The following is a 72,089-nucleotide window of genomic DNA, read 5'->3' on the forward strand; positions in this document are numbered from 1 at the left end:
GGTAATACAATAATAACGATAAAAAGAATAGAAGAGAAGACAATCCTGTATAAGAACTCTTTGTTCTAAACACAGATTATGGCAAAAATTATATAGGTTAGATGTACAAGTAAATTTCCCATTTTGTTCTTAATTTTAATTTCAGGATCTTTAGTATTTCTGGTACTTTTGAGTAAACAAAAAATTTTTTAAAGATTTTATTTATTTGACAGAGAGAGACTTATAGTGAGAGAGGGAACACTAGCAGGGTGAGTGGGAAAGGGAGAAGCAGGCTTCCCACTGAGCAAAGAGGCTGATGCGGTGCCCAATCCCAGGACCCCAGGATCATGACCTAAGCTGAAGGCAGATGGTTAACAACTGAGCCACCCAGGCACCCTGAGTAAACAAATTTTTAAAATATGGTGGGATGGAATATGAACAATGCCCAGAAATAATTACTCATATGTAAAGAATGTCCAAAAATGAACAGAGACTTAGCTATAGCTTAGTTTATGAATACTGATTATGGCATAACTAAGAATTCCAATAGAGAGATAGAATTCCAATAGAGAGATAGGTGCACTAGTTGTTAACTCTGCAATATTGTGAAATATTAATTAAATGTTGTACATTAAGAAATAGTTTTCAAAAATCCTATTCTGGTCAAACAGGAAGAAAATTAAAGAATCACCAGCTTCTTGGGCCCACTGATTATGCCAGGTTCCCCACTCCAATGCCTGGGAACCCTACCACTCTCAGGCACCTCTATTCTTTTTGTGACCCCAGGGATCCTGACCTACACTGTCCTATCTAGGATTTCACCCCATTTCACCACCTGAGCACCTTTCAGGCAGGGATGCCCCTCACTGGGGCAGACTTCTAAAAGTTCTGATTTTGCATTCCACTGCTATATTACTTCCTGGTAGCCAGCTTATAGAGTTTTCCTCAAATTAATAAAAATAGATCAACACCCTGACATAAAATAGTGAAACGCACAAATCTAAGAAACAAAAATAAAATCCTGAAAACAGGTCAAGATAAGAGGTCAGTAACCTACAAAGGGAGAAACATTACACTGGCAGCAGACCTATCTGCAGAGATCTGGCAGGCCAGAAAAGACTGGCACAACATATTCAGGGTGTTAAATGAGAAAAAGATGCAGCCAAGAATACTTTATCCAGCTCTCATTCAAAATACAAGGAGAGATTAAAAGCTTCCAAGACAAATAGAAACTAAAAAAAATTCTGATCAGTAAAACAGACCTGTAAGAAATATTAAAGCAGATCCTGTAAGTGAACAGAGGCCCAAAAGTAACATAGACCAGAAAGGAACAGAGACAGCATACAGAAACAGTGACTTCACAGGTAATATAATAGCACTAAATTCATACCTTTCAAGAGTTACTCAGAATGTAAATGGGCTAAATGTCCCAATCAAAAGACATAGGGTATCAGATTGGATAAAAAAGCAAGACCCATTGATACGTTATCTGCTAGAGCTTCATTTTAGACTCAAAGACACCTCCAGATTGAAAGAAGACAAAGACCCCATCAAAAAGGAAAATTACTGACCAATATCTTTGATGAACATGGATGCAAAAATTCTCACCAAAAAAGTAGCCAATAGGACCCAACAATACATCAAAAGGATTATTCACCATGACCAAGTGGGATTTATTCTTGGGCTGCAAGGGTGGTTCAATATTTGCAAATCAAATAATGTGGTACATTACATTAATACAAGCAAGGACAAAAACAATATGATCCTTTCAATAGATGCAGAAAAAGCATTTGACAAAGTACAGCATCTTTACTTGATTAAAACTCTTCACAGTGTAGGGATAGAGGGAACATACCTCAATATCATAGAAAACATATGTGGAAAGCCCACAGAGAATATCATTCTCAATAGGGAAAATCTGAGCGCTTTTCCCCTAAGGTCTGGAACATGGCAGGAATGTCCACTCTCACCATTGTTGATCAACATAGTACTAGGAGTCCTAGTCTCAGGAATCAGACAGCAAAAAGAAATACAAGTATTCAAATTGGCAAAGAAGAAGTCAAAGTCTCACTTTTGAAGACAACATGATACTCTATGTGGAAAACCCAAAAAGACTCCACCTAAAAATTACTAGAACTCGTACAGAAATTCAGCGACATGGCAGGATATAAAATGACTGCATGGAGAAATTAGTTGCATTTCTATATATTAACAATGACACAGAAGAAAGAGAAATTAAGAAGTGGGTCCCACTTATGATCACACTAAAAACCATAAGATACCTAGGAATAAACCTAACAAAAGAGACAAAGGATCTGTACTCAAAAAACTATAGAATACTCATGAAAAAAATTGAGGAAGACACAAAGAAATGGAAAAACAGTCCATGCTTATGGATTGGAAGAACAAATATTTTGAAAACATCCATGCTACCTAGAACAATCTACACATTCAATGCAATCCCTATCAAAATACCATCAACTTTTTTCAGAGTGGAAACAAATAATCCTAAAATTTGTATGGAACCAGAAAAGACCACAAATAGCCAGAGGAATGATGAAAAAGAAAACCAGAGCTGATGGCATCACAATCCCGGATTTCAAACTCTATTACAAAGCTGCAATTGTCAAGACAGTATGGTACCAGCACAAAAACAGATGCATAGATCAATGGAACAGAGAACCCAGAAATAGACCCTCAACTCTACGGTCAACTGATTTGCAACAAGGCAGGAAGGACTCTCCAATGGAAAAAAGACAGTCTCTTCAACAAATGGTGTTGGGGAAATTGGACAGCCACATGCAGAAGAATGAAAATGGACCATTTCTATACCTCATACACAAAAATATACTCAAAATGGATGAAAGACCTAAATGTGAGAAAGGAATCCATCAAAATCCTAGAGAAGAACATAGGCAGCAACTACTTCAACCTCAGCTGCCACAACTGCTTGCTAGACATGTCTCCAAAGGCAAGGGAACCAAAAACAAAAAAATAACTATTGGGACCTCACCAAGATAAAAAGCTTTTGCACAGAAAAAGAAATAGTCCACAAAACCAAAAATAACAGAATGGGAGAAAATATTTGCAAATGTCTTATCAGATAAAACGCTAGTATCTAAAATCTATAAAGACCTTAACAACCTCAACATCCAAAGAACAAATAATCCAATCAAGAAAAGGGCAGAAGACATGAACAGACATTTCTGCAAAGAAGATATATAAATGGTCAATAGACATATGAAAAAATTCTCCATATCACTTGGCATCAGGGAAATACAAATTAAAACCACAATGAGATATCATCTCATACCAGTCAGAATGGTTATAACAAACAAGTCAGGAAATGACAGATGTTGGTGCAGATATGGAGAAAGAGTAACCTTCTTACACTTTTGGTAGGAATGTAAGGTGTTAAATCCTCTCTGGAAAACAGTGTGGGGGTTCATCAAGGAGTTGAAGATGGAGCTACCCTACAACCCAGAAACTACACTACCGGATATTTACTTCACAAATACAAATGTAGTGATCTAAAGGGGCACCTGCACCCCAATGTTTATAGCAGCAATATCCACAATAGCCATACTATGCAGAGAGCCCAGTTGTCCATCAACAGATGAATGGATAAAGAAGTTGTGAGATATACTACTCAGCCATCAAAAAATTGAAATCTTGTCATTTGCAATGATGTGGTTGGAACTAGAGGGCATTATGCTAAGCAAAATAAGTCAATCAAAGAAAGACGATTATATGATCTCATGCATATGTGCAATTTAAAAAACAAAATAGGATCATAGGGGAAGGGAGGGAAAAATAAAACATGATGAAATCAGAGATGGAGACAAACCATAAGAGACTCTTAATCATAGGAAACTAACTGGGGATTGCTGGAGGGGAGAGGTGGATGGGGTAACTGGGTGATGGACATTAGGATGGCATGTGATGTTAAGAGAACTGGGTATTACATAAGACTGATGGATCACTGAACTCTACATTTGAAGCTAATTATATACTATATGTTAAATAATTGAATTCAAATAAAAATGATTAAAAATATATGCATAAAATAAAATAAAATCTCTTTCCAATGGGGCTATCTCTGACCACTGCCTATCCCAGCTTCTCTCTACCCACAACCACATATAGCTCCCTGCCTTGTCCAGAGCTCAGCTAAGCTATGCTTAGTATTGCTTCCTCAGCATCTATTTTGTTTGGCTAAGCAGCCTGCAGTGACCTTAAACTGACAGTAGCCCCTCAGCAAATGCACGCCCTGGATAGCAGCTGACAGTCTCAAATATATAAGTTCCTGATTTGATTTCTCCAATCACCCTTGTGTTCAATAGCCTTCCCTGCCTCCCAGGGCCATCCCCTTACACACCCTAAGATAAGACCCCCATGGGGTTAACCAAAATCTCACTCTGTTCATTAGCCCAGGAACCCAAAAGCACTCTACCCACAGAACCTAATAAAGGTATGTGCTCTGTGTCTTCTCTCTTTTTCTGTCTGTCTGAACTCTGCTTTGTTTTCCTCTTATGGCCCCTCCAAGCATCCCAGGTACTTGCTCAGGATCTCTAAGTAAGAAACATCTCTATTTGAATTTATCTTATGGTCTGTTGTTGAACCATGGTTCACCGCCCATCACCTTAATGACTGTTAATTTGACAAAGTCATAACAGCCCTTCAACACCTATTCCTTAGTTCAGACTACCACCATCTCAACCTGAACCAAGGCATAGCATCCTTGCAAATCTCCCTTTACTTCTAATCTCTCCTGCCATTCTGTCCTCTATACCTCCAGGAGGGAAGGTTATTTTAATTTTGAATTTTATTAATAATAAAATTATTAATTTCAGTAGCTCCCATCATGTGCAGACTTAAATGCAACTCCTTTACCTCTTTTCCTTACTTATTCAGTCTATTCAGCCATTGCAATCACTTAATATCTAGAGTGCAGTGACAAATTGCAAGATCAGCTTTTAGTCTACTAGAGAGTAAAGACTGAGGTTTAGTTCTGAGGTTTAGACTCCTGGGCACTGATGATGTCCCCACATTTTCTTATCCTCTCAAACATGAAGGTGTTGCTTTGATAAACCAGCAGAAGTTCATGTTGGTAGAGAAAGTCCAAAGAGGAATTTTGTAAAGTATTTCAGTGGTAAATTACCCAGAGTTTAAATAAAGAGTAAGACAAAGCAAGAAATTAGCGTCCTTTTCCACTTTAGCAGGAAATTGTTATCTACAGGACAGTGATATGGAAAACAGGCTTAGAAAGTTTCACAGATATGTGCTGCATCAGTCTCTGTTCTGTATAGCAACTAAGGATCGTGCATTCTGTACCCTTGCCATAATTAACCTGAAACTTTATAACTGGGTGTGTTGCAAGGAGGATGGGAGAAGGTTAGAGACCCCTTTAAATCTAAGATGTCCTAATATATTTCTTATCCCTTTATGATTTTATGTGTTATTTCTCATATCATAATTCCTCCCTGAAATTGTTTTATGAACACATGTCTAAATGAAATCTTCCCCTCTATAAATTTCTCTACACAAATATATACATATATACATAATATCATATGCATGAACATGTACATATCTATATACTTGCTGCACCTTTCCCAACCTCTGCAGATTCATACGCTCCTTATCCTTACTTCCCACTCTAACTTACACATGCCTATTTTATAGTATTGGTGATAACAGTAATAAGCAATAGTATTTATTGGCATTAAATACTAGTTAGTACTTAATCAGTATAAGAAGAAAGTAAATAGTTAATGACTGCTAATAATTACATCAAAACAACTTGGATTAAAATGAAACTGCCTACAGGAATCTATATAAAGAAAAGAAAGAATTGAAAAATTTGAAGGTTCAGATATGCTATCACAAAAGCAAATGATATAAATGAAATCTTTACATTTGGTTTCTGACATTTAAGACATTTTCTATATGAAGTAGACAACCAGTTTTGTCTTTTTTTTTTTCTTTAAAAATAATATTTTGCTGGGTCTACACACTTAAAATTAATTTCCCAAATTATATTAGACTTTTCAAAAACTCCCACTCCCCTCACTTTTGTTTTCCCTAAGCTAATTTTCATAGATGATCACATATTATTACTTTTGACCATAATAACATTTACTAATGTTTAAATTGTCTTAAATAGTACAAAATTTAAAATTAATAGTATTTTGCAGTTTTCAATCTTAAGATCATAATAACCAGTCTTTTTAAAAAACTTTTCTTCTTTTGTTTAAAATATTTTCCTTTATGATAACCATATTTTAAAAATAACTATATAAGACAATTATTTTCATTGTCCTACTCCTGTTAGTAATTTATTGATGCTTTATGAATTGTAAAATAAGTTTTGATAATTATTAAAATGTGGGTTATTCCATGAAATACTATATAAAGTATAATATGATTATTTATGTATATCTAAATGTATATATGTTTGTATATCTTTATTTTAAAACAAGATTCTGCAGGTAAAATATGCTCATTTATACTCAAAGGTTATCTCTAATTTAGAGTGATATACAATATACCTTGAAGTATATTACCTTGAAGATAACACCTAAAGTATGACTCCCTTGACAGAATGACTTTAATTATTGTCATTAATAATTTTACTACATATACAAGGTCTCCAATCTCCTTGTCATATTCTATTTAGTAATTTCTAAAGCCAAGACTTACTTATGTCCATATTTAGAAGGTAAATTTTGAAGAATGTTGAACTAAAATATCTCACTTCAAAATATGTCTTTTCTAGAAACATTTATGCTTTTAACTAGCCTCAGTGCTCTTGTCTGGCACCCCTGCTGATTGTGCTGACAGCAAAGAAACTACTGGTGCTCTGGAGTCATCCTAGTCATCTTTTATACTTGGAAAATATGGCATTTTGCTCTAATTTTATTCTCTATATGGAAAATGGTGTCTGTTAATGCCTAGAATAGAACAGTGGTATTTTGTTAGTGAAGGATATTTCTTTTTTAGCATTTCCTTATTGAGAAGAAAATATTGCAAGCCACTATATTTTACAACTTTACTACAATATACAATCTAGTTCAGCTCTCTCTCTCTCTTTCTCTCTATATATGTATGTGTATGTATGTATATATACACACATATACAGAGTATATAATAAACATATAGAAAAATATATACCATATAAAAGCATATAATAATTATATTTCTACTCATTATTATATTTCTATTCATCATCAACCTGAATACTTCCTTTAAGAAATAAAACAAATATTTGACAAGCTTAAACATTTTTAAAAGCTGGAATTATGATCATACATGAATTTTTTTCCTGTAAAATGAATTCATTAAATAAAGGAGTCTTGGAGGAATTCCAATCATTCAAAATAGTACATATATTGAAGGACTGTCATATTTTATCTTCTTTGTAAAACATCGTAATTCTCTTTATTATATTCCATATTTATCTTTCTTATGTTTCTTATGATGTGTTTTTTTTTAATTGTAATAATATTTTTATTTAATTATAGCTCCAAAAAGTATCACTTAAACACATAATTAAATCACTATATCACTAAAACATTAGATATTTTACTGTTTTTTTGTTTTTTTGTTTTTTTTTTTCCCAATCTTATGATGTGTTTTAAATTGTCTTCTATTTCACAGTATCTTTCTACTTCTCCCCTTTGTTTCATTTCTATAATGTACCGTTATTATTCCTATCTTATTTCTCTGGTATGTGACCCAAAGGTTTTTTTCAATACTATTCTCTTGTTAGATAGATGATAGACAGACACATCAAAGATATTCTATCTACCTGAAATTTTGTATAAATTAGGATGCATTTAATAGCAAAAACCTAGCCAAATATATTTAAACCCTAAAAAAATATATTACAGCTGTGAGGGGCACCTGGGTGGCTCAGTCAGTTAAGCGGCTGTCTTCAGCTCAGGTCAGGATTCCAGAGTCCTGGATTTGGGCTCCCTGCTCAATGGGGTGCAAAGCCTCCTTCTCCCTCTCCCTCTGCCCACACCACCTTCTTCCCCAACTTGTGCTCCTGCACAGGCACTTACATGTATTCTCTCTCAAATAAATAAAATCCTTAAAAAAAAAAAAAGACATTAAAAGCTGTGAAAATTATACAGGAGGGTGATCTGGAAAGTTCTGATACAGCTGTTAAAAGATACTAATGAGGAAGAATTTCTCTCCTCTTCACGGTTGTCTATGATTTCTGATTTTATCTTGTTTGCCTCAGTTAATAAGCATATTTTTTCTTTCACATCCAAATGATAAAAGATAATATTTCTTGTATCTTCTGTGCAAACAGTGGGATTGTTACTTTCATTGGCTTGAATTGTTTCACCTGTCTTGAAATGAAGTGACCATTATGGCCAAAGAGTTGAAGAATTTATTTTCTTTTCCCAATTGAGACTAACCAAGGGAACTCTGAGTGAGCTCAACAGCAATTCTTACCCCCATTCAAACTTATACTTTGAATTCTACACAGCAGAAAATTATTGACTTTCCTAAAGGGAAACTGATAGTATTTTGGTGGAAATAAATGTTGAGGAAACTTAACAAATGCCCATATTTTATGGCCTTTCTCATAAATCAGGGTTTTTTCTTCTATTTATACTACTTCTTTCCAACCAATTTGGTTCTTCAATTTTAATGAGAAATCTGGTTTGAATTGCTCTCAAACATTTGTTTCCACACTTGTTCTACTTCATATTCTTAGCTATTTTCCAAAATACAATGTTATTGATTTTTTTTTTATGAAATCATGGGGAAAAATGCCAACATGTTATACTTAATAGCAGTTTGGTATTCCCCACTTATCTAAATTTAAATATACTAATAATAAAGAAATAAGCCACCCACTTATAAGTTAATTTATTTTCACAAGGGATGTCTCTGAAAACTGCTTCTTTATAAAAATACAGGGAAAATATCAGACTAATTATTATATATAAAAACAAATACAAAAGAGAAACATAATCCATCAAAGTAGTTTCATGGTGCCTGAGTGGCTCAGTCAGTTAAGCATCTCACTCATGGTTTTGGCCCAGGTCATGATCTCATGAGTCATGAGATGAAGCCCCACATTGAGGCTCCGGTATAGCAGGGAGTCTGCTAGTGGATTCTGTCTCTCTGCCCCTTTCCTGGCCCCCCTTCAAAAAAAAAATGACTAAATCTTTTTTTTTTTTTTTTTGGAAAAGTGGTTTCATAGTCTAAACTTCATATAGCAAAACTTTAAAATTAACAAAGAAGATAGCTGATGTAATTTTGGGAGATAAAAGAAAACAAAGAACATACCACTATAAATTTCTTCTACTTACTACTTCCAGGGAATGTGTTCTTTGAGAACTCTTCCAGGGAACTATAATTTTAAACTCCAAAACAAGTATCTCCAACATCTCTAAAATATATATGAAGTTACAAGATCCCATAAATATTCATCATTTTTATATGGGTATATTTTTTTTCCCATGGTCTTCATTTACTGAATAAGATCTTACTAATTTTGGTAATCTTCAACATATTAATATGATAATAGAGAGAGAGTTTAATTTTTATATGTGTATTTTTATGTATCAAAATACTTAAAATACAGGGTGCCTGGGTGGCTCAATGGATTAAGCCCCTGCTTTCGACTCAGATCATGATCTCAGAGTACTGGGATCAAATCCCGCATCAGGCTCTCTGCTCAGCTGGGAGCCTGCTTTCTCCTCTCTCTGCCTGCTCTCCGCCTATTGTGATCTCTGACTGTCAAATAAATAAATAAAATCTTTTAAAAAAATACTTAAAATACACATGTAAAAATAAATCCTGTGAATTAAGATAACTTTCTCATTGTTTATCATTTATTTGCAGTTTAATATACATATATTTGTTAATTTATTTCTTCAAGTAATAATAAATCTTAATTTGTTCAGTTATTCTGGTATTAGTTGAAAATTTTCTATTCTTGTTATCCATAATTTATGGAATAAACTACTTTCAGGTATGAGTCTTCTAGTTCATAGGTTCTATTTAGTTCCAGACGGGATTGCTGTGGAAAGTTCTAAAAATAGCCACATCCTGATAAATTCATGAACTTAAGAAAAAAGGGAAAAATCTTAGGGGCTTTCATTGAAGAGAACAAATTATCTCTAGACTAAAATAAATAGCCTTTCAGTTCCAATATCTCCCATTCTGGAAATCAGAAGACAATGGAATAGCAGTCACACTCTAAAGATGAAAGAGTTGCAGAAGAGCCCTGTATTCTTCTTAGTAAATGGCATCATCACTCACATAGTTTTTCAGGTCCCAAACCTAGGAATTATTGTTGAATTATCTTTTTCTTCATTATCTATATCTAAATACTTGTTCATTTTACAAATCTTTATAAACTGATACGTTTTCACTTTTATGGAGCCTATGTATTTTTATGTATGTGCAAATTTTAATGACTTTATGACCAAAATTTCAATTCACTCCTGTTGCAGAGCTACCATTTCTCTTAAGTCAAAACTCTCTGTTTGGTCAGCAATAATAGACTACTAAATCCTTTCCTTTTTCCATTCTTACTCTGTGATAAAAATGTCTCCAAACTGTTTCTGGATTATGACCCTTAACTGCTCAAAGTACATTGATAACTTCCCATTTTACTTAAAATAAAATTTAAACTCCTTACTTTGCTCTTCCATGACCTTTGTAGTCTCACCTTTTACCTTCTCAAACACATTTCCTACCCCCAACTCTCAAATTCAGTTACTGACCTGAAACCTCACAGGCCTTTCTGTTTCTAGAACACTGCAATTATTTTCTGCCTTAGGGCCTTTGCATAGACAGTTCCCTCTGCACAGGAGGTCTTGCTATGGCTGGTCCCTTTCTGTATTTCAATCTAAGCTCAGATGTCACGGATTCATTGAAACCTTCCCTGACCAATTATTAGGACTTCCAGTCTCTCATATGTACTTAAAGAAAAATGTAATAGTAAACTTAATTTAAAATTATATGTGCATTAAATGTCTCCTTATCTCCACCTCCTACTATAATTCCTATAAGATCAAAACTTTTTTTTTCCCCCTAATGTATAGCGAGGACCTAGGAAAATATGTGACAGAAGTGTTGGAAGAAGAAACATGATTTCATTCTTTAGAATGGATATTAAATTGACTCAGAAGCTGAGAATCACAAGGATAGTTTCAAGAGTACCTTGAACTATACTGTTTTCTTTTCAATCTGAACTGAAACAAAAAAGAATTCTAAAAGAACCTGACCTTATAAATTTCATAGTAGTAAGTACTTTTTAACCACATGAGTCTCATTTCACCTAATGGCTCTTTGTCTCTGAACTTTCTTGTAATTTCATCTCTCTTGAGGTCACTAGAAGGTTTCAAGCAAGGATATTAAGCTAATCCCAATGAAGACCCCATGATTTCATGTGGAAGTATCCAACCAAGTAATAAAATATTGAGGTAGGAGAAACAAGCTTGAATTCACTGCGAGATGGTATTTATTCTGGCTCAGGGATGCATTTTGTAAATAAGTTTAAGAATGAAAAGAATGTCAAAGTTATCACTTACATATCAAAAGTGATCACTTTTTAAAATTCATTTATGTATTTTTAAATATTTTATTTATTTATTTATTTATTTACATATATAGAGAGAGAACAAGCAGGAGAAGGATCAGGCAGAAGGAGAGGGATAATCAGGATCCCTACAGGGGAGCCCAATGTGGGGCTAGATCTCAGAGCCCTGAGGTCATGACCCAAGCCAAAGACAGATGGTTAACCAACTGAGCCACCTAGAAGCCCTCAAAGTTGATAACTTTTATTATCAACCAAAATTATTTATCATTCATTAGAGAGGATTTTATTGAAGAAACCTACCTAGCAAACTATGCATGATTCTAAGTTAGTAAACTCTATGATACTGTCATGTTTCTAATATATAAAACATTATATTTAAGTATTTATTTCACAAATGCTACAAAGAAAGTGAATAAACTTCAAATAAATGAATAGATGAAATGAGAAGAGACCTAACACGAGAAAGTTTCAGAAAAATGAGCATACAATAAGATAAAATATTTTGTGAGGTCTCACTGATAATTGAAAATTAGAAGATCACTTTTTGTTTCTCATTGATGGACCAATTTATTGGGTAAAGAATTCAAACTATAATCAGTTCTGTGTAACTATAGAAAAATAATCTATTAAATATATACATATAGAATGATGGAACATAGAAATCCATCATTTTTCTTTTTAATTCCACCAATCCCATTCATTTTAGAGTAGCCTAGATAGAATCTTATTTACTTTAAAATCATTAAAACAGGGGTGCCTGGGTGGCTCAGTGGGTTAAAGCCTCTGCCTTTGGCCCAGGTCATGATCCCAGCGTCCTGGGATGGAGCCCCACATCGGGCTCTCTGCTCAGCAGGGAGCTTGCTTCCTCCTCTCTCTCTGCCTGCCTCTCTGCCTACTTGTAATCTCTATCTGTCAAATAAATAAATAAAATCTTAAAAAATAATAATAATAATTAAAACATTGAAAAATGAAATTCAGAAATGATATAACACTTCCAATCTGTGTGCATATGTCAGTGGGTAAGTATATGATTCTTCGACTATACTATAAAGAAAAATAAAATAAGAGTAATTTAAAATAAAATAATACTACATTAGAAGAAACAGACTTTTGCTTCTAATAAAAAATGAGAGTGAATATGACAGTTACAAATGTAGCCCGATTCAAGTGTGTTTTATTGTAATTCAGTTTCTACGTGTAGGGTTTCTGATGAACAATTTTTAGTAGTGACTCCCAACAGCCACAACAAAATGAGTTCTTCTTCTTTTTTAATTCTTAGACATTCTAGTAAATATTAAAATCTCTAAAAGTAATTTCTATTTATTTGTAGGATGAAGCTACATTTTAGAACCAGGTCATTAGGATGAAGTATTTCATGTGTATGATGAGCAGCAAAGCATTCAAATGACTTACTGGACACACAGGATTAATCTTCAGTTTTTCACACTAACTACATGTAGGATGTCTTCTATGTTTGACCCTTTCCTGGTAAGTGTCACAGTCTTTACAATTACAATCAAAACAACCACTGAGGTAGCACTGAACTGAAGCAGAAGTTGGTAAACTATAGCCTTATGTGCCAGATTGGACCTATAGTCTCTTTTGTATGGCCCATGAGCTTATTTACATTTTCAATGAGTTTAAAGAAAACAAAACAAACACAAAAACCCCAAAGACTATGAGGCAGATATATTTACTATCTGGCACTTAAAGAAAACGATATTATGAACCCCTGCACATTTATCTATCTTATTCATCACTATAACAGGACTAAAATGTTCCCCAAACATAGAAGACCTATAATAACTATTTGTGTAAAGGAAGGGAGAAACTGTGATTAGAGTCACATAATTATTAAATAAACACTGAAAAGAAAGTAGAAATCATACCAAAGATGTCAAAAAGAATAAGAATAGTTAAATTAATTCATCAAAGGAATTCAGAACTGAAATGCCATTATCTGTTTTACCTATGACTTCAGGTAAATTTTCTAGCTCAATATATATATAAGTATGTTTATAAAATAACAAAATTTTATGTGTTACTGTGTGCAAAATGTTATGTCCTGTTTTTTTTTTTCCCCTCCAAGAATTTTCCTCTATCATTAAATTATTTTCAGGAATGGATATATATATTTTCAGGAATATATATAGAGAATATAAATATACAGAGAATGTATATATTCTAATAATATATATAAATATATATTCTATATATATACATTATATATATTATATATATATAAAGAATTATTTCTATGTAGTGCATTGGTTTGATTTGATTTTTTCTTTTTTTTTTTTTTTTAAAGATTTTATTTATTTATCTGACAGAGAGAAATCACAAGTAGATGGAGAGGCAGGCAGAGAGAGAGAGAGGGAAGCAGTCTCCCCGCCGAGCAGAGAGCCAGATGCGGGACTCGATCCCAGGACGCGAGATCATGACCAGAGCCGAAGGCAGTGGCCCAACCCACTGAGCCACCATTTCTATTTGTTACTATAAAAGATTTTTTTGAGATTTTATTTATTTATTTGACAGAGAGACAGAGAGGTCACAAGTAGGCAAAGAGGCAGGCAGGGGGGCGGGGGAGTAGCCCCAAGGAGGGCCTTGATCCCAGGACCCTGAGATCATGACCTGAGCAGAAAGCAGAGGCTTAACCCACTGAGCTACTCAGGTGTCCCTAAAAAGTTTTTACTATAAAAATATTATTATAAGTATCTTTTCAATTGACACATTGTTAAATTTCCATTTACTAAGAAATCATCTTTAACAGGTTTACTACTGGCTTAAAGGATCAAAAGTTTTAATTATCTGGTTACATTAGGCCAAATTGCTTTCATCATATATTGCATTTGTTTATACTATTACCAGTAGTACACTAATGTGTCTCTTATGAAAATTTCAGCCACTCATTTAAGTGATTTCATTAATGACTTCATTCATTTATAATAAGTTAATATGCCCTTTAGACATGATGGCATCACTCTTAAAGCAAGATGTTTATAAACTTGCTAATTTTATGACAGGGACAAGTAAGTAAATTTTGTCCAGAAATACAATGTTGTAAAAAATCATTTGTTGTAAGGTTCCAAGATCTTTCTTCTTGTCTTGCCTGCTTTAATCTGTTTACTGCTGTATCTTGCAAACAATCTGATTTTCTGATTTTCTTTTTAACATTGGTTTTCTCTATTATTACTCCAACCCCACCCCCCAAAAAGAAATTACTTTGCCCTCTATCCTAAAATCCTCCCTCAGATTGTCAGACATACCTTAACTTAATATTATTATATCTACCTGATACCCCTTATACATAATCACACAAGACTGTGAGTAATAGCTTTGCAATTTTGCAGTGAATTTCAGTACAGAGAGGATAAGAATAAATTTATTTTATAAACATATTAATTAGGCTCAGAATAGGAGTCTATCAGTATTTCCATATCTATATATACATATGTACATATAGTGAACAAACCAAAATATTAGATGCATTAAAGTAGACTAAGAAAGATGTAAAACATTATATAAAATCTGAACTTAAATGATAACACTTACAATACTGAGTAACATGAAATTAGAAAAACTATAGAAGAAATCATTGCCAGATAAAATTTATTAATTCATTTTCCCTTAGTCAAGCTCTGAAAACATTACATTATGTTGATTAATGGGTGGTTATACCTAGTTGAGTATGGTTCACTGAATTACATGCAAATGTAACATATTTCACCAATTGAATTTAATAGTCCTAACACCATATTTAATAGGTATTGGTGTTGGCATAACACTTTAAGGGTAGAAATCTCCATGACATTGCGAATATAATTCCTGTTGGAATTGATTAAAATTTGAAATAAAAAATGAGACAGAGTGTTTATTCCAATTCTAATCCAATTTGCTATCTGTTTTAAGAACCAGATAGTTGATGGGGCACCTGGGTGGCTCAGTGGGTTAAAGCCTCTGCCTTCAGCTCAGGTCATGATCCCAGGGTCCTGTGATCCAACCCTGTGTTGGGGTGGGTGTCTCTGCTCAGCAGGGAGCCTATCCACTGGCTCTCTCTCTGCCTGCCTCTCTGCCTATGTGTGATCTCTGTCTGTCAAATAAATAAATACAATCTTTTAAAAAACTTTTTAGAAAAAGAACCAGACAGCTGATGAAGTTTGCCATTTTTTATATCTTAGGATATTAGGTACATAGAAACTGCACAAAAGGTGCCATTATATCTAAATCACTTTGGTGATCTCTGCTCATCTAAATTTCCAGACCATTTATTATATTATTATTATTTAATCGATACATTTTCTCTCTTGCTTTATTTTTTATTGCATATGTAAGACTGCATATGTAATTAGTATTTCATTTTGCCTTTCCCAGTTGACCATGTGATGCTTTGAGATGCAGTCTAATTAAAAATCATGTGGACAGATGGAAAGCAGATTCACATTCAAATATTCATTTCTTTAATATTGATAAACTCTTTACCAATGTCAATATAACTAAAATATCTCTACAAATCTTGTCTTTATTCAACTGTGTTATCTAAAAATTGGTATTTTTCATCTAAAAGATGTACATTAGTCAATAAATATTCAAAATTTTATTTAATGTTAATGTGCAAGAAGGATACATTAATTGTGTATGTGTGTGCATGTGTATTTGTCTACAAAAGGCAAACCCTTATGTTTCTGTGGATGTGGTGTGTCTTTTGATTAAGAGAGGTGTATTTTTTCTCCTTTCTTTATTATTTTGAGTATAGTTGACACAGAATGTTACATATGCAATGTTATTTAATCCATAAATGGATTAAGGAGTACACATGTGATGAGCACCAGGAGTATTAAGAAAGTGTTGAATCATCATATTGGACACCAGAATCTAATATACCCTGTATATTAACCAACTGGGATTAAAATGAAAACTTAAAACAAAACAAAAAACATTGAAACTAAAAATACCCACAACTATATTTTAAATAAAGCTTCAACAAATAACGTGCCTGTTTTGATGTTATTGAGCTCCACATGATCCAAATCAGTGTAGTAATTTTTCATATAGGCTTTAATAATTCTCACATATTCAGTGTAATGAAATGTGTACAGTGAGTTTATCTGGTGGATTTATAATACCTCCATTCTCTGGAAGATGGAAATATGAATACTTGACTTTCTGGAATTATGAAATTATTTGGACATTACAATTGAGTGTATAAATCAACAATATACTTAGTAAAAAAGTGTTTTTGAAATTGTTTTTTCTGGCACCTGGGTGGCTCAGTCAGTTAAGCGACTACCTCCAGCTCAAGTCATGATTCCAAGGTCCTGGGAGCCAGTCCTGCATCAGGCTCCCTGCTCAGTGGGGAGCCTACTTCTCCCTCTCCCTTTGCTGCTCCCCCTGCTTGTACTCTCCCTCTCTGTCAAATAAATAAAACCTTAAAAAAAAAAGGGGAATTGGTTTTTCCCAGTGAATGCCAAAGCATCCATTTAATTCTATCAAAAATGTACTGTCTTTGATAACTAGCAAACAAATACAGTATCGATTTTGTCATTTACTAAAATGGCTAATCTTTAATGGTGTTGTTTCTTCTAGGAATAACCTTTATCAAGGACTGTTTGCCTGAAGCAAACATTCCTAAACTGTTGTTCTTTCAAAATACATTCATACATCATTCTTCATTTCTACTTTCCTGAGAAATGTTGCATATTCAATACCACTTTCCAAAGACTACACTATTATGATTTAAGTTCCCACAAAATAAAGTTGAACCTTTTCCTTACAGTGAAGGTTATTGATCTGATCTGAAACATACTCTTTAATTTATTATTTAATGCCAAAGTCTGCTCAATCAAGCCTAAATTTTAGCATTATTTCATAAAAAATAAGTAGTCTTTCTTATATTTGTTTTTAATATTCACATGATATTACTATTAATAACAATCATGTTATTAATTATCACTATTAGTAACATTATCACTATTAGTAACATTAACCTTGAGGTAATTTTAACAAGGTAATTTCAGTAATATTACTACAAAATTTAAATTATTAATTAAAAAAAGGAATAGGTTTTCATAATATATTATTGACATTTAATAGCAACTCAGAAAAAAACTTAATTTTCTATGCAACTATAAGAATGTTGGAAGAACCTTGCATAATCTTGAAAATAAAAAATGTTCAACTATCATGAAACACGTTTTTCATAACTCAGACTAATAATAGCATGCAGGTTGAAAAAAAGCCGTTATTAGATATTCCACAAAAGAAAAATAGGCAAAGATTTCAATAGTGAAAAAAATCTATTTGAAAATATGGTAAATAGATTTTCAATAGTGAAAAATTTTTGGAAATATTGCAAATAGATTTTTTTTCACTATTTCATTATTTGATTCTATAGTTACCTTTGCCATTTTTTGAATTATAATAAGTGAAATCAAGGACTTAGTATTCATCTCTAGAAATTCTGGACAATTTAATAAAAATATCTTTCTCTGATGAAACAAAATTACATTGCAATTAATTTTAGTCATATTTTAATGAAATGTAAATTGAAATTCTTCTTGTAGCTAATATTATTTTAAGAAAATAAAGTACAGCTGACCCTTGAACAACATGAGAGTTAGAAGCACCAACCCCCCCCACACACAGTCAGAAACTCTTGTATAACCTTTGGCTCTCTCCAAAATTAATTACTAATAGTGGACTGTTGATTAGAAGTCTTATCAATAACATAGACAATTGACATATTTTGAATGTACTGTATTCTTTCAATAAAGTACACTAAAGAAAAAAAGTGTTAAGAAAATCATAAGGAAGAGAAAATACATTCACTGTACTGTATTTATTGAAAAAAAATCCATGTATAAGTGAGCCTACATAGTTCAAACCCATATTTTCCAAGGGTCAACTGAGTTAAAAATAAACGTTAAACAGTCATGCCTGGGTGGCTCAGTCAGTTAAGCATCTGCCTTTAGCCCAGGTCATGATCCCAGGGTCCTGGCATTGAGCCCTGTGTCAGGCTCTCTGCTCAGTGGGAAGTTTGCTTCTCCCTCTCCTTCTTCTGTTCCCCCTACTTGTACCCTCTCACTATCTCTGTCAAACCAAATAAATAAAATCTTTTAAAAAATAAAATAAACATTAAATATCTATATGAGTAAAAGAGTAAACAATTTTTATATCACATTAATTTTTTCATACTTAGACTTTTATCCTGGAAAAATAAATACATAAGTGATTTAGAATGACTCACATAGCTGACATTCTTTCTGTATTTCATTTTGAATATGATCTGTCAATTGATTAGCATCCTATATCTCACTGGATTGAGTTCATTCTCATTTCTAAGAATAATACTAGAAAATGCTGACTAGTGTCTAGATTAGGGGTGGGAAGCAGGCTAAAGGAGAGCAAAGAAACAAAAAATGTATTTTTCCCTTACCCACTCATATTTTATTTTATTATTTTTTAATTATTTATTTATTTGAGAGACAGAGTGTGAGCAGGGGTAGGAGTAGAAGGAGAGGGACAAACAAACTCTCACTGAGTGCAGAGCCTTACAGGGGACTCCATGTCATGTCATGAGATCATGATCTGAAGGGAAACTAAGAGTCAACACTTAACCAACTGAGCCACCCAGGTGCCCCTACCGACTTATATTTTAGATGCATACTTTTATTAATTTAAATTTTACATTCTTACTCATTTTATTTATTGTCAGGGAATAATCTAGTTATCAGTTCAGGCATCCTTTGTCTTCTTTCTTTCTCTGTGGAGCAAATTTATTCCACACACCGCCCCACTCCCCCACCATTTTGACAACAAAGGGAAAAAAATTCTGCTTATTTCTAGTTTCCTTTGACATACAGGAACCTTTAAGTTCTCACAAAATTATATCACCTTTCATTACAAAAATCTAAGTATTATAGGTTTCATTTATGATATTAAATTATTGTTCATACTTAGGAAAATAGTTCATACTATTTTATTATGACTATCAGTGGTTAGTTCTAAATTGCATTTAATAGTTCTAAAATAGAACACTGAAAACTAAAATAAAAGGCAAAATCTTCCAATATAAGTCTTTACTTACATAATTTAATTTATAAATTATAATTTATATAATTATATAAATTATAAACTATATAAATTATAAACAATAATTATAAATTAGTTATAAATTTATAAATTATAAATAATTTAATTGATTTAAGTTACACAATATAACTACTTAGTTTCATTTTTAAATATATTTAATATACATATAATTAATATATTATATAATTTTTTATTCTAGACTTTGTCAAAATGGAATACTATTTCCTACAGAGCTATTTTACATTAAAATTAATTTATAAATAAATAATAAGTAGACTCATGGAGAAAAGACATTATATGGATAGCTGCTCTTGTCTTATGAGACTTTTTCTAAAGGAAATGAGTTGGTGTTTTCTTGACCTTCTGCAGAACAATTGTTCTCCATCATTGTAAATACTGAAATCTTTACTGAACATGTGATTTGATGCTTAACAACTGAAATAAATATTTAAATTATAGGAATACACTATTTTGATGATAAAATAATTCATTTGACAACCATTTGACTTCCAATGGGTATTATTTCAAGAAACATATCATTCATTTGATATCTGGCAATCACACTTAATATGAGTAGGGTTCCACTATGAAGAAATGGAAAGTTGTTTAAAATAACACGCACCTACAAAAAAAATGTAGCAATCTAACTGAATAGAACATAAAACAAATAAGTAAATCATTGAGTATTTCTAATGAAAATTTAACAACAACAACAAAAACAATATGACAAATCACCTGCCCCACATTCTTACCTGACACAGATACAAATCAGTGTACAGGCCTACATTTTCTTTCAGAGATTGGCAAGGACAAATAGTTCCTTTCTTTTTCTTTCTGCCTGTGTTAACTAACAAAACAAACCAGCAACTACATCAAAGAAGACATATTGTAAATAACCCAAGACTGGCAGTCCAATTCCACCACATTCATTTTTCAAAGCTATTTTCATGTGCTTAAATCTGAAAAAGCCAGTCCAGATTTACTCTGTTCCCCTTGTGCTAAAAGTAAGCCATGTTCTGAAGGAGGAGTAAAAGGAGAGTATATATCATTCCTTTTTCATGCTTATTTGTCACTGATAGAGGTGAAACTACTGGGATTGATTAATAGACTTAATAAAAGGGTTGAAACCTACTTCCTTCATGACATGAATTTTTGGCCATATTTTGAAGTATTTGAAAGTATTTGATGTTTTGAAGTATTGAAAAGTATTGAAGTATTTGATGTAGGAGATGATTAACATGAGCCCAGGCAAAGTGTACAGACTATTACCCAAATATGCCATGTATTTTCACATCTTCATATTTTATGCATGGTGACACTTCTGCTGAAATTGAACTTTCTTTTATTTACCCTAGGAAAAAGTCCAATTTTCAAGGCCCAAGTTAGATGCCTAATGAGATAATATTCTGACATATCAGCCATCAAGTTTCTTTCTCTACACACTTAAAATTACTGCTATTTAGCCAGATAGATTGGAGTTGTTCATTGATTTGAGGAGTTGCCAGAGTGAAACCAAGGTTGCACTCTGTAGTACTGGTCTTATACTAAGAAATATATTTAAAAACAAGTTTCTGAGACTGTTTTTGTCCTTTCCCAAAGGACATACTATCAACACGTAACTGGAAAAGAATAACAAAGATGGAGCAGTAGAGTTTGAATGTTGTACCTACTCATCCACCATCACTAGCTCTAGAATGAGGAAGGGCCCTGGAGGTGAAATTCTCAGATAATATGGAGGATCTACAAATAGGTGCCACTGGTGTTAGGTGTCTTATCTGAAACACTGGCTGGCAAGAGCCTAACATACTGCTTTGAACTCTTGGCACAAGCAGAGCCAATATCAAAGAGAAGTTTCATGGAAGGGGAAGCCAGCTGTACGGATTTCTGCAAACCCAAAAAATGCATAATAATAGATGAGAGAACTTATAAGAAAGAATAGGAAAACTAAAAGACTTTTACCAGTCTAAATAATTGGATGCAATAGCAGATGCAACATGGGTACAGGGGGAACATAGCTATCTCAGCAGATGCCTTCTTGGAGGGAGAAAAGTTACTGTAGACTACATGGGGATAATGTAAACCTTACTGGATATCCTAACTGGATATCCTATAATGACTTTTGGTGGGATTTTTTTTTTCCTATTCATCACATCTTGCCCACTTATTACTTGAAAATAGTTGGGGCATCAGGGTGACTCAGTTGTTAAGCATCTATATTCAGCTCAGGTCATGATCCTTGGGTCCTGGGATTGAGCCCCACATCAGGCTCCCCACTCAATGGGAGGCCTGCTTCTCCCTCTTCCACTCCCCTGATTGTGTTCCCTCTCTCTCTTTCTCTATCAAATAAATAAAATCTTTTAAAAAATGAAATTAGTATCTCCAACAAAAACAACAAAAATCCAAAAAACTAAAGGGAAAAATTTTAAAATAATCCAAGAAGTACTGAAGTAACTTAATTTATTCTAAAATTATCAATTTAAAATATCCACTATTGGGAATCCTAAATGGTATACTGGGACTTTGGGAAGGTCTTAAGTACAATTATTTCAAATTTTTTTCATATGGAGTATGTATGGCATATTATATCATACTCATTACACATGACATCTCAGAATGAAGCCTTCCGTGTTCCTCTTCTTAGTCAAAATCAATTAACCCTTCTGCTCAATTAAGAACTTTGTTTACAGCTGTTTTACAGCACTTACAAAGATTTTCATATATTAGAGTTGTTTATGTATAGTCTCCCAGTATAATGGTAAATTTTTAGGTGTACTGAAAACATCTTTTCAAATATGGATCTCTCAGTTCCTAACAGAGGACTTAGTATCTAGCAAATGTACCATAAATGTGAACGTAACTATATTTAGTTTAACTGGATTGAATTGAAAACATGGAGGAAGATGTTCTAGGTACAGTGAATATTAAAGATATTTGTGAAGATAAAGTGTTGGAACTGGTTTTGGAGTTCAAAGAATAAAAGAAATTTATACCAGGGAGAAATAAGAGTTTTTCACAAAAGAGATATTGAAGCACAAAGAAAAGATTGGACCATGAGTGAGAATAATTGTTTCCTGGGATTGTTTGTGAAAATGGTAGTTCTATGATCATGAACAAGTGAAGAAATATGTTCTATTCTTTTGAATTACTAATAATAGTTATCTTGTAAATCTAATAGAATTAATAGTGTAAAAATTAATATATGTGAACATATTTCCTGTAATATAAAGGACATTATAGTATATAGAACTATTGTTGCATTTATCAATATAATGAATAATAATGAATAGCTATGATGATTTATATTGAAAAAGATATTTGTTCAAACAACATTATATGCAAGTCACCATTCAGGTGATGAAAATTTCGAGGGGAAGAAACAGACAAATATATTTCACTCATAATTTTTTTCTTTAATAAATTATGTAAATAGTATTCTTGTCAGGTTTTTTAAAAAGATTTTATTTATTTGACAGACAAAGAGAGATCACAAGTAGGCAGAGAAGCAGGCAGAGAGAGAGGGGAAAGCAGGCTCCTTGCTGAGCAGAGAGCTCGATATGGGGCTTGATCCCAGGACCCTGAGATCATGACCCAAGCCAAAGGTAGAGGCTTAACCCACCGAGCCACCCAGGCACCCCGATTCTTGTCAGTTTTTGAGAAGACAGGGAAAAATTTCAAATTTAGCTTTATAACAGTTTAGTTTTATACATCTATTGAGGGACATTCCTTAGAGATATTGCTATAATAATAGATGGCCAGAAAAGAAGTTCAACATTAATTATTTTTAAGTATCTTCTTTCTTTTTTAATTTAATTTAATTTTTCAGTGTTCCAAAATTCATTGTTTATGCACCACACCCAGTGCTCCATACAATACGTGCCCTCAATAATACCCACCACCAGACTCACCCAACTCCCTCCCTCCCTACCCTCCAAAACCCTCAGAGTCCACAGTCTCTCATGGTTTGTCCTCCTCCTATATCCCCCATCTCACTTCTCCTCTCAATCTCCCAATGTCCACCATGTTATTCCTTATGCTCCACAAGTAAGTGAAAACATATGATACTTGACTCTCTGCTTGATTTATTTCACTCAACATAATCTCTTCCAGTCCCATCCATTTGATATAAAAGTTGGGTATTCATCCTTTCTGATGGAGGCATAATACTCCATTGTATATATAGACCATATCTTCTTTATCCATTTGTCCATTGAAGGGCTTCTTGGTTCTTTCCAGTTTGGCAACTGTGGCCATTCCTGTTATGAACATTGGAGTACAGGTGGCCCTTTTTTTCACTACATCTGTCTCTTTGGGGTAAATACCCAGTAGTGCAATTGCAGAGGCACAGGGTAGCTCTATTTTTAATTGTTTAAGGAATCTCCACACTTTTTTCTGAAGCAGCTCACCAATTTGATTTCCCCTTTGAGAGGGTTCCCCTTTCTCCACATCCTCTCCAACCCTTGTTTTTTACTGTCTTATTGGTTTTGGCCATTCTAACTAGTATAAGGTGATATCTCATTGTGCTTTTGATTTGAATCTCCCTGATGACTAATGATGATGAACATTTTTTCATGTGCTTATTAGCCATTTGTATGCCTTCTTTGGAGAAGTCTGTTTAAGTATGTTCTCGAAAAGAAGATTTCTCTGTAGGCTAACTCACATTGAAGTTTCTCAATTCTGAGTTATTAAACATTCTATTTGATCTTTCTCCAAATAATCATCCATATTCTTTGTTTAAGAAGGAATTAATTCTAACCTAGGTAAACACTGTCTCCACACTGCTATCTGATAATGCAATGTGGCATGCAGATGAATATATATATATATATAGAATATACATAGTAATTAATATCTGTGGAAAAGCAACTAGCCATGTAAGCAAGTCATGGTAAAGAAAAAAAATATAAGAATACAGTAGCTAATGAATGCTGAACTCCAAATACAACTAAAAAACAATTTAAGGTAGTCAAATATTGTAAGATAATTCATCAAAGTGAATTACTTGTTGAATTATCATTATAAAATAAATTTCAACAGTTATATTAAATATTCTAAATATTTTGATAAATAGATGGAACTCTATTTAATGAATAAATGAATAAATGGAAAATTCAAGAATTAAGTTAGCTTCTATGCCATTAACCAGGGGTTGTACTTTTAATAAGATCATATATAAATAAGAAAAAGCAAAATAGCAAGTTGACCTATTAATTCATCCCCAAAACATATGGCCAAAATCAGTTAGGCACTTATGGTAAAAGGAGAAAATATTTGCTTTTTAGATTCAAAGACCCATAAGTTGATTCTAGTACTGTAGTAGAACTATTTTGGGCTCTTGTTTGCAGGTATCTGCAAAGTGTATGTATATATGTATGGATTGATTGATTGATTGATTGATTACAAAGTGGTTTTATCTCCCCATCTGTATCATTAAGAAGGGTTAAGAGAAAAATTAACCTCTGTTGCGACGTAGATGAGGCCTTTTCATCAGCAGTCATTTCATTCTCGTACATTTTGAGAAACTCCATATAAATATATGGAGATCCTTCAATAATATTCAAAATTACTCTGAGAAATGTTAAGTCTGTTTCAACCACTACTATGCACCAAGACGACTAAGTTGACTATGGTGCTCTATCTTCCCCTTCTTAGAAATAAGCCCAGTGGGCTAGTTCAAAATTCATACAGCTTGTACATAAAATTTAATGTAACAAAGATTGACCATATTACCCAAAAGAAGAGAAGATGGTTGTTGGTAGTGGTGGGTTGTGAGAGAGTGATAACTTTGGAAGGCTATTTATTTTTTTCTAAAGCGTTTTCCTAACTAGTATTTCAAAACTTTGGAGACTCACTTTTATCTTCCATTAAAATTGTACCTTAGAAAGTTATGGCACAGAAAATTGCCCTTTGAGTAACACAAAATCTAAGATAAATGTGGTTCAAGCCACACAGAAATAGCAGATGTGCTAAAAAATGGACTTTCCGGTCATAAAATATGGATTTGTAAATGTTGGATATGTCCAAAAGGAACAAGTTGCACAATTCAAATTTGTTCCCTCACCTCCCCCCACCAAAAAAACACAAAACAACTCAAATTCATTCCCTATGATATATTTTGACTGGAAAATATTGAGTGAAATGGTGAGGGTTTCTTTACCAAAAACTATAATGTCAAGATACTGCATATTTATTTAGTGTTTTTACATAAATTACACAAAGAGTACTTATTACCCAGAAGGAGGCATTGTTTTTTGTGGACTATCATAGTGCAGTTACAACAGAGCAGTCTCTGTGTGATGAACGTCTGTAGGACACTTAACTGACTGAGCCATCCAGGCACCCTTCTTTAACTATTTTGTTCATTTTTTTAGTTTGGTTTTTTTCTTCCTTTTGACTTGTAGAATGATTTTTTGTTTTTTTAAAAATTATTATTTGTATAGTTAAAGGAGGTTTTGTGTCCTTTGTCAGGAATGATAAATGAATAATGTGTACTTGAAGATAACATATTTAGTTGATTAGATGTAGGTCAAGGTAATAAATACTGTTGTTCAGTTTTCTGCATTTTCTAATTTATGTTTACTGCTTCTATCAATTAATGAGACTATTATATTAAAATTTCCAAATATGACAATAATTTGTCCATGTTTCCTTTTCTATTTTTGTTTTATGTGTTTTGAATATTAATCTATTTCTGTTTATCTCATCATTTTAAATGTCCTCCTTAATGTCCAGTTATATTTCTTGCATTTGTTTGATATTACTATAGCCAACTTTACTATTTGTATTATATTAATTACATATTTTCTTTTATTTATTCACTTTCAGACTGTGACTTTTTTTAAGGTTTTATTTATTTATTTGAGAGAGAGGGCATTAGAGGGAGAAGGTCAGAGGGAGAAGCAGACTCCCCATGGAGTTGGGAGCCCAATGTGGGACTTGATCCTGGGAATCCAGGATCATGATCTGAGCCAAAGGCAGTTGCTTAACCTACCGAGCCACCCAAATGCCCATCCTGTGACTTTATTTTTAAATTATATCTTTTTAAATGGCATATATCTCGGTTTTGTTATTTTATGCATTCTCCCCACATGGCAATCTTTATCTTTTGATTAATGAGATCATCCCATCTTTATTTATGGTAATGGCTGATAAAGTTGGGTTTAAGTCTACAATTTCACTATTTGTTTTGTATTGTTCCAACTGTTGGTTACTGTTGTTTTCCTTCTTTCTGTCTTTCTTTTTCATGAATCATATTTTTAAAAATCCAATTTGGAGACAGCACATATCCAGTCCCACATGTAGAGAACTTGGAAGTCACCACTCCAACCAAACAAGAACTAAAAATCTGAATAGACTGAAAAATTAACAACTTTCTTGGATCCATAAGAGGAGAAAAGACAGGAAGACACGGGGGAAGTCTTGCTGCCCACAAGACTGCAGAGACAGGTGAATACAGAAAGTCATGGTAGAGCAGAGATTCGCCAGATGAAACTGCCATAAAAACCAGTTCCAGGTTAGGAAAACCTAAAGTTTATTTGATAAATTGCTAGATGCTCAATGTGAAGAGTTTAAAACCCCAGAAGGACCCAGTCATGGGGGACCCTCACAGTATTGTGAGATTTACCTCTAAAGCTTAACCAGATTTATACAGTAAACACTGGAGGAAAATGCCCTCAGGAAAGTCTCCTCTTGGGGAGGAGAAATTGAATCATTTTGAAATACAACAAAACACTCTGTTCATGTTAATAAGACTTGCCATCAGGGAAACTAATTAAGCAGAGACTATCTTGCTGGAATATTATCAGATTGTAACTGACTTGGGGAAGGGAAATACCCAGAGCCAGCTCCATACTTCCATGTAGGAGAAGGAAAATCCTTAAACCCAGCCCTCTGCAGCTATCCAATCTTACCTAAGACGGAAATGGGCGATAGTGGTAGGGGGACTCAGAATCACTTGTGAACTTTTAATTCGGGGCACAGGCTTACTAAAAGACTTGAGACCTGACTTAATCACAGGGCTATAGAACAATTTCCCTCCCTCCATACCTCACTATCACATTACTAAATCCTTATTTATAGGAACTTCATTTACTCAGTACATGATGTCCAACTATCAAGAAAAATTATAAGGCATATCAATAGATAAAATATAATTTTAGAGAGAAAGAACAAGCATCAAAACCTGTGACATATGGCAGAGATGGTGGAATTATCGAACAGGGAACTCAAAACAAGTATGGTTTATATGCTTGGTGTTCCATGAATAAACCAGACAGTGTTCAAGAACTAATGGGCAAGGAAAGCAGAGACTAAATTCCTAAGAAAAAATACAAAGAAATGCTAAAGATTTAAAAAAATGAAGCCGAAATGAAGAATGCCTTATAGATAAATTTGTGGTCTGGACATGACTGAAGAGTGAATTTCTGAGATAGAGTATATATCAATAGAATTACCAAAAAGCCAAAAAGCAAAGAACAGATAAAAGTTTGTTCAAAATAATAATAGCAAAGAGGTATTGGATTATTATGTGTACATATATATCATATACATACACATATATAGGTTTAGGTGTGCTTATATGTAAATGAAACAATTGACAAAATGATACAGGGATGGGAGGCAGAAATTAGAATTATTTTCTTATAACATACTCACACTACCTGTGAAGTAGTATGTGTTATTTGAAAGTGGATTTTGATTAGTTGAAAATGTATATTGCAAAATCAACGTCAACAATTCCAAGAAGTATAACAGATAAGAGAAAAAATGGAATTACATAAAATGCTCAATTAAAACCACAAAGGCAGATAAGGAGTAGAAGAAAAAAAGGAACAAAGAACAAGTGTAACAAATAGGAAACAGTAATTAATTCATCAATATCAATAACCACTTTGAATGCCAATGGCCTAAATGCACCAATGAGATTATCAGAGTGAATCAAAAAATATTATCTAGGTATATGTCACCTACAAGAAACACACTTTCAATATAAAGATACATATAGTTTAAAGGTAAGTAAATGGAAAAAAATATAACTTGCTAACACTAATTTAAAAAAAGGCAGGAGTAACTATACTAACTTCAAACAGAGCAGACTTAGGAAAATTAAAAAGTCAATCAAAATCTAATTAATTAATTAAATAAATTTATATAAAAATATATATAAAATAAATAAATTAATTAAATTTATTTATTAAATTAAATTAAATAAATTAAATTAAATCAATCTAATTAGATTAATTAATTTTTAAAAACTCTCAGTGAGCTAGGAATAAGGAGGAACTGAAAGCTTTCCCACTATGATCAGGTATAAAGCAAGAATGGCCTTTCTCACCATACTTGTCAACGCTGAGCTAGAAGTCCTTTCCACTACATCATAAAACTGTCTTTCTTTACAAATGACATAATCATCTATATAGAAAATCTGAAAGAATCAACTAAAAAACTCCTGAAACCAGTAAGTGATTATAGCAAGATTGTATGATACAGGTCAATATACAAAAGTTAATTGTTTTCATATATACCAACAATAAACAAGCAGACTTAAAAATGCAATGCCATTTACATTAGCACCCCCAAAAATAAAATATTAAAGTATAAACCTACTAAATATGTATGATATCTTTATGAAGAAAATTACAAAATTAAATAAAATCAAAGACTAAGTAAATTGTGAAATATTCTATGTACATAGATAGGAAGACTCATAGTGTCAAGATGTCTTCCCAAATTGATCTGTAGAATCAATCCCAATCTCAGCAATTTATTTTTTTAAAAGGTTGAATTTTTTTAAGATTTTATTTATTTATTTGACAGACACAGATCACAAGTAGCAGAGAGGCAGGCAGAGAGAGAAGCGGGGGGCGGGGGGGAAGCAGGCTCACTGCTGAGCAGAGAGCCCAGGACCCTGGATCATGACCTGAGCCAAAGGCAGCGGCTTAACCAACTGAGCCACCCAAGCGCCCTCAGCAATTTATTTTTTTAAGATTTTATTTATTTATTTGACAGAGGGAGACTTCGAGAGAAGGAATATAAGCAGGAGGCAGAGAGGGAATACAAGCAGGGGGAGTGAGAGAGGGAGAAGCAGGTTTCCTGCTGAGCAGGGAGCCCAATGTGGGACTCCATCCCAGGAACCTGGGATTATGACCTGAGCCAAAGGCGGATGTTTAACAGCTGAGCCACCCAGGTGCCCCTCAGCAGTTAACTTTATATGGAGAGACAAAAGATGCAAAATAGACAAATTTTAAAAAAGAAGAACAAAGTTGGTGTACTAACTCTACCAACTTCAAGACTTACTATAAAGCTACAGTAATCGAGACAGTGTGGTGAAAGAATAGACAAGTAGATCAATGGAACAGAAGAGAGAACCCAGAAATGGACCCCTGCAAGTATAGTCAACTGATCTTTGAAAGAAGCAAAGGCAATATGATGGAGCAAAGGCAAAAAAATGGTGCTGAAATGACATAAACATATAAAAAATGAATCTAAACACAGATTTATATCCTTCATAAAAATACCTTCATGAAATATAACTCAAAATGGATCATAGCTCTAAATGTAAAATACAAGAGTATACAACTCTTACAGGATAACTTTGGAGAAAACTTAGATGACCTTGGGTGCGGTGATGCCTTTTTGGATACAACACTAAAGACATGATCCATGAAAGAAATAATTGATAAGTTTGACTTCATAAAATTAAAATTTTTTGTTCTGTGAAAGACAAGTCAAGAGAACTGAAAGATAAGTCACAGACTGAGAGAAATATTTGCAAAAGACACAGCTGTTAAAGAACTCTTATCTATATACAAAAAAAAGTCTTAAAACTCAACAAGTACACTGGGTACTTTAGTGATGAATCACTAAATTCTATTACTGACACTAACATTACACTATATCATAACTAACTGGAATTTAAATAAAAATTGAAACAAATTTTTAAAAACACAACAATAAATGATTGAATTAAAAAATGGACCCAAGACTTAAAAAAAAAAAACTCGCCAAAGAAATATATGCAGATAGAAAATAAACATATAAAAAGATGTTTCACATCATGAGGAAAATGTAAATTAAAACAATGAAATACCACTACACACTTGCTAGAATGGCCAAAATCAGGCCATATATACTTATATGCATTTGTCAAAGCCTATTAAAATTGGTACATTTTATTATATACAAAATTTATCTCAACAAAAATATATAAACAATTTTGAATTCTAATTTTAATGAAATATGGGATAACATATTTAGACGTAAAGTATATTGATAGCTACAGCTTACTTAAAATGAAAGTGAATAAAATAGAATGAAGGAATTGATTGTTATATTTATAGATAACTGAAGATAGTGTAATAGATCATAACTGGTACAGTTAATAACAAATAACATTTGTCAGCAATGACTCTAAAACTATTTCTTCATATCACCATTATATTCAAATTTATTATATCCTAAAAGAATTATATTGTCACTGATATCAGTACATTCATCAACTTGCAATAAGAAATACTTTGCTAGTTTTGTTTCTTCTGTGAGATAACCTTCCATATAACTATTAAGCATGCACTGACCATTTCCAATCATGGTATTATTGCTAAAAGTGATATTTGAATTACCTTGTTTGCCATTGATTCATCAATTATTTTCAAATAAATGTCTTCAATAAAATCTTCCAGTATAGTTTCAAAATTGTACATGGTTCTTTAGTCTTAGCAAACCAAAATGTCATTTATAGGAAGTCAAAACAAAGTACACTGATGTTTAAATGTGAAATATCAAGCATATACTTTTATAATCATCTTAATGATTGAACACTAAATATAATGATAACATATTTAATAATCTCAATACTGCCCAAATAAGGAAAGACTGCAAACTGTCTTTAAATACCCGAAAGCTCCGAAGGAAAAATGACAATAATAAACTTGGAAAAACAGAATGTTTGCAGATTATTTTCACATTTTCTATAATTTAAAAATTATGAATGAAGTAAGTTATAATATATATTACATATCTATGATTTTATAAGAAAATATATTGTTAATTTGACTGACAGTATTTTTTGACACTTGTCTTCCATCAAAAGAATATCAATATATGAGCTGAAATCCATTTTTTAATCAAAAGTTAATTCAAATATTCACAGGATAACCTGTTTGGCTACTGATGCATTTTGCAAATATAGCATCACTTGCTTCATTTAAAGAAAAGAAAAATGATTATTATTTGCTTGATGAAAATTGCTATGAATATCCTTTGCCATTCCTACCAATATAATTCCATGAGACCATTTTTTCAAGAATGAGTTATTGTGTATCGAGAAAAAAATATGAAGCTTGAATAGTGATTCTTCATGTTAATCATCAGTATGCACGCTTTCAATGAACACAATGCATGTCAATATTTAAATTTTTAATATGCAAAGTAAAGTGCTTTTTCCTTCTTGACTAACTTTATATCATTGTATCTTTATATCATTAAAAAAAAAAAAAAGGAAGCCTAGTATGACACAAAGGTTTTAACTTGAACAAATGAAAGGATAAAATGCTAGATGAGATGAGACCATAGCAGAAAAGGCAGGTTTTCTCAGAGTAGAGATCAGAAGCTAATTTTGCTTATGCCCAGATTGGGATCACTAACACATACAGATATGACCACCAGAAGTTACCAGGAGTTCAGAGAAGTACATGTTGGAGAAACAAATTTGGGTGTTGTCATCCTATGGAAGTAATTTAAAGGTATGAAGATGGAAAATTTTTCTAAGATAATGTATATAGTTAGAAAAAAAAAGAAAGAAAGAAAGAAAGAAAAAAGGAGAGAGACAGAAAGAAAGAAAGAGAGAGAGAGGGAGGGAGGAAGGGAAAGAGGGAGGGAGGTAGGAAGAAAGAGAGATTCACACCTTCAAGATCTGGGAAATAAAGATGAACCAGCAAATGAGATTGAGGGATAAAAAATTTTGTAAGATATTAGGGAAATCGGGGGGAGTATAGTATCTTGCAAACCAAGGGACACATTAAGTGCTTTAAAGAAGAGGGAGTGACTTACTACGACAAATGCTGATGATGATTTAAATGAAAAAAATATCTGGGAGTTAAGCAAAAGTAAGCTCATTGATGACTTTGACAAAACAGTTTAAATGAAATACTGAAGGCAAAAGACAAAAGTTTTGATTGAGTTTTAAGGAGAATAGGATGAGAAAAAGACTAGCTGATTGCTCTTTCAAAAATCTTAGCTAAAAGTAAAGTGATAAAAGTGTTATCTGCAAAGAGTGAACAAGGTCCAGGGGAAAGAATACTTATACAGGCTCGATTGCTATTTTCCTTATAAAACATTTCAAATTCTACAAAAAAAAACACATTAAAATATGTTTTAATAAATACTTAATGTCTTAACATATATTTTCTAGTGTAATACCTATTTTTCTTAGTTGGTGCTGTTAAAATAGTCCCAGGATAAAATTAGAATAATTTAAAATGACTATAATAAAAGAACACTAGATTTGCCCACATTTAATGAGATGACAATTTCTTAAAAGAGACTATAAGCATAGCATATGTTTAATTAGAGAAAAAAATGCTGACTCCATTACGAACAAGAATTTCTGTCTCTTAATGAAAATTTATTTCTTGTATGTAATAATCACCACTCTTATCATGTAGTTGTAGTCAAATATGCTTTCTCAAAAGATTTTTTAGTTCAAAACATATGTGTGTGTGTGTGTGTGTGTGTATGCTATATACCTATACCATATATACATATATGGCATAGGAGTATATAGGTATACTGTATACCTATGGTATAGAAGTATATAAATTTTAAAAACCTCTATAACATACATCATCTCACACAAATCAATAAAATATTATAACTTTCACCATCTTATCTATGTATAGAAACAACTATACTATTTTTCTGAACCAAATATATTTTCTTCAGGGCAGGTTTATATTGATTAAGTGTATACAATGCTCTAAAACATACATCACAACTTTGGAAATTGAAAGGTCATATCTGTGCTAAGTAAAGGGGTGGCATCTACAAACTCCTTATTCTACTTTTCTTTGATCTACTTCTGTTTAGAGGCTTTTAAATGTCTTAGATTCAATGAGTTCTTACTTGATTAGTTGCCAGATGATAAATGAAAACCATTTAAGGAACTATTCTCCCAAAAAAATTTTTTTCAGCTGAAAAATAAATAATTGTAAATATCCAGTATTTTTAAAATTTCAAAAGTGTCAGAGGGAATAAAAATTTAATCGAGGGTCTCAAAAAACACTTATTCATATTTATGAAAATCTTAATAGGACTGTAATACTAACTCTTACCACACTGATGAGAGACGATAGTCTATGGAGCTCTGTAACTGTAGTATAAAATGGATATGGTATTTAGCCATATTAGTCTCTTCATTGCATTGATATACAACACTAAAAAGAAAACATACCTTTTGAAAATGCATCTGAAACTTTGAGTTCAGAGTTACAGTTCCCAATATAATTTAAATTTGTAATAAATTTCTGTGAAATTTTATTTCTTGAGGCTATAAAGGATCAAAAATAATACATGCAGTCACTTTCCACCTATAGTCTCCTTTTCTCCTATAGTCTTCCCAAATCAATAAATGGCACCATTGTTTATTAAGTCACTGAGGTCAAAAACCTAGAAAACTTTCTTAATTCCTCTCACTGCCAACTTCCTTTGGCAAGCCACATCATTTCTCATTTGGGTTATGGCAGGGGGTGGGGGATTCTCCTGGCTGGGATCTGTTCGATTCTTGAGACCATTCTGTACACCAACAAAAGTGATAACATAAAATTATAGATTTCACTATTCAAAACTTTTCACCTACAAATTTCCAGTCTGCATATTATGACCCACAGAGCCCTACACTATTGACTTTCCTTCCACATCTCTAACCACTAATCCAACTGCTTCTCATGCTGTAATCAGCCTCCTCCCACCTCCTTTAGTCTGTGAACTAAAGTAGTTCCACCTTCGGGGCCTTTCATTTTCAGTTTCCACTGCCTGAAACACTATCCCCATATTTCCTATTTGTAGAAGAGGTTGTAGTATGATGTCAGCACTCTAGAGAGTTGTTACCAACCAAGAGTCATTCTTAACCACATTCAAATGTGACTCCACATATCAGAATTCCCTTGTATATTTTTCTCTCATCTTCTAAAACAGGGTTTGGTACATCATAGACACAGAACATGTATTTTATAAATCAGCAAATATGATAGACTATTGAGTGTAATTTTAATTTATGAATTTCCGAATTAGTATAAGATGGGGAAAGGAAAGGAGACTGTTGTAGAGGAAAACGCATAGATACTCCTATCAAAAACTGAAGTTCAAATCTCATCTCTTCCATTTATTCCCTGTGCGGACAAAATGTAAAACACTCCTAGAGTTTTTGTGTAGAAAATAAAAATAATGGATTCCTAAAAGTAGTATTTAATAAATGACCTAAAACTTAACTTCATATGTGTGTCACTACTTAAAGTTTAATAAACATTAACTTATTTTCTTCCATGTGTATATCTTCTTGAGATATTTATTTTGTCTTCGTAAGATATCTATATCTTCTCATGCAATGAAAATTATTATGTAGCAAGTACATTCAGGAAAAATAAACATATAACTAATTGACTGAAGGATAAAGAATTGAAAAGTTCTCAAATGTTGTCCCAAGACATTTTTAGATATTAATATAACAATATAAATAGGTACAATTTAGAGGTCTTCAAAACTCTTCGGTCAATGTATTTTTTTTCAATTATAAGTTATAAAACGTCTCTTTATCATTATATGTATGTTCATACATTAAGGATAATGTATGACATGTTTTATAAAACGTATAGAATGAATAACTTTTCTCATTATCTAAGTGCAGATCAAACAACTTTTGGCGCAATCGGTTAGCGCGCGGTACTTATACAACAACTTGCTAATTTCCTTTTGAACATCCTAGATTGTTTCCAAAGATACATATATCACAATAGTTCTAGTTTTTTTAAATTATATAGAGAAATCTGATCTCTAACAGCAGCTTTTGAATCTTCTTTCTCAGATGTATATCCTTTTTGTTCTGTACTGAACAATTAATGTCATTAGAGGCTAGAGAATTAAAAGCTCTCATTTAAAAACATCTGAAGAGTTTTCAGCACCACCATAACTGCCCGCAACTTGTTCTGTGCAAACGGAAATCAAGGATACATTCTTTATTCTTGCTTCTAAATTCCTTCAACAAGTTTATGATTATCTAAGTGAAAACTATTGTGCCACATGAAGATTCTCATTTGGTTGCCATTCAGAGGAGTAGTATAACACACTAGATTATTAATAAAGTTTAAAGGATAATAAAAATTGTCTTGACATATGTCAATTAGTATAAGAAAACCAATACTATTTTTTTAATATTTTATTTATTTATTTGACACAGAGAGATCCCAGGTAGGCAGAGAGGCAGGCAGAGAGAGAGAGGGGAAAGCAGGTTCCCTGCTCAGCAGAAAGCCCGATGCAGGGCTCAATCCCGGGACCCTGGGATCATGACCGGAGCCAAAGGCAGAGGCTTTAACCCACTGAGCCACCCAGGTGCCCCAAACCAATACTATTTTTATCTGCTGCAGTTAGGATGACAGAATGTTATAACCTTCTTGCTGTCATTATTCCTAAGTATGTCAAGAGAAGGTAACTGATTTTTCACTAACTACAGTGGATACAAAACCATATAGGTTTGGAACTGTTACCTTGTATTCAAAATCCTATAGTGGTGATCTAATTCATTAAGACAAAAGAGATAATACTTAAATTATATGACATATAAATTGATTTTCTGTTCTTGAATTGTTAAAGACTCTATCATAGAAAAAAAAGTATGTGAAAGGATGCTTAGACAATACATTTTTTAATTCAATGCCAAGAAATTTATTTCATATTTTCCTTAATTCTGAAAGTGGAAATAATGGAGTTAATCTAGATAAAAATATTTGATATATTTTAATAAGGCATAGGACAAACTGGAAATCTGAAGGAGGCAAATAAAAAATATATGATGTGAAAGTAGTAGAGGTGTGGTTCTACCAACCTAGAAATTTGAGAGTTATAAACTATTCGCAAGTGTAGTAAGATCTGTCTTATATTGTGGCAAAATTTTGTTTTTTTCTTTTTTTATTTGTTGTTTTCTACAAAAATCTCTAGGTTTTGACCAACAATTTTCTTCAGAATTTTAATTCTTTTTCATTTACTTGACACAGTTCCTTTATCCCCAGCTTAAAATTTAGAGTATTTTTTCTGAAAAATCTCCTATTTTCTGATACTTTGTAACTGAAACAACCTTTCATTATCCCAAGGATAAATACATATATATTTGGTATTTCATTAAACATATTGTTTGACTAATGACAAAATAAGCATAAGGAAAAATAACTGTGACCTAAAATCACTTAGTATATATTTAAAAAGATATAATTTACATATGTAAAAGCATTAGACAAGTGTAATAGGTGGCATCATCAGTTTTGCTTATCAGTTCACCATGGAAGATTTCAGTGAGCTGACAGCTTGAAGAAAACCTTTATAAATGATAATGTGCATTCTAGTGATGTGGGTGTTTTCTCAAAGACCATACATTTCTTTTAAAAAAAACATCTGGGGATGCCTGGGTGGCTCAGTTGGTTAAGCAGCTGCCTTCGGCTCAGGTTATGATCCCAGCATCCTGGGATCGAGTCCCACATCGGGCTCCTTGCTTGGCAGGGAGCCTGCTTCTCCCTCTGCCTCTGCCTGCCATTCTGTCTGCCTGTGCTCGCTCTCTCTCCCTCTCTCTCTCTCTCTGATAAATAAATAAAATCTTTAAAAAATTTTAAAAAAATATATAAAAAAATAAATAAAAAGAACATCTGTTTTCATAAGTAGTATTCAAGCAACAAACTTAAGTTGTCACTTTTAATGAGTTGATACCATCGTTTTTCTGTTAAATTTATAATTTAACTATACTTCTGATTAGTTTCTTTCCTTAAGTAATTCAAATGTGAAGATGAGATCGTGTACAAATATCATTTTAACATCAGTGTTTGTAAGAATTTTCCTCCTGAACTATCAAATATAATATGCTAAATGTCAAATGACAGTATAAAATAGTGGTAAACAAAATGGATTTTTTAGTGTGTTTGCGGGTGAGGTCAAACAGCTTGAACTGATTTCAACTGTGCCATGTAATAACTATATGATTTCAGTCATGATATCTTAATTGTCCTTCAGGGCTCTCTCTTTTAATTTGGGGGCAATAACATTACCTCATTCCTCATGATATTGATACAAGTAAAAATACAGGTAAAATAAACAAATTCAAGGAAAATATTAGGAAGTGTATAGAGGTATATAGAGTGTTGGTCATTAATATTGTAAATTTAGTGGCATTGCCCCCAAGTAATAGAAAGTTTTTTTCCTAGATTACACACATCAAGACACATTATATTATTCCTAAAGAAACATATAGTACTTTCTCCTATAAAGCAGGATTTTACATGATTAATACAGAAAAGTAATCCATCATCTCAGACATGTTAATCCCACTGACTTAAAACACTATTTCCCCAAATATGCTCTGCTAAATGCTAGTTTTTAAAAATGTTCTGGAAAAGGGTTTTTTGTTTTGTTTTGTTTGAAAAAGGGGTTTGTATTCATATTTTGAAAATATTACATATGCTTCATTCGATGGAAGAATAACTAATCATATATACCATATATGTATATATAGTACATTCTGAGCAAAAACTACAGTCAGAAAAATTCAATTCCAGACAGTCACAAAATTATATCACTATAGCATTCATTCATATATGTGTGAGAGAGTAATCTAAAAATATACTGTAGAACTAGTGTTCTTTGGAAAACAGTTGGGGAGATTTTTTCTAAATCCGCAGATGTCCTTTTACATAGGATCAAAAGATAACTATAAGATTTTGATAGCTATGATTTTTAATTTTTTTTTCTTTTTTTTCCAATTTATTTATTTTCAGAAAAACAGTATTCATTATTTTTTCACCACACCCAGTGCTCCATGCAAGCTGTGCCCTCTAAAAAAAAAAAAAAAAAAAAAAAAAAAGATTTTGATAGCTATGAAAAAAACAATGTGGTGTGAGTTTTATAAGAATCCAAAACTCTACTTATTAAAACTCTCCAAACATCTTCAATTTGCAAAAATTTCCTAGAAACCTAACCTCTTAAATACCAGCTTTATTATTAGATTGCTGGTGATTGCTGCTTTCCTTCAGGCTAGAAACATAGAACAACCTTCTAAAGATTTCACTTCTTTTTTGGAACCTACGAAATACAGACATATACAAAACATAAGAAACTTAAATGTTGTTAAAGTTAACAAATTTTTTTTGAAACTTCAAATTGCAGGAGAAGTTCAAGGAGTACAAATATGAATACCAAATAATTTTCTCACTTTTAAACTGTCATTTCTAAAATTACTAAAAGCAGAATCAACCAAAGTCAGTTTTCAAGTCCATATATTATAATCAGTGAGTGTTTTTAATTGTAGTTCTCTTATTCTGTTAATTTAGCCAAGAAGAAACACAATTCATATTTAATCTTTAATTTATAATATACCTATACAGGTAAAAATGAGTTTATTAAGTATATAAACAGCAGTTCTAAGTGTGATAGGAATAGCAATTTGAGGAACAGATGATTTGTACATTGAGTTGCTCTTATAAAATCAGCACTCTAGTTGCTTTGAGTTAGCAAACATTTTGCACTGCATGCAGTCCAAAATAACTTGAATAAGCAGGGTAGAAAATCCAGAATCAGAATAGAGGTCAAAATTTTTGAGGTCGTCTCATAAAGATAACATGATAACAAAAGCCAAAGACTATGTTCACTAATTGATTTTAAATTCAACATACATATTGACATACAATAGATTCAATATTATCTTTTCTATATGCACTTGTGTCTGTTTTATTCCCTATAAATTTTAAAATCACTCTCTGGGTATCTAACTTAGAAAGAGCTAGAGGAATTCTATCATTCTAATATAAGAGAAATGCATCATCTCAAAATTACCTTTCATTTTATTAAAAAGAGTTTAAAAAATTGACCAAAGATGCCATACTATAATTTAATCAGTACTCTGAATTTTTAGTTTACTCATAGGAATAAAATGGGTATAGATATATAAGTGCAGTTTAAAAGAAATTTTTTGCTCTCTATGGAGTAAAACTTTCCAAGTTTATCAGATATTTCAAGATGGCACCCTTTACTATGAAATATCCATGTATGATAGGGTAAAGGAAAGAAAAGAATGGCTACAATTTTATTTCTGATTGATACTGTGATAACACAGTCACAATATTGGGTGTTTTTTTGTAATTTTATTTTATTTTTTTCAGTGTTCCAAGATTCATTGCTTATGTACTATACCCGTGCTCCATGCAATATCTAGGTTTGACTGATGTTTAGAATTCACTATTTATTTCCTGAGAAACACACTCAGAGTAAATAGGGCATATTTCCAGGGAGCATCTCCATGTTCACCAAAGAACCCCCACACACTGGGTTACTTCTGCTACATTTACTTTGATCTCAGTAACTCTCTATTTGATTAGGTGTTTACTTTTTCATAATTTCCCAACTATCTAATTTTCACAATTTATCTTCAATTTCATTTGGTCTCATTCTCTATCCATGTGGACAGAACACAAAAAAATGAAACAAAACTTATACTAGTTTTCTCTCTTATTCATGGCTTACAACTTCACATTCAGGACTACAATGGGCTGCAGAACTGAGGCTAATATGCTAAAAAAATTAACAATAATAATAATAATAATAACAATGATACATTTTAGTTGTTAGCTACAATTTTATTTTATTTTTTACTTTGGGTTACATCTAGAATAAAAATACTTATGTAAAACCAAAAAGCTTAAAATGAGTAAATGATAGATCCTTGTCTTAGTCTTAGTCTACTTCTGATTCTCCCATTGAATCCTTCCCAAAACAAGGTCCAGTCAGGTTTAGTGCAAGTGGCCCTTTCATGTAGGGAAGTAATTCTAGGAAACATCCACAGGGGAGTAGCATTGTGAGACTGATAAGGGAATTATATGGTATATGATTTTGCCAAAACCTAAATAACCCCTAGTCTCTGAATTTCTTGCTTGAGCCAGTTATTGATTTCTCTGTTTCTATTTTTCTTCTTCTTCTTCTTCTTCTTCTTCTTCTTCTTCTTCTTCTTCTTCTTCTTTTAAGATTTTATTTATTTATTTGACAGACACAGCAAGAGAGGGAACACAAGCAGGGAGAATGGGAGAGGGAAAAATCAGGCTTCCCATGGAGCAGGGAGCCTGAAGCGGGGCTCACTGTGGGGCTCCATGCAGGGCTTGATCCCAGGACCGTGGTATCATGACCTGAGCCAAAGGCAGCTGCTTAATGACTGAGCCACCCAGGTACCCCTCTGTTTTCCTTCTGAATGCACTCTGATGGGCATGCTCTGGATCCACATGTCATACACCTTATGCACAGAAACTGGGCCAGCTTAGATTAGTTGCTGCCTCCAGAGTATTTTCTTGGCATGGTTATATAAGTTACCTACAAATGAGGTGTTTCCATCCCTGCCACCCACAGACCACATTTGTCACCATTAGTGTCAATTACTTTAAATTAGGCCCTCTCTTTGGTCATCAATAAATGAGTCTAAGGTCTTCTTTTAATAGTACAGTCACTTTAAAAGCAGTCTCCAACTTCTCCATAGGCTCAAGGCTTGATCCCATGACCATGAGATCACAACCTGAGTGAAAACCAAGTCAGACCCTCAACAGACTGAGCCAGCCATGAGATCACAACCTGAGTGAAAACCAAGTCAGACCCTCAACGGACTGAGCCACACAGCCACCCCAATATAACTAACTCTTATCTATCTTTTAATAACCCCATAGCCAATTCACAAACTAAGAGTAAAGGATACAGGCTCTCAGGGCACCTGGTGGCTCAGTGGCCTCTGACTCCGTCCAGCTCAGGTCATGATCCCAGGATCCTGGGATCGAGCCCCACATCAGGCTCTCTGCTCAGCAGGGAGTCTGCTTCCCTTCCTCTCTCTCTGCCTATTGTGATCTCTGTCTGTCAAATAAATAAATAAAATCTTAAAAAAAAGAAAAAAGATACATGCTCTCATTGTTTCCTTGTGAGGTACAGCATAGTTACTGTTCACACATAATTATGTTACTTTCCTGCAAATAATAAAAATAAATACAACTGATGCTAAAATTTTATGTCTAAACCCAAAATCAATGCTCTGGGTACTTTTGCAGTCATTTATAGACAATTGCAGAGAGGCAATTTCTTGAGTTGCCCAATACACATATTCTAAGCTGAAGTTGAAAAAGATACCATTCTGCTTTCTAATTTTCAGCTCTCATACTACAAATAAATGTCTTTTTCAAAGTTTATTGTTTTTTTTTTTTTTTTTGCATTTTTGTGGTTTTTGTTGGTGATTTTGCAATTTAATATGCCCTCAGGCATAGTGCTGATGTGCCATCTAGAGTTTCTAAATACAAAGACTGTGATATATGGAAAAAATATGTGATTTAGATAAGCATTGTTCAGGCATGTGTTACAGTGTTGTTGGTTATAGATTCAATGTTAATGAATCAACAATATGGTACATATAGTAAAAGGAAGAAGAAATTTCCCAAACTCTACATGAGGCCACTCTAGAAATGCTAAGGTAACATCTATAGTTTGTGATGTTTTGGAAATTTTGGAAAATTTGAAAAAAATTTGGAACTAAATTTGTGGATTCATGAGATGATAACTGATTCCAAAAAGCATAGTAGTGAGGCCAAAGCCAAAGAAAATTGTAGTCTCAGATATTCTAATTTAACAGAACTGAGAAGGAAATAGGAATCTTTATATTTGGCTAGCAGAATGGTTAATTTAGATGTTGGTAGTCCACTCTTTGAGAAACAGTAGAAAACAACAGAAATGCAGCTATTTTCAGTTTAAAGACTTTTTTGTTGTTACACATCAAACTTTCAAAATATATTAGAGCAACTTCATGCAGCATCAGTATTTCAACTATATCACTGGGGATCCAAAGCTAGTTGGTCACAGGAAGATATTGATTTCTTCTTCCTAAATCCCATAGCCTTTTATAGAAAAAGAAAAAAAAAGTGTGGTTGGAAATAGACTGATTGATTGTTTCATTTTTGAAGTAGTACTGAAAAAGCTTGATCATTCAGTTATATCTTCCTCTAAATTGGTATCTTCTTTTAAAATTTTTAAAAATTACTTATTCATTCACTTGCTTGCTTTACTTTTTCTTTTAGTATAGTTGACAATGTTACATTAGTTTCAAGTGTACAAGTTAGTGATTTGACAAGTTTATAAATTATGCTATGTTCACCACAAGTATAGCTACCATCTATCTCATTATATGCTATTATGCTTTCATTGACTGTATTCTGTATGTTCCACTTTTTGTTCCCATAACTTATTCATTCCATAACTGGAGGCCTGAATCTCTCTCTCCTCTTCACCCATTTTGCTCAACATACCCGCTCTCCACCACACACTCCCAGGAACCATCAGTTTGTTCTCTGTATTAATAGTTCTATAAATACTATCTTTTAATGTTGGTAGGAACCTAACCAAGGGTTGGTTTTCAAGATGTTAGGTATTATCTTCTTTCTACAAAATATGAAGGAGCCTGTGAACATAACATATTTTAAGAATATTTTAAATACTTTTTAAAAAATTGGTATTCTTATTTGAGCAGTGTTTGCCTGTAACTAAAGTTCTGACCATGGTTGTAACAATTTTATGAGATTAAAATGGTTTTATAGATTAACAGTCTTACAAGATTCTAATGTCAAAATAATGTTTAAAATGCTGTCACTTTTTAAAATAAATTTTCTAAATGTTTTTATTGTTAGTCATTTTTATCGATGAGGTAAGCATAGTATTTTAACATTGTAATTTATTTGAATATACAGATTACTATCTTTTTGTTTAACATAAACACTTAACAGTCACTAATATTTAATGTTCAATACATACATATCCTGATTAGAGGATTTTGATAAAACAAAATTGTGACTGCTTTGCTATATATATGTATATTATAGCACTTTATTACCTAGGGAAGGGAGTATTTCAGTATTTTTTTTAACGTGTGTTTTGAATACAATGTGTTCACACTTGCTGATTACATTTCTGCAAGGCCTTTCTACCATCTGTACTCTATAGTTGCTGAAAATGTTAAACCCAGAGGGAAATAAATGACAATAATCATTAGCATGAAGCAACAATAAAGAATCTAAACTTGCAAGCTCAGAATTTGCCTACAGTTTATGATTAATGAAGGCAAATACATACTGAAAGCTGATTATGTGTTTCATTTTATGTGATGCCTAAGGGTTTACAGCTTAAGAGAAACAGTATTGGAATCCCTCAAATCTTAGTACAAGTTCAATTTGTTTTCCCACTTGCATTGATTTTTGGATAGTATTTAGCAAACTGAATCAGCAATAATAACTCTTGTGCTGCAATAAATTTTAAGCAATTTAAATATATTTATCTCCCAGTCCCCAAAGTTAGCATCATTTCATCTAGTAAAACTATGACACTTTTATTCTTAGATTAATAAATACTTTTAAAGAGAAATAAACATGTATTCCCATGTAATTCCTGAGTCTTTTTAAAGCTTTAATGCAATTCCTAAGGTGTTTTTCCCTACTAAGCTCAAATGTCTTTTCTTCTATTTCCTCTGGGTTTTATATATTAAAGTAATTACAAAATTCATCTTATATAAACACCTCAAGATTTCTCTCACAGTGGCTCTGTCTTCTAAACTGCTGATCCATGAATTACTCATCAAGAAATAGAAGTAGCTTTATTTTTTTAAATTCTATAAATCTAAAAATGGAATCATGACTGGATCAGAACTGTTACTTGTTCACTTTATTTCATCCTATCCAAAAGAAACCTAAACTTTTGTTTATATTTAATATTCATGTTAATTTTTGTTGTTAATTCACATTCTTTATCTATAGATGTTATAAAATTAAATATTTATATTTGATCCCATTTTTATGCTTATAAACTCATAAAAACCCATATTCTAATTCACAATTAAATGTTTCCTTTAATGGATGCCTGGGTGACTCAGCGGTTAAGCATCTACCTTTGGCTCAGGTTATGATCCCAGTCATGGGATCAAGTCCCATGTATGGCTCCTTGCTCAGCAGGGAGTCTGCTTCTCCCTTTGCCTGCTGCTTCCCCCTGCTTGTGCATTTTCTCTGACAAATAAACAAATAAAAGCTTTTAAAAAATAATAAATATTTCTTTTAATAGTTTTCTCAAATGGATTAGAGGACCCAAATTTTTAAATTTCTTTTTAACTTGGTAAAATATTAAAAAATGGAGAATTCAGATGAAAAATATATAAGAATTCCTTATATCAATTTATTTTTTTCATTGTTAAGTCATTTCAAAGTACATAAGTGAAATTACAAAAAACATTTCAGGACTTGAGCATTTTAAGCAATTAAATTGGGGAGAAACCATTACAATAGATGCTAGAGGGCTGTGAAATAAGGCACTGATTATGTTATCCACATGGATTCTGAACACATGGAGATGATGAAACATATTTAATGGTGATGAAGACAGCAAGTTACATCCATTGTCTTTTATGAATGCGGGGAGATGAGCAGGAGTAGATAAAATAGAATGTGTCCAAGACTATTAGAAAGATACACATTGTTAAAAAAAATGTAGATTTATAGTTTGTAAGTGAGAAAAAATATACTTACCCCTCTTCCCAACTGTAAATCAGTTTTTAATTAAAGTAAGAACACTCAGTAAAATGAAATATTATTGGAAATATTTTAGCAAACTCCTGATAAGTACCTTTCAACTCCTTGTACCATCTAAGATAAGATCATCAAAGCAACTTACTGGGTAATAGCCAGCATATATTTATATAATAGAATAGAATTGGTGTGTTTAACATAAATATTGTTCAGGATTTTTCTAATTGTATTATTATTTAAACTGGTAATAATGTAATTCTTAATGTGGGTTGAGGCTTAAAAAATGTTTGAAAAGTCAACTGCTCCAAAAAAAACTTCTATTGAGTTAGAGGATTTAATGAAAGGAAATCAAAAAGTCTAGGTATAATTTAAGTGAATGAATTAGTGCAGAAGAAGGGCAGAAAAGTATGTGGATGGTAGTTTAAAAGACGGCAAGGACTTAGATGACCTGTTTTTAAGTGCACTGTACAAAAAACAAAACAAGACAAAACAAAAACAGACATGTAGAAGTTAAATAACCTTAAGGTTCTATATGAATTTTGTATAAAGTTTATTTAGTGCCCATTTATGTGAATTCAGCTGGGATCTAATATCCTTTTATGTAGATGTGTCCACTAATTTTGCCATATTTTTCCACCAATGGTGCCATTTGGAAATACTCTCAGTAGTTCCAGAAAATTCGACTTATGTGTATAGTGACAGGCTCAGTAAATCACAAATGTAAATTTATTGCATTATTTTATTTCCTCAATTTTCTGTTTCCATGCTGTCATACCAGCCCACTGGCTGAGGAACATGATTAATATAACAAGTCAAAAGGACGATTTAAGTGTTTGAATGACCTTGTAGTCACTTTATATAAAAATTCCTTAGAATCATCAGGGACATTTAATTATACTTATAAACTCTCAACATGGATGATTTGTATTTTTAATTGGAATAATTAATACACCATATTTCTACTGGGAAAGATTAAATATATATAAACAGGCAGAGTATGAAAAAAATAATTAAAATAGAATTAACATCCCAGGACTAGTATTTCTTATAATCTTTAAACAACTACTCCAGTATTTGGTGGTTGTATCATCAATGAAATCAAGATATTCTTTAGAAACTTTGGACCAAGCTATTTCAAGATCCTTTATATATTTGACATCATTCAAGATGACTCTTCAAGTTGTTTTATGTATTTACAAGAATTGAGTCAATATCATACTTTAAAGTATCAAGGTGAAACACAATACATTTAAATCAGGATTTATGCTAAAAGAATATATAACATTTGAAGAATGATGATGATTTTAGTCTGATTTTCCAAACTTCTACAGAAGGAAACAGGAAAATTAGATCATTGTTGTGTCCACAAAACAAATTATATTTATTTAATTTAAAACATCCTTCATGAGCACTGGGTGTTATACACAACTAATGAATCACTGAACAGTACAACAAAAACCTATGAAATACTATATGCTGGCTAACTGAACATAATAAAAAAAATAAAAATAATAAATATCTTTCAATACTGCACAATAAAAATCACAAATCTTAAATTTACTCAGATTGATTTTTACATATGATGCTTTTATGTAACTCACCCAACAAGATGCAAAATATTTCCAATATTTCAGAAGGCTCCCTCATGTCACTTCCTAGTGGCTCTCCTCCCCTGTCCAAAGATACCACTATTTTGATATCTATCACCATAGATTAGCTTTGCCTGTTCCTTACACTTTAAATAAATGGAATTATACAATATGTGCTGCTTTCTATATGTATCTTTCATTCATCCATAGATCTTTAAGATTCATTGTACTTGATTCATGTATCAAAAAGTCATTTTTTGTTTAGATTTTATTTATTAATTTGAGAGAGAGAGACAGTGAGGGAGAGCATGAGAGGGGAGAAAGGTCAGAGAGGGAAGCAGACTCCCTTTGGAGGTGGGAGCCCAATGTGGGACTTGATCCCGGGTCTCCAGATCAGGACCTGAGCCTAAGGCAGTTGCTCAACCAACTGAGCCACACAGGCGCCCAAAAAGCTATTCTTTTTTATTGGCGTATAATATTCTACGATTTGAATATTCTATAATTTACTCATATATTCAGATTTTAATGGATATTTACAGTGTTTCCAGTTTTGGTACTTATGAATACTCTGGAATACTCATGTGTATATTCTTTTTATGGATATATATTTAGAAGTGGGTATATATTTAGAACTGGGATTTCTGGGTCATGTGATGAAATATTACTAGGTTTAGAAGATATGGTCAATGAGTTTTTCAAAGGGAAATTTATCATAGCACCAGAAATATGTGAGTTAAAGTTGATCCACATCCTCATCAACACTTTATTTTCACTTAATTGCAGAAAATTTATACATAATTGTAGACAATTTGGTGGGTGTTTAGTGGTATCACATTATGTTTAATATGTAATTCCTGATGAGAAAATGTACTGAGTAGCTTTTCACGTGTTCACTGAAAATTCCTATTCTTTTTTTTTTCTTTTTGTGAGGTGCCTGCCCAAATTTGTAGACTAGTTAAGTTTTAGTTCGTTTCTTTTTTTTCTCTACGATTTATAGGATTTTAAAAAATATTTTCAGGATACAACCCCTTTTTTTGATATATGTATTTTTAATGTCTTCACTTTGTTCACCATTTTAATGGTGTCTTTCAATAAATGGATGTTCTTAATTTTAATGAAGTCTAATTTATCAATCACATCTTTTGTGGTTAGTTTTTTTTGTATGCTGCTTTGTGAAGATATTCTTCTATATTTTCTCATAAACTATTTATTGCTTTATCTATTTAAATCTAAATTTCACATGTAATTTTTAACAAGTTATGAGGTAGTAGATATTATTTATTTTTCCAATTTTATATATAAAATTGATTTAGCATGACACTGAAAATAATCCTTCCCTTATGGATACACAGTTGTACTTTACTTGAAATAAAATTAAAAAGTTCAACATTTGTGATATTTTTCTAGACACATGATTTAGTAACATGGTCTATATGTCTAATGTATTTGATATTATAATCTCTCCAACTTGGATCATCTTCTTCAATATTGTCTTACAGTTCCATATGAACTCTGGAACTAGTTTGTTAATTTATCCAAAAATCCACTGGAATTTTCATTGTGATTGTGTAGAAACTATAAATCAATGAGGAAAAAGGTATATTTGAATACACTTGAGACTTCAAATCTGGGAAGTGTCCTTTCCTTTGGAATTGCATATATTTTTGTAGTTTAATGTTTAGGTATTTTAACTATTCTGATTGAATGAGAAATACTTTTTTAAAAAACGTATTTTCAAATTATTGTATAGAAATACTATTGATACTTGTATACTCAACTTGTATTCAGCCACCTTCTTAAATTTGATAACTTACTAGTTTATTATTTATGTACGGAATCATGCCATTTGAAAATAGTGAAAGTGTAACTCTTTATTTTTCCTAATTTTATATATGCCATTTATAAGAACTCCAGTACAATGTTGAATATATATGTGGTTTCATTAACTTCCAATTTTTAGTTTTTATTTAATTTTTTGGATCAAAGCAAAGCCTTAAGAGGTAGAAAGCAGAAGGAAAAAAAGAAATTCAAAGCAGAACTAAGCATTTATAAATTTTCTTAACAAGAGAAATGGCTAAAATAACCTAAAAAGATTGAAGAGGTATATATGAATTTCTGCTTTGGTCAGGCTCCCTCTTCCTTGACTACCTCCAGTTGTATTCTGCTCACTGGTAGTCCAATGGTTCATAAAGGGAGTAAAGTAACGGGTTGCTCAATTAGAAATCATGATGTGGCAGGCCAGACTTAATTCCCTAGCTCACTATGATTGTGAGACATATGATATACAGCAATTGGATGACTGTTTTATTATTTCCTATCAGTGTTCCTTTAGCTATAATGACTTAGACTACACAAGAATTCTATTGCTTCACACTCATCAAATATTTAGTAGTTTAGCTAAAGCACTTTACTCGTGCACATGTTTTCATATTGTATAAGTTAAAACATGTCATAGTGGTTTATATCTAGTCACTGTATGTTATAAAACCAACTCTGTGGATAATATGCCTCTTAAGAAGCTCATTAGGGTAAATGTGCATATGTCATTCCTGTCCTTGAGGAGGAAAAAAAATTCAATTATCTCACCATTTAATAGCATGCTTCCCGTAGGTATTTGTTACTTGTATAAAGAACAGTTTCTAGTTTCTTGAGAACATAATTCCTGTTACCATAAGCAAACATTGAACTTTTTTTAAAGATTTTATTTATTTATTTGACAGAGAGAGAGATCACAAGTAGGCGGAGAGAGAGGCAGAGAGAGAGGAAGGGAAGCAGGCTCCCTGCCCCGCCGAGAGCCCGACTTGGGGCTTGATCCCAGGACCCTGGGATCATGCCCTCAGCTGAAGGCAGAGGCTTTAACCCACTGAGCCACCCAGGTGCCCCAAACATTGAATTTTATCAAAACTAACTCAAACTCATTTATCAAAACTACCATGCTTTGAAATAATTCTATGGTTTCTCTTAATTCTTTATGTGAAGGAATAAAATACATTGTTTTCTTTTGGAATTTTTAAATTTTATCTTTTTTTTTTTTTAACTGAGATATTTATTTATTTCTGGAACTCAGGCTTTTATTTTTTTTACTTAAATTCAATTAGTTAACATATAACATATTACTGGTTTCAGAGGTAGAGGTCAGTAATTCATCAGTCTTATATAATACCCAGTGCTCATTACACCACTCATCACACCTGTCCCTGATTTTTTTTCTTAATGTTAGACCAAATTTGAAGAGTTAGAATAGACCCCCCAGATAATGAAATTTTAAATATGTTTTGCTCTAATTCCTTTTAGAATCTTCACATATGCATCCATGACATATATTTGAATGTAGCTTTCCTTTCTCGTATAGTTCATGTTGATTTGGAGATCTGTTAGTTTCCTAATATAAATTGAGATGTGTCCCCTTATACCATAATCTCTAAATGAGTTTTGTAAGACTACTATCACATTTTTTTTCTTAAAAGTTTGAAAAATTCACCAGTGAAAGCTTCTGGGCCTGAAGTGTTCTTTGATTTTGATTTAATTTTAAAAATCATATTTAGTGATATTAAAATGTTCTGTTTGTTTTATATTGAAAATCTGGAAATCAAATTTAAAAGAACATGTCTAGCTAAAAGTTGCTGCAGCCAAGATCAAAGAGGTTGCTCTCTGTGTTCTCTTCTAGGACACATAAAAGGCGAGGGAAACAAAAGCAAAAATGAGCTATTGGGACTTCATCAGGATAAAAAACTTGCACATCAAAGGACAAAACCAAAAGGCAGCCAACAGAATGGAAGAAGATATTTCCAAATGTCTTATCAGATAAATGGCTAGTATCCAAAATCTATCAGGAATGTACAAATTCAACACCCAAAGAACAAGTAATCCAATCAAGAAATGGGCAAAAGACATGAACAGAAATTTCTCCAAAGAAGACATCCAGTTGGCCAACAGACACATGAAAAAATGCTCCACATCACTTGGCACCAGAGAAATACAAATCAAAACCACAAAGAGATACCACCTCACACCAGTCAGAATGGCCAAAATTAACAAGTGAGGAAATGACAGATGTTGGTGAGCATGTAGAAAAAGGGAAACCCTCTTACATTGCTGGTGGGAATGCAAGCTGGTATAGCTATTCTGGAAAACAGTGGATGTTCCTCAAGAAGTTAAAAATAGAGCTACCCTATGACCCAGCAATTGGACTACTAGGTATTTACCCTAAAGACATAAATGTGGTGATCTAAAGAGCCCCTACACTCCAATGTTTATAGGAGTAATGTCCACAACAGCCAAACTATGGAAAGAGCCTAGATTTGTCTGACAGATGAATGGATAAAGAGGAGGTGGTAAATATATACAGTGAAAAATTAGTCAGCCATCAAAAAATAAAATCTTGCCATTTGCAACAATGTGGATGAAACTAGAAGGTATTATGCTAAGTGAAATAAGTCAACCAGAGAAAGACAATTACCATACAATATCAATCATATGTGTAATTTAAGAAATAAAGTGGGGGATCATGGGAGGGGGAGAGAGAAAAACAAAACAAGACAAAATCAGAGAGAGAGACAATCTAAAAGAGACTCTTAACCATAGGAAAAACCTGAGGGTTGTTGAAGGGAGGGGGTAGGGGATTGGGATAACTGGGGAATGGATGTTAAGGAGGGCATATGATGTAATGAGCACTGGGGATTACATGCAACAGAAGAAATACTGAACTCTACGTCTGAAAATAATAATACACATGTTAACTAAATGTAAATAATGAAATGAAATTGAATTTTAAAATAAATAAATAAGCAAATAAATAACAATTTTTTAAAAAGAACATATCCAAAATAAAGTATTAGCAAATAGAAAATTCCAAGAAAATGAAAATTCAGAACGGACATTTCTAGTTTCTCCTGCTGACAAGTAAGGCTAAGATTCTAAGGGCATATTGCTTTTAATCCCTAGTGAAAATTCTAGAAGATCAATTTGATTTTTCCCTATCAACCATGGAAAATCTTTTCAGCCACATTTTTAACTCACGTTTTTAATAAGGTCAGCAGGATAACAATTTGATATGTCTTGTGTGATGGTATTAAAAATAGTCAACTTTGGGGCGCCTGGGTGGCTCAGTGGGTTAAGCCGCTGCCTTCGGCTCAGGTCATGATCTCGGGCTCCTGGGATCGAGTCCCGCATCGGGCTCTCTGCTCGGCAGGGAGCCTGCTTCCTCCTCTCTCTCTCTCTCTCTGCCTGCCTCTCTGCCTGCTTGTGATCTCTTTCTGTCAAATAAATAAATAAAATCTTAAAATAAAATAAAATAAAAATAGTCAACTTTAAGTTAAAATACTACTTTATGTCTGAATAATGAAATTAAAACTCTAAAACTCTAGGGTACGAAGTTATTTAAATGAGGATTTCAAACCTTACCTACAGTGTCCTTTAGTAAAGTTCTTCCAGAAAACTTTTAGCAGAACAGCTTATGAAATACAAATGTAGAGTATATTTAAATTTATTAATTAAACAATAGAATGTATGTATTATAAATTATTCCTAATGTATAATATTTTAGTTTTAAAACATATTAATCTGGATATCAAACAATGCCTTAGCCCCAAACCAACTGTAACAGCTTGGACAAGAGATCCAATATCATTAAATTTGACTTTACTCATCTAGATAAGGGTGATAATAAAAATTGCCTTAAAAAGTGATTGTGTAAATTCAATGAGAACATTCAATAATGCACTTAGCATTTTACCAGGTACTCCTTTGCCACCCAGTAATTGTCAACTATCATAAATTTACAGGCCTCAGCTTGCTTTTAACTCTATTAATTAAAATATTATCTCTAACATAGTAGATACTTAATAAACATAAGTATAAATTACACATTACATTTATATTACATTACATTTACATTAGAAGGACATTTTAAAAGGGACACTATCAGAATTGCCTAATAAGTACCTCAAAAATCCTCTCCTTCATAAAAGCAACAAAACACCGGTAAATGCTGTCCAAATCAACTTTGGATCACAAGAAATTAAACATTTAGACCTTTGGATCACTAGCAATTAAACATCTATAACTCTCTGAATAGTGTTTATTCAAGAGAAACAGACAAATCTCAGTAAAAACAGCAAGTTTGTTTGGTTTAGCTACTCTTATATCTGTCTCCCTTTACCTGATGTATGCATGAAAACGGTCTTTGAAAACAAGGTAAGATGACAAGGTTAATAGCAGTCACTTCCAGGGATAAAACAAATTTGGAGGTCCAGAGAAGTCCCATTCCCAAAGAACTGTCATCATTAGACATCTTTGCTCACTGAAAAGCTGCTCAACTCTCATGTTTTCTCTTGTGTGGCCTAACTTAGCACTTCACTCTAAACAAATAGCCTGTTTTTATAGCATTTGTCAGAATTAATCAGCAGCAACTGTCTTAAAGGGTCAGTATCTTAGCTGGTATTGTTAGTTATGGCTAAAAAGAAGCTAACCAAAGCAATAATAATAATAACAATAATAATTAATAATAATAATAGTGATAATGATAATACATTGGAGAATGAAATGTCCATAGAGAACTTTAACAATAACTGACATAATGCTGGGAATCTAGGAGACAACAAAGATACACGAGGATATGCACATGCTCAAGAAAAACCAGGAAAGGCTCTTAATTCTAACCTTGGGCTGACTTTGAATCGCTGTGGAAGTAGAAAATGAAGGCTAAAGCAGAGTAAGTAAATGGATAATAAGAGACATGCCATGTAAACATTATATAAAAGAGAATTAGAGAGGCTATATTAATATCAGACAAAAAGTATGACATAAAATTGTTAAAGAGAAAGAGGGACACCTTATACTGATAAAAGAGCCAATTATCAAGAAGATATAAGAATTATAAACATATATGCACTGACAACGGAATCCCAAAATATGAAGCAAAAACTGACATAACTGGGAGGAAACAGACAATTTCAACAATACATGCTTTAATCCCTTGCTTTTGATAACGGACAGAATAAAAAAGACAATTGGCCGTATACACCAATTAGGCTTAGCAGACATTTAATGAGTACTCCATTCAACAGCAGATATAAATTCTTATCAGGTCCATTTTCCAGAATGGAGAGATCTGACAAACATCTATACAACACTATGCTCAAAAACAGCAGGACAGACATTTTCCTTAAGTAAACCTAGAAGAGTCTCCAGTACTGACCATATTTTACCCCATAAAGCAAATTCCAAAAAATTCAGAAGGATTTAAGTCACACATAGTATGTTTTCCAACCACAATGGATAAAATTAGAAATCAAGTCAGGAGAAAATTTTCAAAGAAACAAATATGTGGAAATTAAAAATATACTGCTAAGTAAGCAATGGGTTAAAAGAGAAATTGCAGGGATGCCTTGGTGGCTCAATCAGTTAAGCATCTGCCTTTGGCTCAGGATATGAACCCAGGGTCCTGGGATTTAGTCCCACGTGGGGAAATGCTAAGAGTCTCTCTCTGACAAATAAATAAATAAAATCCTAAAAAAAAAAAAAATGTATCAACCTCAAAAGAAAAAAGAAATTATGACAGATACTGGAAAATACTTTCAGATGAAAGAAAAGAGAAACTCAACAAAACAAAACTTTGGGTTAAAGCAAAAGCAGTGCTTCAAAAGAAAATAAGGAAAACTATAGCAGAAATCAGTGAAATGGAGATTAGAAAAACAACAGAAAATCAAAGAAGCAAAAGTCAGATTTTGGAAACATGAACAAAAATTACAAAACTTAGTTGTACTAACCAAGAAAACAGAAGACTGAAGTTATTAAAATTAGGAATAAAAGAAGTGGCATTACTACCACATTACTGATATAAAAATTAATATAAATATTATGAACGACTGTATGCCCAAAAAACAAGGTAACCTACCAGAATGGACAATTCCTAGAAAGACATAAATTACCAAAAACAATTAAGGAAAAGAGAAAATCTAGTTCATAACAAGTAACAAGATTAAATAATCAAAAAATTCCCACAAAGAAAAGCCCAGGTTCCGATGGCTTCTCAGGCAAATTGTACCAAATAGTAAAGAATCGACACCAATTTTTCACCAGCTTTTCAAAAGAATAAAACACTTATAAACTCATTATATGTTACATATGTTACCGTTGTACCAAAATCACATAAGGAAGTCACAAAATCAAATTATGACCAAAATCCTTTATGAATATAAATATAAAATCCTCAACAAAATACTAGTAAACAAAATCCAGCAGCATATAAAAAGGATTATATATCATAATCAACTGGATTTATCTCAAGGAGTAAAGACTGGTTTAACACATAACATTCTACCAATTTAATACAATGTATTAGCAAAAAAAAAAAAAAAGACAAAAGCCACATGATCATCTGAACAGATTTTTTATGAACTTAATGTCATTTGATTAATGTCATTAATCATTAATCTAATCATTAAAAACTCATAAATTAGGATTATATGTGAATTTCCTTAACCTGTTGAATCATCCACAAAAAAAAAAAAAAAACTACAGCTAACATTTAGATTTAATGGTGAAAAACTGAATGCTTTACTGCTAAAATTAGAAATTGCCAGTTCTTGCAAATTCTATTTAAAATTATAGTGTATGTTCTAGATAAGGCAATTAGGCAAGAAGAAGATATCCAAAGGATCCATATTGGAAAGGAAGAAGTAAAACTGTATTTGTAAATTAATTGTTCTTGTGATTCTAATCTGTGATTCCAATCAATCACAGGGAACAAGCTATCAGAAGCAATTCATGAATTAGCCACCGTTCCATGACAAATATCAAAACACGTACATTAATCGTATTTCTAGACTCTAGCAATGAATAATCTCAAAATAAAACCAAGAAGATACCATTTACAATAACAGTGAAAAGAATAAACATTTATGAATACTTTGACAAAAAAAAGTATGACATATGCTGAAAACTACAAAACATTGTTTAAAGAAATTACAGTATATCTAAATAAATGAAAATCTATCCCATTTTAATGAACTGGAGTCTTAGTATTTCCAAGATTCACTCATCAAATCTGTTTATAGATTCTACATAATCTATCTAAATCCATTTTTGCAGAAATTGGCAAGATTATCCCAAAACTTATATGGAAGTCCAAGGAGCCTATAATAACCAAAACACTCTTGAAATAGGAGAACAAAGTTGGAAGGCTTGCACTTCCCAAATTAAAAATTTAAAACAAAGTTACAGTTATCAAGACAGAGGTACTGACATGAAGATAGCAATACTGATCAATCAATAAAAGTGAGAATTCAAATATAAACCTGTACCTTTATGTTCAGCAAAGATGTTAGCACAATGCAATGAGGATAGAATATTCTTTCAACAGATGGTGCTAGGACAACTGGCTATCGACATTAAAAAGAAAGAAAGGTCGGACCCCTCACACCATATATTAAATTAATTCAAAATGAGTATTAAAAATAAATTTAAGAGCTGAAATTATGAAACTCTTAGAAGAAAATATAAGGATAAATATTTTGGGTCTTGGATTAACTAATATTTTCTTAACATAAAACCAAAAGTATAGCAAAAAAATACATAGATTATAAAATAAACTAATAATTCAAAGGACAATTATTTAATTGGGTTTGAGTATCTGTGTGCTATTAATTTTTATAACTCATAATGTATTTTAATTATTTTAAATAAAATAATATTTTACATATTTATTAGTAGTAGCATAATGTACTGGACTAGTCATGGATGTAAAAATTTGCAGATTTTGAACTTTAGGTTAACCTATACAATCAATTTTCAATGTGTACTTAAGTAATTAAATTGCTCCATATTCCATTTTATTTTCCTTTGCAAAATATAAGAACAGGATTTCATGGCTGATTTGATTCCACTCAATAATAACATTCTAAGATTTTAAGACTTAAAAAATGTTTTTCCTTCTTTCGCAAAAACATTTGTTGTAACAAAAAGCTAAAATAACTTTTAAAAATCAGATATTTTTATGGACAATATCAAGTAGTCTAACAAATGTATACTATAACTATAATCCCAGAAGGAAAGAGGGGAAAGAAATTTTGAACAAAAAATAATGAAAATATAAAGGTCAAAACTTCAAAAACGATGAAAGACAAACAAATACAGATTCGAGAAATCCAAACACTTAAATACAATAAAAATCACAGGTTTAACACATAACATGAAATCCAAATACAAAGAGAAAAATCTTGCAAGCAAAATTACTTGCAAGCAAGTAATTTATAAATATATATAAGATAAAAAACACAAATAAGATTAACATTATCAGAAACAGTGGAGGCCAGATAAAGTGGGATAACATTATTTTAAGTGCTGGAAAATAAAAAAGGTTAACGAGAATTTTATGTTAAGTAAAAATACATATTTTTAAATAAAGGTGGAATAAAGACATTTTTGAAATAAAAACTAAGAACACAATTCCAATAGACCTGTATGAAAACTAATATTAAAGAAAATTTTCATACTGAAGGAAATGTTACCAGATAGAATAATCAGATCTTCAGAAAGAAATAAAAAGTAGTGAATATAATAAATATGTAGGTTAATATATTTTTAAAACTACCTTTTTTTCCCCTTATATATTTGTTTAGAGGATCTATGAACTTTTATAATTTTTTTTAATTTTTTAAATAAACATATGATGTATTTTTAGCCCCAGGGGTACAGGTCTGTGAATCACCAGGATTATACACTTCACAGCACTCACCATAGCACATACCCTCCCTAATGTCCATAACCCCACCACCCTCTCCCTACCACCCTCCCCACCCCACCCCCGGCAACACTCAGTTTGTTTTGTGAGATTAAGAGTCTCTTATGGTTTGTCTCCCTTCCGATGCCATTTTGATTCATTTACTCTTTTCCTACTCCACAAACCCCCCACATTGCATCTCCACTTCCTCATATCAGAGAGATCATATGATAGTTGCCTTTCTCCGGTTGACTTATTTCACTCTGAATAATACCCTCTAGTTCGACCCATGTTGTCACAAATGGCAAATTTCATTTCTTTTGATGGCTGCATAGTATTCCATTATATATATATATATATATATATATTTATATATATATATATATATATATATATAGTTTTTTTTTTTTTTTTCCCACTTCTTCTTTATCCATTCATCTGTTGATGGACATCTAGGTTCTTTCCATAGTTCAGCTATTGTGGACATTGCTGTTATAAACATCCAAGTGCATGTGCCCCTTTGGGTCACTACATTTGTATCCTTAGGGTAAATACCCTGTAGTGCAATTGCTGAGTCACCAGCAAGCTCTATTTTCAACTTTTTGAGGAACCTCCATGCTGTTTTCCAGAGTGGTTGCACCAGCTTGCATTCCCACCAACAGTGTAGGAGGGCTCCCCTTGCTCTGCATCCTCGCCAGCATCTGTCATTTTCTGACTTGCTAATTTTAGCCATTCTGACTGGTGTGAGGTGGTATCTCTTGTGGTTTTGATTTGTATTTCCCTGATGCCGAGTGATATGGAGCACTTTTTCATGTGTCTGTTGGCCATCTGGATGTCTTCTTTGCAGAAATATCTGTTCATGTCCTCTGCCCATTTCTTGATTGGATTATTTGTTCTTTGGTTGTTGAGTTTGATGAGCTCTTTACAGATTTTGGATACTAGCCCTTTATCTGATGTGTTGCTTGCAAATATCTTCTCCCATTCTGTCAGTTGTCTTTTGGTTTTGTTAACTGTTTCCTTTGCTGTGCAAAAGCTTTTGATCTTGATGAAATCCCAATAGTTCATTTTTGCCCTTGCTTCCCCTGTATTCGGCAATGTTCCTAGGAAGAAGTTGCTGTGGCTGGGGTCAAAGAGAGTGCTGCCTGTGTTCTCCTCAAGGATTCTGAACGATTCCTTTCTCACATTGAGGTCCTTCACCCATTTTTACTCAGTTTTCATGTGTGGTGTGAGGAAATGTCCAATTTCATTTTCCTCATGTGGCTGTCCAATTTTCCCAACACCATTTGTTGACGAGGATGTCTTTTTTCCATTGGACATTCCTTCATGCTTTGTCAAAGATCAGTTGACCATAGCATTGAGGGTCTATTTCTGGACTCTCTACTCTGTTCCATTGATCTTTGTGTTTATTTTTGTGCCAGTACTATACTGTCTTGATTATGACAGCTTTGTAATAGAGCTTGAAGTGTGGAATCTTGATGCCACCACCTTTGGCTTCCTTTATCAATATTCCTTTGGCTATTTGAGGTCTTTTCTGGTTCCATATAAATTTTAGGATTATTTGTTCCATTTCTTTGAAAAACATGGATGGGATTTTGATAGGGATTGCATTAAATGTACAGATTGCTTTAGGTTGCATGGATATTTTCAAAATATTTGTTCTTCCAATCCAGGAGCATGGAACATTTTTCCATTTCTTTGTGTCTTCCTCAATTTCTTTCATGAGTTCACTATAGTTTTCTGAGTATAGATTCTTTACCCCTTTGGTTAGGTTTATTCCTAGGTATCTTATGGCTTGGGGTGCAATTGTAAATGGGACTGACTCCTTAATTTCTCTTTCTTCTGCCTTGCTGTTGGTGTGAAGAAATGCAACTGATTTCTGTGCATTGATTTTATATTCTGACACTTTACTGAATTCCTGTATAAGTTCTAGCAGTTTTGAAGTGGAGTCTTTTGGGTTTTCCACATATAGTATCATATCATCTGCAGAGAGTGATAGTTTGACTTCTTCTTTGCTGATCTGGATATCTTTAATTTCTTTTTCTTGTCTGATTGCTGAGGCTAGGACTTCTAGTACTATGTTGAATAGCAGTAGTGATAATGGACATCCCTGCCGTGTTCCTGACCTTAGCGGAAAAGTTCGCAGTTTTTCTCCCTTGAGAATGATATTTGCAATGGGTTTTTCATAAATGGCTTTGATGATATTAAGGTATGTCCCCTCTATTCCTACACTTTGAAGAGTTTTGTTGATCAGGAAGGGTTGCTGTACTTTGTCAAATGTTTTATCAGCATCTATTGAAAGTATCATGTGGTTCTTGTTCTTTTATTAATGTATTTTATCGCATTGATTGATTTGCGGATGTTGAGCCATACTTGCAGCCCTGGAATAAATCCCACTTGGTCGTGGTGAATAATCCTTTTAATGCTCTGTTGGATTCTATTGGCTAGTATTTTGGTGAGAATTTTCGCATCTGTGTTCATCAAGGATATTGGTCTGTAATTCTCTTTTTGATGGGATCCTTGTCTGGTTTTGGGATCAAGGTGATGCTGGCCTCATAAAATGAGTTTGGAAGTTTTCCTTCCATTTCTGTTTTTTGGAACAGTTTCAGGAGAATAGAAATTAATTAGTCTTTAAATGTTTGGTAGAATTCCCCTGAAAAGCCATCTGGCCCTGGGCTTTTGTTTGTTTGGAGATTTTTGATGACTGTTTCAATCTCCTTACTGGTTATGGGTCTGTTCAGGTTTTCTCTTTCTCCTGGTTCAGTTGTGGTTGCTTATATGTCTCTAGGAATGCATCCATTTCTTCCAGATTTTCAAATTTGTTGGTGTAGAGTTCCTCATAATATATTCTTATAATAGTTTGTATTTCTTTGGTGTTGGTTGTGATCTCTCCTCTTTCATTCTTGATTTTATTTGGGTTCTTTCTCTTTTCTTTTTGATAAGTCTGGTCAGGGGTTTATCAATCTTATGAACTCTTCCAAAGAACCAGCTCCTAGTTTCGTTGATTTGTTCTATTGGTTTTTGAGTTTTTTGTTTGTTTGTTTGTTTCTATTTCATTGATTTCTGCTCTGACCTTTATTATTTCTCTTCTCTTGCAAGGTTTAAAATTCTCACCAAAATACTAGCCAATTTCTCTTCTCTTGTTCTTTCTCCAGCTCCTTCAGGTGTAGGTTAGACAGTTAGGTTGTGTATTTGAGACCTTTCTTGGTTTTTTGAGAAAGGCTTGTATCGCTATATATTTTCCTCTCAGGACTGCTGTTGCTTATCCCACAGATTTTGAACAGTTGTGTTTTCATTTTCATTTGTTTCCATGAACTTCTTCAATTCTTTAGTTTCCTGGTTGACCCATTGATTCTTTAGAAGGATGCTGTTTAGTCTCCATGTATTTGTGTTCTTTCCAAATTTCCTCTAGTGATTGAGTTCTAGCTTCAGAGTATTGTGGTCTGAAAATATGCAGGGAATGATCCCAATCTTTTGATACTGGTTGAGACCTGATTTATGACTTAGGATGTGATCTATTCTGGAGAATGTTCCATGTGCACTAGAGAAGAATGTGTATTCTGTTGCTTTGGGATGGAATGTTCTGAATATATCTGTGATGTCCATTTAAAGCCTTTATTTCCTTGTTGATCTTTTGCTTGGATGATCTGTCCATTTCAGTGAGGGGAGTGTTAAAGTCCCCTACTATTATTGTATTATTGCCTATGTGTTCTTTGATTTTGTTATTAGTTGGTTTATATAGTTGCCTGCTCCCATGTTAGGTCATAGATATTTAAAATTGTTAGATACTTTCTTATTGGACAGATGCTTTGAGTATGATATAGTGTCCTTCCTCATCTCTTATTATAGTCTTTGGCTTAAAATATAATTGATCTGATATAAGAATTGCCACCCCAGCTTTCTTTTGATGTCCATTAGCATGGTAAATTGTTTTCCATCCCCTCACTTTAAATCTGGAGGTGCCTTTGGGTCTAAAATGAGTTTCTTGTAGACAGCATATTGATGGGTTTTGTTTTTTTATCCATTCTGATACCCTGCATCTTTTGATTGGGGCATTTAGCCCATTTACATTCAGGGTAACTATTGAGAGATATGAATTTGGTGCCATTGTATTGCCTGTAAGGTGACTGTTACTGTATATTCTCTCTGTTCCTTTCTGGTCTACAACTTTTAGGGTACCTCTTTGCTTAGAGGACTCCTTTCAATATTTCCTGTAGAGCTGGTTTGGTGTTTGCAAATTCTTTCAGTTTTTGTTTGGTTTGTCCTGGAAGCTTTTTATCTCTCCTTCTATTTTCAATGATAGCCTAACTGGATATAGTATTTTTAGCAGCATGTTTTTCTCATTTAGTGCTCTGAATATATCATGACAGTTAGTTCTGGCCTGCCAGGTCTCTGTGGATAAGTCTGCTGCCAATCTAATATTTTTACCATTTTATGTTATAGACTTCTTGTTCCAGGCTGCTTTCAGGATTTTCTCTTTGTCGCTAAGACTTGTAAATTCTACTATTAGATGATGGGGTGTGGACCTATTGTTATTGATTTTGAGGGGGGTTCTCTTCACCTCCTGGATTTTGATGCTTGTTCCCTTTGCCATATTAGGTAAATTCTCTACAATAATTCTCTTCAATATACCTTCTGCTCCACTCTTTCTTCTTCTTCTGGAATCCCAATTATTCTAATGTTGTTTTGTCTTATGGTATCACTTATCTCTTGAATGCTCCCCTCATGGCCCAGTAGTTGGTTGTCTCTCTTTTGCTCAGCTTCTTTATTCTCTGTCATTTGGTCTTCTATATCACTATTTCTCTCTTCAGCCTCATTTATCCTAACAGTAAGAGCCTCCAATTTTTATTCCTCCTCATTAATAGCTTTTTGAATTTCAACTTGGTTAGATTTTAGTTCTTTTATTTCTCCAGAAAGGGCTTTTATTTCTATGACACGGTTTCTCTAAAATCATCCATGTCTTTTTCAAGCCTGGCTAGCACCTCGAGAAGCGCCATTCTGAACTCTAGATCTGACATATTACCAATGTCTGTATTGATTAGGTCCCTAGTCTTCAGTACTGCCTCTTGTTCTTTTTTTTTTTGTGATGATTTTTTCCACCTTTTCATTTTATCCAGATAAGAATATATGAAGGAGCGAATAAAATTTTAAAAGGGTGGCAAAGACCCCAGGGAAATGTGCTTTAACCACATCAGAAGAGACCCCAAATCATGGAGGGGAGGGGAGGGAGGGGATAAAATGAAGTTCAGAAAAAAATTTTAAAAAAGAAAACAAATTTAAAAATATGTAAAAAAGAAAAATATATATATATATATTAGACTGGTGACTAGAGCAGTGTTAACCACTTAATTTTGGGAGGATTTTTGGTCTCTTAGAAGAAACTACCTCCCCAAATTTTAAAGAATAAAAAACATACATAAGGATAAACACAATGAAGGGATGGAATATGGCTATAAAGATGAAAAAAAATTTTTTAATTTCTAAAAAAAGGAGTTAGTAAGACAAGTTGGTTGGGAGAATAGAGAAAAAGAAAGTGGAGAGGTTTTTGCCCAGGTTGAAGACAAGAGTAAACACGGTGGTAGATTTGGGTGTTTTTTGATCTATTAAGAGAAGTTGAACCCCAAATTTTTTAAAAGAAATAACCCTATGTGTATACGAAAAATAGATACAATGGAGGGTAAAATATGACTATAATAATGAAGGTTCAAAAAAGATTTTTTTTTAATGAAAGTATTGTTAAGATAAACTATTTAAAAATGTTAAAAGAGGAGAGGGTAAAAGTCAAAATAAATAGCAGAAGAAAAAAGAAATAAAATTAAAAAAACGTAATAAACTTTGCAAGACTGAAGGATCATCGGGAGAAAACCATGAAGTCCATGCTTTGCTTTCTCCTTCTTGGGAATTCGGCTGTTCTCCTTGGTGAGTGAACTTGGTCTTTGCTGGATTTCTTGTTGCTCTTCTGGGGGAGGGGCCTGTTGTAGTGATTCTCAAGTGTCTTTGCCCGAGGCAGAATTGCACTGCCCTTACCAGGGGCCAGGCTAAGTAATCTGCTAGGGTTTGCTTTCAGGAGCTTTCGTTCCCTGAACACTTTCTGTAGAGTTCCAGAGGACGGTAATGAAAATGGTGGCCTCCTAATCTCTGGCCTGGAGGAGCCAAGTGCTCAGGGCCCCACTCCTCAGTGCACCCTTGGAGAAAAGTGCTCAATCACTCCCACTTCCTGGCCTCTAACTGTGCTCTGAGCTCACCCAGCCTGTGACCAAGGATCTCTGTCTCTGGCACACAGCTCCGCCTGGAGTCTTTGAACCCCACATATCCCTGAGCTATTCCGTGGGGGGGTCCTCCCTGGATCTTGTGGGGGTCTCTGCTCACCGAGCAGTGGTCTGTGCCACAGATTATGGTTCAAGGTAACCCCGAGTTGAGAGCTCACTCCTTGGCTCCATCTCTGTAGCTGGCTTCCCTGCATGAATACCATTAAGCTCTGTGACACTCAGACACCCCCAATCCTTCTGTGACCCTGCAGGACCTGAGGCCATGCTGTCCCTGTGTGGGCTTCACTGCAGTTAAGCTCTGGAGGGATGTCCCTCAGTGAAGCAGACACTTAAAAGTTCTGATTTTGTGCTCCATTGCTCCGCAGCTTGCTGGGAGCTGGCCCCTCCCCCCACGGTCTATCTTCCCGTTGCTTTGGATTCACTTCTCCGCCGGTCCTACCTTTCAGAAAGTGGTCGATTTTCTGTTTCTAGAATTGTTGCTCTTCTTCTCTTCAATTTCCTGTTGGATTTGTAGGTGTTTGGAATGGTTTGATAAGCTGTCTAGCTGATCTCCTGCTACCTGATGTCATCTCAGCCTGCTACTTCACCATATTGACTCCTCCACCCAGGACCCATGACTTTTTAATTTAATAATTATAACCTTGTATTGTGGTATCTACAGTGTGTATGTATGTGTGTGTGCATGTGTGTGTAAAATAACTAAATAATAAAACAGGCAGCAAGTAAATTGTACTGATATATGGTTTTTATATATATATTTTTTGGTTTCTATATTTTATATAAAATATTATAAATTATTAGCTCTAAGTACACATTGAAAAATTAATAATATGTAATTTAACCTGTGGAGAAATGAGAAATAATGCAGTGACATAGCTAAAGTACCAACAGAGAAATTAAAATTAAATTCTAAGACAACACATTCACTTAACAGAAGACAATAAAAAAAAAAAGCAGAACAAAAGCAGAAGGAAAAACAGAAATGAAAAAGCCCCTATAAAACCAGCACATTACAGACTTTCATATACCATTTGTTCCATCATTACTAGCCAACCAATAACCCTCTTTATTCTAGGAACTTTTGAGTAAACCATATTTCATTATCTAAAATTCAATTCTACAAATACAGAGTAGTCAATTTTAAAGTCACATAGTAGTAAGATAGTTCTTATATCAAGGTTTATATTCATTACCTCCTAGTGAGCTATGTATCAAATTATTCTAACAGAAGTGCTCCCTGCCTTACTTAAACTCTTCTTAGGGTTCCCTGACTCTACTTATATTTACAACTACTGGCATTGCTTCCCCTGACTTCCCATTCAGCTTTCCTAGTTTGTCTCAGGTGGATTTATGAAAGATCCTTTCTGCCTAATTCTCATCCAGAAAATTAGGGAGTACTTCTCAAATTTCTTTGATAAAGGACCCAGTCTAATTATTTATTTTCAAATTTCTAATCAGTTGCAAGATTGATACTTCTGTAAGGTACCTGAAAATTATTCCTTTTTAAAAAGAAATCTTTTTGTAATATTTAATCATTTACATGTAAATGCTGCTTACAGTTTTATGATTGTTTCATTACTCAATGCATCTTTGCAAATGACAGACTATAGTATATACACATCATTATCACTTGTAGCTACAACCAAATTCCATATATCATAATACTTCCTATTAAAACTAGAAGCACTCCCCTTGGTCTTTATTTCTTTAACATCATTGTCATAATTTGGCTAATGTTACTGTCACATTCAAAAAGTTACATATTTTATCATCAAATAATTATAATGAAGCCTCTTTCACTTTCAATAAATGAGAATTAAAAACAAATAATATGAATTTACCATCCTTAATTTAGCTAATAATCTTAAATTCTATATGAAAAAGCCACATTGAAAAAATTATAATTTAGTAAAATAAATTTTTGCATATTATGTAATTTTTATGTAATTTTGGAGTGAAATTGGCCAAAAAAAAAAAAAACCTTAAAATATAACACAGTTCTTCTACCCATGACTAGAATGCAGCTTACATCATTTGCAGCTTACCTTATGAGTTTATTTACACCTGAACTGGTCTATATTCTGTTCACTAGGAAGTCTCCAGTAATTGTGTACTGAAATACACTGGTAACAGTTCACAGACTTAAAATACATAATCCGAGCCACATTTTGTGTAGTACTACCCTAAAGAAAGCGGTCATATGGTCAATCACAATATCCATTGAAATAAAAGTGTCCCTTCTGTTAACTGAGTTTCCTCTGGTCATCAGAGCTTTCAAATATCTCTATGCTGAGCTTGGTAAAACTTACGGTCTAGCCATCCAAAAGCACTGTATAAAAATAAAACTATCTTACTCATAGCATTAATTAAATTAACGAAATTAATTAATTAAATAACGAAAGCTGTCTGAAGAATAAAAAGGACTCTTTGCAATTTTTCTCTAATTCTAAAATTATTTCAAAATAAAACATTTAAAAATTATTGTCCAAAAATTTAATTTCCAAGAATAATAACTAAGTAGAGCACATAATACCACATAAGGAGTCTCCATTCGTTCCTGGTTTACAACCATCTCAGATGACATGAGATAATTGTTAAGAATCAAATTATGAATTTCATTATAACATCCTAAACTCTATTTTCTTTCTAAGATTTTTCTAGTTGAATTTTCTTTAACTACTTTTGAGTAGTTTGACTTTCTATTAGACAAACTTATTTTTGTTGTCAGCTAATGGCAAATTACACATAAAAATTTTCCCTGCAGAAATTCATTGTCAATGAATGAACCAGCCAAAGTTGCATCAATTTGACTGCTGTTCATTTTTAACAACTATTCAAGATAGTTTATCAACGCCTTTGTAGTTAGAGTGTCTATGGTTGAGAACAACTCTTGCTTACTATGCTATAAATCATAGCAAATCAATATAGCCTCTCTACTACTTACACTCTCTCTGCAAATTTCTTATTATATATAAAGGAATACAATGATATATTAAAAAAATCAAGTGTCTTCAAGTTAGCATTAGTAATGTACTACACTTGACACTGCATAGAAGCAAAATCCTGAGTTACAACTCTTACTGTGTCTTAGATTTATTAATCCATTTAGGCATTTTTAAGATTTGTATGGAGATTTGTAAGGAGAACTTTATTTTTTTTTAACAAGACAAGTACTAAGTGCATATATTCTCAAGTAATTACTTGTAAATACAATGCATTGGTCTAATTTGTCAGGATTGTGATTTTTTTCCCTGCTCTATAACTTCCAATAAATTGAAGTCAGAAATTGAATGCTATTTTAAATGTTAAACAATGCTGAGTCTAGAATTTTTTTGAGAAAATTAGAAAAGGAAGTTATCTGAACTGATGCATAACATACACATTTCCATTCCATTAGAGTCTTTTTCTTTTTCTCTACATTAATACTGAGCTCAAGACATGCCAGGTGTTTATGATATGAATATACAGATATTGGCCTATATACTTTTATTACAATAAAAATAGCAATAAGTAATATAATGTCTCTTATAAAAGCTTGCATAAATCTATTACAATATATCCTTAGCTAGTTGGTCTCACAGGGCATATTATTGATGTTATGGTCCTTCATGAATACTCCAGTTTGAAATTTATTTTGCTATTCATTATAAAATGAATTCTGGGAAACAAATATTAAAAATGATATGATCTGTGTTCTTAGAATCCCTTTTGTGTAGGAGAGGTGGAGAAGATGGTGGCAGAGTAGGAGGACCCTGGGTTCCCCTTTTCCCAGAAGTACAACTAGATAACAATCAAATCATCCTAAATACCCCAGAAATTGACCAGAAGAATGGCAGAACAAACTCCACAACTAAAGGTAGACAAGAGGCCACATAAGAAGAGGTAGAAAGAACAGAGGATATAGTGTCCAGGACAAAAAGGAAGAGCACAAGCAGTACACATCAGATACACTCCCAGAACTGTGAGGTCCTAGGAAACAAAGGACTACCAAATGGCAGGGCACTACAGGAGCTCTTCTTTATAAGGTCATTATACTCAAGAATAGGAAATGTAGCTGGCTTTCTTAAAACACAGAAATAAGAATATAGACTTATACAAAATAGGAAGACAGAGAAATTTATCCCAAATGAGAGAACAGGAGAAGACCAAGGCTGGGGATCTAACTAAGTAAAACCAATATAATTAACATGCCTGACAGAAAATATAAAGTAATAATCATAAAGATTCTTATTAGAAGTAAGGAAAGTGTGGAATACATGACTGAGACCCTTGAGACATACAGATAAGGAAAAATATAGCAGAGATAAAAGGATCAATAAGTGAAATAAGAACCATACTCAATTGAATGAAATGCAGGCTAGAAGATGCAGAGGAATGAATTAGTAACCTAAAACAGAGTAATGGAAAGAGAAAAAAGAATTATGGAAAATGATAATAGACTTAGGGAACTCAAGGACTCCATCAAACATTTTAGTATTCATATTAGAAGAGTTGCAGAAGAGGAAGATAAAGAAATTGAAAAGGGAATTTATTTGAAGAAATAATACCTGAAACCTCAATAATCTGGGAAAGGAAACAGACAACTATATCCAGGAGGCACAGGAACTCCTCTCAAAATCAACAAAAGTTGGCCCACACCAAGATATATTGTAATTAATTGGGAAAATATAGTGATAAGAAAAATATTAAAGTAGCAAGACAGAAGAAGACAGTAACTTACAAGAGAAAATTCATAACACTAGCAGGGGATATTTCAGCAGAAACTTGCCAATTCAGAAAGAAGTTTCATGTTATATTCAGCAAGGCTGAATAGCTACAGCAAGGCTATCATTCAAGTTTTGCAGGCAAACAAAAACTAGGAGTTCTTGACCATAAACCAGTCCTATAAAAAATATTAAGGGGAATTCTTTGAGTAGAAAGGAAAAACTGACAATGACACTATGAAGGTAGGAAACACAAAGCCTATAAAAATTAATATTTCTTTAAAAAGTCAGTCAAGGAGGAGGAATCCAATATGGTGGAGGAGTAGGAAACCTTAGTTTTGTCTGGTCCCAGGAATTCAGCTAGCTAGCTAACAAGTCATTCTGAACACCTGTGAACTCAACCAGAGATCTAAGAAAAGAATAGCAGCAACTCTACAAATAGAAAAATGCCTACTTTCTATAAGAATGACAAAACAGAAAAACTCACCTCTAAAAAGAGAACAAGAGACAGGACTGACTGCCAGGGACTGATATGGACATAAATAAGATGTCAGAATTAGGATTCACAATAACGACTATAAAGGTATGAGTTGGCCTGAAAAAGCATAAAAGACATTAAAACATCACTCTCTGAAGAAATAAAAGAATTAAAATCTAACCAAGTCAAAAACGAAGAGGCTATTAATGAGAAGAAATAAAAAAATGGAGGCTCTAACTGCTAGGATAAATGAGGCAGAAGACAGAATTCATGATATAGGAGGGAAAATGATGAAAAATAAAGAAACTGACAGAAAGATAAACAACTACTGAATCAGGAGGGGAGAATTCAAGAGATAAGTAATACCATAAAGCAAAATAATATTAGAATAATAGGGATCCCGAAAGAAGAGGAAAGAGGGGGGACACAAAGTATATTGAAGTAAATTAAGGCTGAGGACTTCCTTAATCTGGGGATAGAAATAGGCATTCAAGTGCAGAAGGCAGAGAGAAGCCCCATCAAAATCAATAAAAATGGGACAACACCTTGATATAAAAGAAGAGTGAAGCTTGCAAATCTCAGAGACAAAGAGAAAATTCTGAAAGCAACTAGAGACAAATGGTATGTAACCTACAAGAGAAGAAACATTAGACTGGCAGCAGACCTATCCACAGAGACCTGGCAGGCCAGAAAGGACTGGCATGCTATATTCACAGCATTAAATAAGAAAAAGATGCAGCCAAGGATACTTTATCAAGCATAGTTTTTACTCAAAATAGAAGAAGAGATAAAAAGCTTCCAGGACAAAGAGAAACTAAAAAGAATTTGTGAACACTAAGCCAGCCCTGAAAGAAATATTAAAGGGGATCCTTTAAGTGAAAAGAGTATCCAAAAGTAACATAGAACAGAAAGGAACAGAGACAATATACAGAAACAGTGACTTTCAGGGAATACAGTGGCACTATATTCATATCTGTCAGTAGTTACTCTGAAAGTAGATGGGCTAAATGCCCTAATCAAAAGACACAGGGTATCAGATTAGATAAAAAAGAAAGACTCATTGATATGCTGTCTGTAAGAGAAACATTTTAGACCCAAAGACACCTCCAGATTGAAAGTGAGGGGGTGGAAAACCACTTACCATGCTAATGGACATCAAAAGAAAGCTGGAGTATCAACCCTTATATCAAAGTAGATTTTTAAAACAAAGACTGTAAGAAGACACCAGGAAGGACACTAGATCAGAATTAAAGAGTTTATCCAGCAGAAGATCTAACAATTGTAAATCTTTATATCCCTAACAAGGGAGCAGTCAATTATATAAACCAATTAATAACAAAATTAAAGAAACACATTGATAATAATGCAATAATAGTAGGGGACTTTAACACCCCAGTCACTGCAATGGACAGATCATCTAAACAGAAGATCAACAAGGAAAGATGCACTTTGAATGACACACTGGACCAGATGGGACTTCATAGATATATTCAGAGCATTCCATCCTAAAGCAAAAGAATACACATTCTTTTAAGTGCACATGCAACATTCTCCAGAATTGATCACATACTGGGTCATAAGTCAGGTCTCAACCAGTACCAAAAGATAGGGATCATTTTTTTTTTTTTCATATTTTCAGACCACAATGCTTTGAAATTTGAACTCAATCACAAGAGGAAATTTAGAAACTCAAATACCTGGAGGCTAAAGAGCATCCTACTACAGAATAATGGATTAATCAGGAAATTAAAGAAGAATTTAAGAAAATCATTGAAACAAATGAAAATGAAAACACAACAGTACAAAATCTTTGGGATGCAGCAAAGGCAGTCCTAAGAGGGAAGTATATAGCAATACAAGCTTTTCTCAAGAAACAAGAAAGGTCTCAAATACACAACCTATCCTCATACCTAAAGGAACTGGAGAAAGAATAGCAAATAAAGCCTAAACCCAGCAGGAGAAAAAAATGAACAAAGATTAGAGCAGAAATCAATGAAATAGAAGCCAAAAGAATAGTATAACAGATCAATGAAACCAGGAGCTGGTTCTTTGAAAGAATTAGTAAGATTGATAACCCCTAGCTAGACTTATCAAAAAGAAAAGAAAAAGGATCCAAATAAAATCATGAATGAAAGAGGAGAGATCACAACCAACACCCCATTTATGCAAATAATTAAAAGAACATAAGATTAACAATTATATGCCAACAAATTAGGCATCTGGAAGAAATGGATGCATTCTTAGAGACCTCTAAACTACCAAAACTGAAACAAGAAGATATAGAAAACCCAAACAGACCCATACCCAGTAAGGAAATTGAAGGAGTAACCACAAATCACCTAATAAACAAGAGTCCAGGACAAGATGGCATCTAAAGGGAATTCTATCAAATATTTAAGGAAGAATTAATACCTATTCTTTTAAGGATGCTTCAAAAAAATAGAAATGGAAGGAAAGCATCCAAACTCTTTCAATGAAGCCAGCATTATGTTGATGCCAAAATCAGATAAAGACCTCACCATAAAGGAAAACTATCAACCAATATTCCTGATTGACATGGATGCAAAAATTCTCACCAAGATACTAGCCAATAGGATCCAACAGTACATTAAAAGGATTATTCACCACAACCAAGTGAGATTTAGTCTTTGGATGCAAGCATTGTTCAACATTTGCAAATCAATCAATCAATATGATATATTATATTAATAAAAGCAAGGACAAGAACAATATGATCCTTTCAACAGATGCAGACACAGCATTTGACAAAGTACAGCATCCTTTCTTGATTAAAACTCTTCACAGTGTAGGGATAGAAGGAACATACCTCAATATCATAAAATCATATATGAAAAGCCTACAGTG

The sequence above is a fragment of the Neovison vison genome, chromosome 3, assembly GCF_020171115.1.
Source record: "Neovison vison isolate M4711 chromosome 3, ASM_NN_V1, whole genome shotgun sequence".
Classification (NCBI taxonomy): Eukaryota; Metazoa; Chordata; class Mammalia; order Carnivora; family Mustelidae; genus Neogale; species Neogale vison.